This window comes from Mastigoproctus giganteus, chromosome 3 (assembly GCF_048544385.1).
Source record: "Mastigoproctus giganteus isolate SK-2022 chromosome 3, ASM4854438v1, whole genome shotgun sequence".
Taxonomy (NCBI): Eukaryota; Metazoa; Arthropoda; class Arachnida; order Uropygi; family Thelyphonidae; genus Mastigoproctus; species Mastigoproctus giganteus.
The window spans coordinates 212,925,001-212,985,948 of NC_143577.1; the positions used below are offsets into that span (position 1 = coordinate 212,925,001).

General features: G+C 37.1%; 1 protein-coding gene across 2 annotated transcripts; it reads left to right on the forward strand.

Moving 5' to 3' along the window:
- Positions 1-10,730: 10,730 nt before the first annotated feature.
- LOC150088666 (uncharacterized) lies at positions 10,731-52,424 on the forward strand. Of its 2 annotated transcripts, none has more exons than XM_090370851.1 (4): positions 10,731-10,791; positions 22,741-22,791; positions 45,185-45,553; positions 52,143-52,424. In XM_090370851.1, exons 1-4 carry the CDS (start codon positions 10,759-10,761, stop codon positions 52,185-52,187), a joined length of 498 nt encoding a protein of 165 aa, XP_090226977.1. In that variant the 5' UTR covers positions 10,731-10,758; the 3' UTR covers positions 52,188-52,424. The 2 variants fall into 2 exon arrangements, with proteins under 2 accessions (XP_090226977.1, XP_090226976.1); XM_090370850.1 differs by lacking the exon at positions 10,731-10,791 and adding an exon at positions 10,798-11,269 and having other exon boundaries at positions 52,143-52,420.
- Positions 52,425-60,948: the final 8,524 nt, after the last annotated feature.

Genomic DNA, 60,948 nt, shown 5'->3' on the forward strand with positions numbered 1-60,948 from the left:
TAGTTTTTCTCTTGCAAGGTTCTGTTGTACTGAGTGTCAGTCATGAAATAACTGCATGCATCCTGTGGCTAGCTGAGCTGAAGTTGATGTCATTGGTCAAACAATTTAGAAAATACAATGAAGATCTCCCATGAAAACTACATATAAACAAAAAAATATTGCAAAGTGAACTTTATGTTCAAATTCCACTTACTACAAAAAGTGAAACCAAATAAGCCAAGGGAGTTGCATTGCATTTGCCAGTTACATGGCCCAGAAATTTGATGAGTAACTAACATTTTGACTAACCAGCATTTTGTTGTTAGACAAGGTGACCTGCATTAATGGTTCTGTTAACCGACACAGTTGCCAAAATGGAAATTGGTAAATATCAGGTTCAAGATATCCCAAGGGTTGTCTAGTGCAGCTTGATGTGGAATCACATCATCAGGCTGTTTTTTTTTTTTTTTTGTTGAACAATCAATCAGTGATATCCGTCCAGACATACTAGAAAATTTGGACAGTTCTGTGTTCTCTACGACGTGGCAGTTCTTTGGTGTATACTCATGTTTGTTCATTTCAACTGAATAATGCACCATACCATACTGCCAGTGTTGTTTGTAAATGACCCATGTATATGAATGAACAGCAGAGACTGAGTTGAGCCCTATGAAACTTACGGGATGAACAGGAATACTGGGAGGTGGTACACTGATTGACAAAATTAACAGTAAAAGTTTTTGATGAATATTTTTTTTATGAACTGTTGCCAAAGGCTAATGTTTGATACCACAGGCATTCTGACATTCAAATTTCGAATATCCAATAGAAATCGAGGAAAGACAGTTGTAGAATAAATGTTCAGAAATTTGCTTTTAGCCAGTTGATTGCTGGAACAAACTTCCAACTGTCATGGAAGTTGATAGTTTAAATAAATTCAAAAAATAACTGGACACTTTTGAAGCGAATGGTTGGGTGAAATGGAAAGTTTTGTTTTTTTTTGTCTGATGCTATATAATCTGCTTTCTTGCATCATATTTCTTAATTTGTATTAAGGGAAGATATGGGAAAGCATGGATCCTTTTCTCACACTTCAGAAAGAGGAGAAAAACATTGTTGCAAGACATAGTAAATGTACCTCTATATATGTTGAAGTTCTGACTGGGAATAGATTGAATTAAAAAGGCTTCAAAATTTTTCTCCTTAGCTTGATAACAAACTCATTAGATTTAGATATTTTGAGTTGGAAGACTGCACCATTGGCTTTAAGATTTTCCCCACAATTTTTAATGGAAATTCCCTTCTATTCCTGGCTTGAGATGTTTGTATGGTTGCCTTATGTACACTTTTAAAAACATTAGTGTGTAATTTCAATGCTCATGGAATACTTCCACTTGCTCAGACTAAGAACCTGAGGAGGCATAGATTCAAATTGAGGAAAGACAGTTGTAGAATAGATGTGCGGAAGTTTGCCTTTAGCCAACGGGTTGCTGATTGCTGGAACAGACTTCCATCCGTTGTTGTGGAAGTTGATAGCTTAAATAAATTTAAGGCTGAACTAGACATACATTTGGAGTGACTGGATGGATGAAATGGGAAGGGGGTTTTTTTTTTTTTTTTTTGGCTGATGCTGTATAAGCTTACTTTCTTGCATCATATGCCTCAACTAATGCTAATACTAATTTCATGCACAGGATCTGAAGTGGGTGTTGGGGGATGAATTCTCAAAAATTTGTTTTCGTTTCTTGTTTTCCATTGATGAAATAAATATTATGTTCAGTGTTAGGCATATCAGCAACTTAGGCCATCTTGTGCCAGACTAGAAAGTAAGAAGAAAAGTACGTGAGTGGTAAGAATGGAGGGAGTTTGGTTGAATGAGATTTTCTGTACAAGATGTTCTTAACAGTTTTCAATTCAGCCTTCAGATAATGGCTTCAAGTAAAACCAGGGTATGTTTGCTTTGGCAAACCCTGACAGACATCACCTGGTCTTATTTCACCTATCTTTTTTGCACAAAATATTTCCTGTTTCCCTGGTTGAAAGTCACTAACAATAGCTATTTCCTGTGGAACTAGCAAGTGTAAGTCTAAACTTTGCAAACACTTCCTTATTAAATTTGCAAATATTCATGCCCCCAGTTCCAGTCTGAAAGATGGCCATTACCCCAGGGGCTCACATCTGGTGAGTATGGGCTTGGAAAACTCAAGGTCCTGATCTAGATATTATTCTTCTCTTACTTGCTTTCTTGGTGATTCCCTTCTCTCTCTCAGGGTAATGCGGGAATTATTTTTTTGGCTGGTGCAGCATAAGCCTCAGGCTTCCTTGCAACATGGCTAATAATAATAATAATAATATGCCTCGGTTAATGATAATACTAATGCAAAATCGATCTACCTTACAGAGCCACAATGAGAATGCCTTTAAAAAAACAGCTTGCTTGATTATCAACAGTGATTGTTCATGCATTAAGAATCTGCAGGAAAGGGAATTACTAGGTGGCAGTAATCAGGTTGCTAATGTGGGATTTGTTCAACGGGGTGAAGGGAACGAAGGGTTTTTGCTTTCTTAAAGGTGACTACGGTGGTCTTCAGAGTTTAAATTCTATACAGTGGGACCAAATGATGATGGTACCAAAAGGAAATGGGAAGTATTCAAAGAATCTTGGAAGCCACTAGGATTTTCATAATACCAACAAAGAAATATTGTTCAAGTTTAGGCCTAAACAGGTCAGATGAACTAATGAGACTCGTGGCAGAGAAGAAAAATGCATGGGATGCATATAACTTATTAGGACAGAAGCCTATGGTAGAAATCAGCTGGTCTGTAATGAAGTCACAAAGGAGGTTAGGCAGGCAAATGCAGGTTATATAAACTCTAGAAGGAAGGGAATGAATCAGATTGGTCTACTTGATATCGATGATTAGACTTGATGATCCTGCTCAGGTAGCTGACAAACTTAGAGATTTTTTGCATCTACATTCACATATGAGGAATTCAGTAGGGAAATGGAGAACAAGCTTATTAAATTCTAACAGGGAACTAAATGATTTTGTAATAACTAAGAGCAAAGTGGAAGAGAAATTGTTGAAATAAAACATGTAAGGCACCTGGTGTATTGGGACCTATCAGTCTAATTAACGGAGGTATCAGTGGAAGTAAGCAAACCCTTGGTCATAATTATAACATTTCCTTGGACTCAGATGATTTGCAAATGTGACCCCAATTCACAAAGCTGAATCAAAAGGTGCCACGAGTAATTACAGACCTGTAACTTCTGTTCCGGTGAAATTAATGTAGGCAGTGGTGAAAGAATTCTCGTAGGATCTTCCAGATAAGGCTGCAATTATAGTTCAGACCAATTTGATTGGATATTATGATGTGGTCACAATGGAACTGGATGAAAAAATAATTTTGATATCATATACTTGGATTTTAGGAAAGCTTTTGATACTGTTGAACATGGAAGACAAATTGAAGCAGTATGGCATTAAGGGCAAATTGATGGACACTGCTCTTCGTGGATTAATGTTATTAGAGGAGTCGCCCAGAGTTCGGTGTTGTGCCTATTGTTGTTTTCTGTATTTATGAATGATATTGATGAATGCATATCAAGCTTAATGTCGAAGTATGCAGATGATACAAATGTTGGCAGGGTTGTTAATGACACTAATGACAGTACGATACTGCAACAGGATCTAGAAAAGTTAAGCAGATAGGCTGAGAGATGGCAACTGAAGTTTAACATTGACAAATGTAAAGTACTGAATATGTGTAGAAGTAACCCCAGAGTAATGTATCAAGTGTGTGGTACTACACTCAGGACAGTGGAGAATGAAAAAGACCTGGGGTTAATTTTGCAGCAGAAATTAAGTTTTGTGAGAAGTACAGGCCATCTGCAAGAGTAGCTCATTGTGTCTTGTCAATGGTATACAGGAATTTTTCTAGCGGGGATAAGGAAGTGATTATCTACGAGAACGAGTGCAGAGAAGGGCAACGAGATTGGTGACTGGAACAAAGGGTTGCTGTTACCAAGAACGGTTTAGGTTTTGCAAATTGCAGGGCCTAGGCACCTACGAGGTGATTTGATTGAGGTGTATAAAGCCTCGAACGGTTTGAGCAAGCTCAATGCTGATAGGATTCTTTCTCTTGCCCAGCTTAATTGCTTGAGGGGACATAAATTCAAATAGAGGAAAGTAAGTTGTAAAATAGATGTGCAGAAATTTCCCTTTAGCCAGTGGATGGTTGATTGCTGTAACAAACTATCTCTCGTTGTGAAAGTCAACAGCTTAAATGAATTCAAGGAAGGACTAGGCAAACATATGGAATGAATGGATGGGTGAAATTGGAAGTTTTTTTTTTATTTTTTTGGCTGATGCTGTATAAGCTTGCTTTCTTGCATCATATACCTCTACTAATGCTAATGCTAATCTCCAGTATTGAGGATGGGCAGTCATCATCGTTTAGATGATTCTTTGAAATGGCGGGCCGTAGGATTACACTAAGCCAGGTACTCACAAGCTTCAGCTTGGGACTACCCGGTGCATTGGCTTAATGCGTCATGCAGTATCGTCTCGGCTCCATGGAAGCAGTTTCAGGAGACTGGAACCATTAAAAGAAGAGCTGACTAAGGTCGCCCGAGGGCTACTTCAACCAGAATAGACAGATATCGGGCTCTAACAGCAAGACGGAAACCTACAATATCATGTCATCAACGGTCTCTTGAGGTTTCCGCGCCCAAAAGTGAAAACATTTCCAACCGGACTGTGTTAATAAAGCTCAATTCAAGTGGACTCTACGCAACGAAGCCAGTGGTTTGTATTCCATTAACGTCTGCGTAGATAGCACAGTGGTATCGTCACCGTCCTCCCCACACCGAGTGGAAAAGGCCTGGGTTTGAATCCCGTCGATGACGTGGGGAACTTTAATGGGCTTTTTTCACTCTGGCTGAGTTAGTCGGTCTCAGACGTAGATAGCAAGGTTTTTACCCCAGAAACTGTGGTTTTTCGTCCAGTAAAACACGCAAATCGACGACAGCACACAGGCAATTTACAGACATAACACATAAACGGGTATATGTAATCATTTACGGGAGACCCTAATATAATAATAATAATTCCATTAACGCCTAGTCTACGGGTGCCCTTCCTGTGATACTTTCAGGATAAAATTCCTCACGGTGATCCAGTGCGCCCCTAGAACCAAGAATCTCTGCTACTCGAAACGAGGACACATATAAATGTCTGACAATATTTGCACAAGAAGTCTTCGCCATAAGGAAAGCTAAGATTGCTGACCACAGAGCGACGCAAGGACTGCAGTAGACCTAGACTGATGTGGGACAATACCACCCCCATGGAAACACATAAAGACAAGCCTATGCCAACCCAGATAGGGTATAATCCATTAAAGGTTTAATGGATCATTTAACCCAGCAGTTTAATGAATCAACTACCCAGCAGTTTAATGGATCATACCCAGATAGTGTATGATCCATTAAACTGCTGGCCCTGGAGTGCGTGATAAATTCCGAACCCAGAAAGTGCCAGTAATCCTACCATAATGGTAGAATTACTGGCACTTTCTGGAGTGTTGTTGTCGTTGTTTAGTTGTTGGCGAATCGGCTTCTGTGGCCATAATGCACCTCCCAAAGTTTTTACATTATACTGTGATCCAAGCCCGAGGTGGGATTCGAACCCGCGATCTTTGGGTTGCCAGGCAGGCACTTTACCCACCTGGCTAGCCCGGTTGGCCTTTCTGGAGTGCGGGTTCAACTTGCAAACTCTCAGGGGATAGGATTTAGCATGGTGCTGGCCTTACAGGGCTTTTATTCCCTTTTCCCCACCCTTACATCGCCTTCTGTGGGTGGCCTAAATTCTGTATCAAGTCATCCAAAGCTTCACCTCATTCGGACCTACCTTTGCTATCTTTCAATGCAAACAGCCAGAAAACTAAGGAACTGCCTGACTTACCTCCTTGTTGTGGTAGTGAGCAACGTAGAGTCCCAATAGGGGCCCTGCGGCCAAAAGCCAAAACCCTGCGGCCAAAAGCCAAAACAACAGAACCCAACTACTAATACACAAAACAACAGATTATACACACTTCTGGCATTTACAGAGTACTGTATACATCACAAAAAAAAAGCAACTATTTATTAAGATGACTCAGAACATTAATTCAACTACCCCTGGCACCTCCGTAGCTAGGTGGGAAGGAGCAGCAGTGCGTAGCACACGCTTCTTGATTAGACCGCGGTTCGAGCCCGTCACCACCAAATAGGGAGGATGTGGAAAGGTCAGGGAATGACCATCGCATATCCCGGAGCAATATGGCCTTAGTTGCTAATGCTCCTAAAAACCAAATAACAATAACAACAACAACTCAACTACCCTTGTGTATTGGATCTCTAAATTTCGTGTGTCCTCTGGTCGATTTGCCTGCTTTGCTGGACGAAAAACTCCGGGTTCCCTGGGTAGAACCTTGCTATCTACGCCTCAGACCTACTAACTCAGCGACGGAGTGAAAAAAAAGCCCATAAAAGTTCCTCGTGTCATCGACGGGATTCGAACCCGGGCCTTTTCCGCCCGATGTGTTGAGGACGGTGACGATACCAGTGTGCTATCGCGCATCCTGTATGTATTACAAAAACCAAATTATGATATTAGGGTCACCCGTAAATGATTACATCTGCTCATATATTAATTTTGTCTGTAAATTGTATATATAAATGCTCTCTGGTCGATTTGCCTTTTTTGCTAGACGAAAAACGCCAATTTCTGGGGGGGGGGGAACCTTGCTATCTACGTCTGAAACCGACTAACTCAGCCACGGAGTGAAAAAAGCCCATTAAAGTTCCTCGCGTCATCGACGGGATTCGAACCCGGGCCTTTTCTACCGGTGTGGGGAGGACAGCAACGATACCACTTTGCTACCTCGCAGACTGTATACATCACAAGTGAAACAATGTCGCAGCAGTGGGAAACCACCAGTGGCGCCCTGACCTAAACATTGTGCTACTGTTCTATTAATCCCAAACCATTGCAGAGGTCGTCGAAACTGGTGCCATGAACATGTGACTTGGAGCGCTGACAAATGGGATACAGTTCTGTTCTCTGATGAGCCTCGTTTTAACCTACAAACAGATTCTAGATATTATTTCAGCTGGAGACAACGAGGAATGCAGTACCATCCCTCCAACATTAGAGAAAGGGACACTTACGGTGGAGGCGATGTTCTCGTGGGGGGGGATTATGATCAAAGGCCGAACCCCTCTTCACATTTTTGATAGATAGAGGTACTGTAACTGCGCAGAGGTACAGAGAACAGATCCTCAAACCCTATGTGCAACTCTTTAGGGCTGCGGTTGTCTCAGATTTTCTTTTCATGTATCACAGTGCCACTGCACATAGAGCTCACGTGTTGGAGGAATATCTTGAAACTGAAAATATTCAACGACTGCCGTGGCACGATAAACAGACTTAAATCCGATCGAACATGTGTGAAACGCTTTTGGTCGTCGATTGCATGCCAGCTCTTCGGTCACTTGGTGAGCTAAGGTCTGCGCTGGTGGAAGAATGTGATTTGTTGCCACAGAATCTTAAAGACTCTTATATTGAGCATGGTTCAACACTATCAGGCCTGTTTAGCCATTGGAGGGGATCACATGCCGTATTGATGTCATGTGACCATATTTTCGAACATCCGGTTTCGACTTTTGTATTGTGAACTTTTTGGTAATTCTTATACAGTCCCTATAAATGTCTAATATACCAGTCAGAAGATTCTCGCTTTCTTCTCATTTCATCGTTATTCTATGGTACATCACCATATCAAATTTCATCACTGACGAGTTACACCACATTTTCTACGTGTTCTGTTAATTTTATCGAGTATTGTAGATAGATTTCTATTGGATACTCGGAATTTGCATGCCAAGATACCTATTATATATGAAATATTTGCCTTCGGCGACACTGTTCGCAATAAAATTTATGAAAAATCATTTTGTTCTGTTAATTTTGTAGAGCAGTGTCTTTGTAAAATTGGTGTGTTCTGTGGTCGATTTGGTATCTAAGACGAAGCAGCTTCTCTTAAAAGGTCTGTTAAATCGTAATCGTCCTCCTGTGGTGAGGCTTCTCAACCAGACAATCAAGCTTGTACGTGAATTTAAATACCTTGGGGTGGTGATTGATGATCGTCTTTCTTTCATTCCACACTGCAAATTCCTAAAGGTAAAAATTAAATCAACTACTGGCTGGTTAATTCACATTGCCAGATCTCTTTGGAACCTCAAATCTAGAACATTGGGTTTATACTACAAATCTATATTCCTCCCAATTGTTACATATGGCGCGGGTGCGTGGGGTTCCCGTGTTCAAAACTCTCTCATCCTTAAAATTCTTCTACAGACGCAAAGATCCTTCCTTTTGGCCACGAGCAAGGCATGTAGAACTGTTTCTACTGATGCCCTGCTAGTTCTGAATGGGTGCCTTCCCATTCATTTAGAAATTATCCTTGCATTTCTTAAATTTCACAGGAGGCGTCTTACCCCTGCTTCCATTGGTGTTTTTGAAAATAATTATAATAACTCTACTGACCTTGAAGTTTCTCGACTGCTCAGTTTAGCCCTTGATGAATGGCAGCTCTCTTGGGATGACTCTCCCCTTGGCAGAATTACTTTCTCCTTCCTTCCTAAAGTCTTTGTAAAATCTAAGAATCTTTCCTGGCTTCAACCTGGACTTTTTTCCTCTTTTCTTCTTACGGGTCACGGCCTTAACTCCCGCCTTTTTAGGTTTGGACTGGTCCCCTCTCCTCTTTGTCATTGTGGAGCTGAGGAGACGGTGGAACATTTAGTCCTAAATTGCAACATATATTTAGATTTACGTTACCAGCTCATGTTAGACACTAATGTTTACACCCTAGATGATTTCCCAAAATTTTTGGAAACATCAGAATCCTTCTCAGCTTTTTGTAACTATGCTAACTCCGTGTTTAGAAGACGAAAGATGCTAAACACAGCTCATCCTGTTTAACTCAAAATTTTGGATTAAAAAAAAAAAAAAATTATTGTTTAGAATTACAACTTCCTCTTTATGTAATTGTGATCTTAATTTTATTATGACTCTCGGAGTTAATAGCCTTGTTAAATCTCAAGTTTTCCTCATTGTGTGTTAAGATACTAGAATTGCAGTTCTAACAAAATCACTGAAGGTTATTAGATTGCTTGTTATTTAGTGTAACTGTTTAAAACTCTTACCAACTATTGTTCAGACAAGTTCTTCTGGGCTTCTCAGAAGTCTCGTCTTCTCACTGTAAATTTTTGTAATTAGATGCTAAGTTAAGTTAAATTATTTTCTTGGTGTCTCAGACACAATTAAATTTGTTTCTTGAGTTTTCCTTTCTCTGGCTGGCTGAGGTTGGGCTCCTCTTCCAGTCGGAGAAAACCTAACTTTCCTCTCTGTTCTTAGTTGTTAATTCATCCTACCGTTTTCTGCTCCTTTCTTAAGAGAATATCTCTCTTCTTTCTTTGTCCTACTTCTCCTTCCCATAACACTCACGGGTTTACCACTGGTTGGAAACCCTCTTTGCGGTTACTAACCCCTGGAGCGCCTCCTCGTGGCAAGGTACGGGAGTCTGGACGCAGGTGGCTTCCCCCCCTGCTTCCAGGCTGCAAAGTCTCCAGGGCCGGCAAACAACACCCATCAGAACCTACACTAAAACATACACACATACATTTACACACACTTGCCGGCTATAAATAAACTACAGAAGATACAGCGGTATATAGGGGAAACCCTGGAGGCCGCAATCATTACACGAATACCTTGTACCTTGTGGTCGATTTGCTCGTCTGCGCGGTAGCACAGTATTATCGTTACCGTCCTCCCCACACTGGGTGAAAGAGACCATGGTTCGAATCATCTTCGATGACGCGAGGAATTTTAATGGGCTTTTTTCACTCCATGGCTTAGTTAGTCGGTCTCAGGCGTACATAGCAAGGTTTCCAAAGAAACTGGGGTTTTTCGTACAGCAAAACAGACGCAATCAACAGACATAAGACACACAGCACGGCAAATGAATTTAATTATTCGGGTGGCCTAAAAATAATATTTTAGTTTTTTTTTTTTTTTTTTTTTTGTGGTCGATTTGCTGTTTTCTGAACTAAAAACCTAAGTTTCTGTGAAAAAAAAAAAAACATGCCATCTTCGCTTGAGACCGACTAACTCAGTTATATTGCACAGTTCATTTAATCTCTTTCCTCATCTTGATTTGGGGCTGAATTCCCTCAATCACTTGAGGAACTTTATTGGATTTTTTTTTTTTTTTTTTTTTTTGCTTAGCGGCTGAGTTAGTTAGTTTCAGGAGAGAGCTACAGTTTTTTTTTTTTTTGTCCTGGAAACTCGTTTTTTTTTTTTTTTTTTTTTTTGTTCAACAAACGTGATTCACAACCCATTATTAAAATAAATTATTTTTAATAATTAACTATGTACATGACATTACAGATACGTATGACAAATCGGAACAGTGTTCTTGTGCTCTAAGATACAATCACCCTTGATCAGAATACAGTACTTGATAGTAATGAATCATAAAATTTGAAAATTTGCTAAGATAACGCAAGTACCAATTTATTTTCGGCTCTAGTTTCCTAATTCTTAAACAGAATTAGGCGTTAACCAATATTAATCGGCAATCAGTGTCATCTAGTTTTGTTTTCTTTTTTGAAGGCTACAGCTGCAGCTGCAGGACGTCGCTTCTGGCGCACAGTGCAGTATAGTACTCATGGAGACTACATTAGGTTTTCATTATTTTGCGGTGTGTCTGGGTGTTATATTTTGGATTCACTTTCGTTCTGTGGGGTGCATTTTTAATTATAAGTTATAGGATTATTCGTGAAGTCAGAGTTTATGTTTAGAGACGTTATATTTTCTTGATAAAATGCGTATTTTTTTCTGAAATTGTGTTGTGTGTTTGCGTTATATCTGTTTTCACGATGAGTTCGCCAACAGTTCGTGAAAAATTCGACTCGTATTTTTCTACTTTGAACTCAACGTCCAGTCGTATTATGGCTGATATTAGTTCCATTCAACAAAAGCATGAGACATTATGGAAGAATTTGTCATGTGGTGAACAAGCAAGCTTCCTTTGGCGTTCTTTGGTGCATCCGGAGATCGAAAATAAATACGGAACCCATCCTGCTTTGAATTCCGATATCGACTATTTTCCCGTTTTACGAATCAATTCAGGAGAGAAAATTGTTGTAGATGAAGATACGAGTAGTGGAAAGCCTTTTGTACGTAAAAATTTAATTCGCTTTTAATGAGATTCCAGTAGTTGATAGAGCGGTAAAGAAAAAAAAAATCAATTTGGGTGGGGGGGAAGGAAAAGTCGAAACGTGTTTATTTAATTAGTTACTAATATTTAACTTGTTACTAATATTTAATTATCACTTTAATTAGTTTGCTTCCTCGAATGGCCATTCCGCTTTGAATTCAGTAAGAGCACATACCCTAGGACCATATTGATGTACACGCTTTTTAACATACAAAAAACAAGAAAACAGAATTAGGCGTTAACCAATATTAATCGGCAATCAGTGTCATCTAGTTTAATATAGTTTGTTTCTACCAATTACAGTAGAAACATGTTTGACATCTTTGGTACTTGTCACATAGCAAATTTCTGAAAATGCTATTTTTTTTTTTGTTGTTTTCTAAGTTATGCATGTAGCCTAAGTATTAGGCTACATGCATAACTTAGAAAACAACAAAAAAAAAAAAAGCAATGGCCAAATTAGGTGCAATTTGTGTTATGTATTGATTCTCCAATCAGCAAGCTCATGTTAGCAAATAGTATAATGCAGTGCTATAAAATAATGCTCTGACATAATGTGATCACTTTAAGTTATCCATTGCAACTGTATGCAGTACTCAAGATGGTTAGGCCACATTTTGAATACTACTGCATACAGGTCTGGAAGCCTCATTTTAGGAAGGACATGGATCTGTTAGAACAGGTGCAGAGAAGAGTAATGAGATTAGTGGGGAGGACAAGGGGTGCTCTTTCCAAGAAAGGCTTCAGTTTTGAAATCTGCAGTCTGGAGACTAGGCACCTGTGAGGAGTTTTCTGATTGGGGTGTTTAAGTCTTGAATGGATTGAGTAAGCACAGTGCTGATGGCATCCTTCCTTTTACTCATACTATACCCATGTTTATAATATGATGGAATCCTTCCTTTTACTCATACTATACACATGGGGGTGGACATAAATTCATGTTTAAGAAGAATGGTTGCAGGATAATGTTCAGAAATTTGCCTTCAGCACAGGTAGTTGATCGTTGGAACAAACTTCCATTTGGTGTGTGGAAGTGGGTTCTTTGAATAAATTCAAGGAAGAACTATTAGAGGGGATGGACAGGTAATATGGGAAGATTTTGGCTGATGTTGGATAAGTGCATCATTTGTCACTAATACTGATGATTAGAGATAAAATTTTAATATTTTCCAGTGTGAATTCATGAAATCCTTTAATTGCATAATACAATAAGTATGATTTTGCTAACTAAATAATTTAAAAATATTGTACAATACAAAATATGAACCCATATTCAATATTCTGTGAATATTGTGCTTGCCTGAAAAATAAAAGCCTCAGTTTGAATCCTGCTTCCAGTTATGGGTGTTGCAATGTTCCAATATTTTTTAACATGGGGTGATATGATTTCAGCTGTCAAATTGCCTTAAAAAATAAATATTATCTACCAAATACTATACTGTGGACGACTGTTGAATGTCTTGCAAATCGAATGATTTTATATGCTGCAAACACATAATAGCAATAACATAGGCTAGGGAATGTGTAGAACAGAAAGAAAGTGGCATTTGGAAATCAATAATAGAATCGTAATGCATAAATCTGGCATTTGTGGTGCATTTTTTGAACTCTGGTCAGTCAATTTCTCCTCTGTCCTTGTAGGATTTTTTGACAACCCTTGGAGAAACATTCAAAAAGTGCTGGATTTTTGAATGCAAGATTTATGAAGTTCTGCTAGTGTATACAGTTTCTTCTCTAGCAAATACAGTTATAGTTAAACAATTTGTACATCGAGATGTTGATGTATTTGTTAAGAAAAGCTAAATGCATTCTTAATTACACATCACAAAATAGAATATATATTTAGAATATTATTAGTGTATGTAGTCTGCACATAGATTTACACTCCATTCTTGACAAGTTCCAATGAGGATTTCAAACCTAAACTCAATATCATTATTCACAGTCTGCTATTGTTGTTGTATACTGTTTCCTCCCCCCATACATTATTAATGTTTTCCTCTGGATGTATTATATGCAGAAGCACTGACAGGGGCCAGGGGGATAATTCAGTGGTCTTGGGTTTTCAGACATTGTGGATGCAATCCAGAACTGGAGACTGAGCTAGCTTCTATGTAGGGAAAAGCAAGCCAAGGCTTGCCTTTTCCCATAGGAAAAGCTGTTTTATCCAGGTTTTTACCTAGGTTTGGTCTCAGTTTAGTTCCAAGGGAACATATCACTCAGACAGTTAATATTTGCACATCTAAGCCTCATCATAGGTTTGAAATGTTGTGAATCCTACTTCTAGCTCTTGGATATTCAATTATATCTTTTATTTCTGTTGCATCCTTGTTTCTATTAGTCAACTTAGCAGCAGTTAACAGTTTTTGCCCATAATGGCATACCTCCATGGAGTGATGCCTGATAAAGCATTTGCTTTAAGACTATTCCAGAATGGTTTGCTTCTAACCCTGTTTAGCCACCTCATGGTCCAGTACTCAATTCTAATAAATTTATTTTGATTAGAAGCTGGCACAATGGCCAAATTTCATTTGCAAGAGAGGTGTAAGGGATTATTGAGAGATAGATTACGGTTATAGAGAGGTATAAGGGATGTGGCAAGTAGTTCATGCTTCTGCATGCATGCCTAAAATTTAACTATACATGTATAGGGAGATAATAGGAAGGTCTCAAAACTTTGAGTGCTTTGTTTGTCTAGTTTGTTTCTGTGCTGTGCTTGAATTTTACTTTGCTTGTAATTAGCATTAGTGGAGGCATATGATGCAAGAAAGCAAACTCATATAGCATCAGCCAAAAAAAAACCCCTTCCCATTTTACTCATCCATTCACTCCAAAGTTAGTCTGGTTCGGCCTTGAATTTATTTAAGCTGTCAACTTCCACAATGACAGATGGAAGTTTGTTCCAGCACCCACTGGCTAAAAGCAAATTTCCTCACATCTATTCTTCAACTGTCTCCTCAATTTGAATTTATGCCCCCTCAGGTACGGAATCTGAGCGAGGGGAATATCCCATCAGCATTGATAAACTATTCAAGGCCTTATACACCTCAATCAGATCACCTTGCAGGTACCTAGTCTCCAGACTCTGCAATTTGCAGAACTTCAGCCTTTCTTGGTAACCGCAACCCTTTGTTCCACTCACTAATCTCGTTGCCCTTCTCTGCACTCATTCCAGCAGTGCCACATGTTTCCTAAAATGAGGCCTCCAGACCTGTATGCAGTACTCAAGGTGTGGCCTGACCATTGCCTTATACATGGGGATAATCATCTCCTTATCCCTGCTATCAAAATTCCTGTACAGGCAGTTCCCGCTTTACGAGTTTTCACTTGAGTTCTCTTTTTCAAGTATCAAGTATCAACAGAATTTGAAATATGAACATTAATTGCAATAAATAAATGCTAAACATTCATAAATATGGAATTCCAAACCACGCATGTAACTATAAAATACAGTACTACTGTGCATGTGTTTATTTGTTCCGGCAGAGATAAGGACGGGGGTCAAACTCTTAAAGAATTTTGGAAAGAATTCCATATTTTAGATGCAATCAAAATAATAAAATGAGCCGACTCTGGGACATAATTACAGAGAAGAACATGAAGGGTGTTTGGAATAAACTCTGTCATCATTTTATTGATAATTTTGAAGGATTTCAAGAACCAGCAGAGATCGTACAAAATGAAACAGAAGCAGTCATTAATATTGCTAACCAATTACAGCTTGAGGTCTGTACAACCGATGTTGCTGATCATATCAGGATATTTCAGAGACTGCTGGTAGTCATTGCGTTACAAGTAAACACATGGGTTGTGTTAGGGTAGCTAAGAATAGAAACAGGTGCATGTATACCTGCGTGTACACCAATGCTAGGAGTTTGGTAAATAAATTTGATGAATTTGAGGTATTGCTCAAAACATCAAAGGCAGATATTGTTGGGATATCAGAGACGTGGTGTCACACAGATATAAGTAATGCGGAACTGGAATTTGGGGAATACAATGTATATAGAAAGGATAGACAGGACAGGAGGGGAGGAGGGGTTATGCTATTAATTAAGAAACACATAAAGTCAAAGGAAGTGAAGCCAGTTGACATCGATGGACAGGGCAGTGTCGAGTCAGTTTGGTGTGACATAAGCATAGGGAAATCAAAATTGAGAGTAGGAGTGTGCTATAGGCCTAATGACTCTGATGAGTATAATAATATATTGTACAGGGAAATAGAGTGGGCCAGTAAATCAGAGAGTCTTATAATGGGGGATTTTAATTTCCCAGATATTGACTGGAATTTGTGGGTTGGTCACTCGCACACTAGCAAGGCTTTTGTGGATTTATTGGATGATTGTTTTCTACATCAGCATGTTCGTGAGGCAACAAGAGGGAGCAATACTCTTGATCTGATTATCAGTAGTGATTCTTCATGTATTAAGAACCTGCAGATAAATGAACCACTAGGTGGCAGTGATCACAGTGTGTTGAAGTGGGATTTACTCAAGGAGGTAACTACCATCAGAGGTAAAGGGAAGGGTTTTTGTTTTCGTAAAGGCGACTATGATGGTCTGAGACAGTATTTAAATTCTATACAGTGGGACCAACTGATGATGTTACCAACAGCAAACTCAAAATGGGAAGCATTCAAGGAACTAATCTTGGTGGCTACCAGGCTTTACATACCAACTAAGAAATATTGTTCAAGGTTTAGGCCTAAATGGTTGTCAGATGGACTAATGAGACATGTGGCAGAGAAGAAAAATGCATGGGATACATACAAATTAATGGGTGACATGGAAGCCTATGATAGATATAAGTTGGTCTGTAACCAAGTCACAAAGGAGATTAGGCAGGCAAAGGCAGACTACGAAAAATCCTTGGCAAAGGATGCAAAGAAAAACAGAAAGGAGTTCTTTACATACTTGAACTCGAGAAGGAAAGGGATGAATCAGATTGGTCCACTGGATATTGATGGTTCAACAGTTGAGGATCCTGCTCAGGTGGCTAACAATCTAAACGAGTATTTTGCATCTACATTCACGCATGAGGAGTTATTCAGGAAGGAGAATGATGTAGGTAAAGTAAACATTGGCAGTGAGCTGGATGATTTTGTAATAACTGAGAGGAAAGTGGAGGAGAGATTGTTGAGGATAAACATAAAAAAGGCACCTGGGGTGGATGGGATCTATCCAGTTATATTAAAGGAGGCAGCAAAGGAAGTATGCAAACCCCTAGCCATAATTATGAGAGCTTCTTTGGACTCAGGGGAGGTACCCATAGACTGGAGATGTGCAAATGTAACCCCAATTCACAAAGGAGGATCAAAGGCTGACACAAGTAATTATAGACCTGTTAGTTTAACTTCTGTTCCAGGTAAATTAATGGAGGCACTGGTTAAAGAAGCACTGCAGGATCATCTAGACAAGAATTCAGTTATAGCTCAGACGCAGCATGGTTTTGTTAAGGGCAGGTCTTGCCTGACCAATTTGATTGGATACTATGATGTAGTCACAAAAGAACTGGATGCAGGGAATAACTTTGATATTATATATTTGGATCTTAGAAAGGCTTTTGATACTGTTGCACATGGAAGACTGCTGCACAAATTGGAGCAGTGTGGCATTGGAGGCAAATTGCTGCTATGGATAAGGGGATGGTTGAGTGGCAGAAGACAGAGAGTGGTAATCAATGGACACTGCTCAACGTGGACTAATGTTATTAGTGGAGTTCCTCAAGGTTCAGTGTTGGGTCCATTGTTGTTTTCGGTGTTTATGAATGATATTGATGATGGGATATCAAGTTTAATGTCTAAGTTTGCAGATGATACAAAGGTTGGCAGGGTCGTTAAGGACACTACTGATGCTATGCTGCTGCAACAGGATCTGGAAAGGTTGAACAGATGGGCTGAGAGGTGGCAAATGAAGTTTAACATTGACAAATGTAAAGTACTACATATGGGTAACAGTAACCCCAGAGCAATGTATCAACTCTGCGGTACTACACTGACAGTGGTGGAGAATGAAAAGGACCTGGGGGTAATTGTGCAGGCAGATATGAAGTTCTCTGAGCAGTGCAGACGAGCTGCAAGAGTAGCTCGTGGTGTCTTGTCAATGATATACAGGAATTTTTCTAGCAGGGATAAGGAGGTGATTATTCCCTTGTATAAGGCAATGGTTAGGCCACATCTTGAGTACTGTATACAGGTCTGGAGGCCTCATTTCAAGAAGGATGTAGAGCTGCTGGAACGGGTACAGAGAAGGGCAACAAGATTAGTAAATGGAACAAAGGGTTGCTCTTACGAAGAAAGGCTTAAGTTTTGCAAATTACAGAGTCTGGAGACTAGGCACCGGCGAGGTGATCTGATAGAGGTGTATAAGGCTTTGAATGGTTTGAGCATGCTCAATGCCAATGGGATTCTTCATCTTTCTCAGAATAATCACCTCAGAGGGCATAAATTCAAATTGAGGAAGGACGGATGTCGGATAGATGTGCGGAAATTTGCCTTTGGCCAGCGGGTGGTTGGTTGGTGGAACCGACTTCCATCACTTGTTGTTGAAGTTGATAGCCTAAACAAATTTAAAGCTCAACTGGACAGGTATTTCGAACGAACGGAGGGGTGAAATGGGAGAGGGTTTTTTTTTTTTTTTTTTTGGCTGATGCTGAATAAGCTTGCTTTCTTGCATCATATGCCTCTACTAATGCTAATGCTAATCTGCTTCAAACACACAATGGAGAGTTCACAAATGAAGACCTTGAAATAGCAAAATGTGAAGAACCAGAAGAAGAAAAAAAATTTAACAACAGAAACTCCTGTTCATTCCTTCACTCTCTCTCAAGGGGCTTGACGAAGCTTTTTAACACTTTCGAGTCACAAGATTCAAATTTCAAGCACACTAGAAAAGTTGCTACAGTTTTAAAAAATGCTTATGCATGCTATCGTGAAATTTATAAAGAAAAGAGGAGACTGCCTTGGAAACAAACGACTCTTGAAGAGTTGTTTGTCCATCAACCAGTGTGCATTTAGTCGATGATTTTAAAAGCTACGTTATCATTTCTTTGGATAAATAAATCATTGTTTAAGCATAAAATAATGTTTTGTTGACCTTTATTTAATATTATTTCATTGTTGAGAACGTAATCCCTGTTTTTAACATTACATCTATGGGAAATAAATTCCCGCTTTATGAGTGAGGAACGACTTAACTTGTAATGCCGGGAACTATCTGTATATCATTGACAAGACCCCCATGAGCTACTCATGCAGCCTGTTTGTTTGTAATGAAATCTTGTTTAAGTTTCTAATTTTAAATCTGTTCTAGGAATGGCTGATTATCTACTCTAAAATTTATGGTGGAGGGGTAGAAAGCATTCCCCCCTCACAGTATAAAAAAGTAGGCAAAATGCATCTTTAGTCATCCTGGGGGCAAATAAGGGGGAGGTTCCAAGATCACTAAATTTAAATGCTATACACATTTAAAATCAAGTTTAAACCTTGATTTAGAATTTCTAAGTTGTGTCATAGTGGAAAATATAAATGTCCCCCTCTGATTACCAAATTATTTACGGGAAACTTTAAAATTCAGCACCCTTTGGGAGTGAGAGGTGCCAGATTTAAAGATTTTCTGGATTTTAGAGAGCTATACCTAGTGATTGAATAGTTTTAGAGGAGCACATTTCAATAAATGTTAAGCAAAAACAGCTGAACTTATTTACATCTGTAAACATTTATAATTGACTAACTTGTTCTTTCATTTGTTTTTTGCAGGAATGGATAATTCAGTGGTCTAATTTCCATAGCAAAACAAACTTACTTTTGTAACGAGTTGCTCTGGTAGTGCACTATTTTCGGTGGATAGCTTTAGCTATATTACAACTTTGGAAAGTGATTTCGTATACAGGAAAAACATGGAACAGTTCTTTTCACACATTTTGTCTGCATGTTGGCACTAGGTACCACGTCAGCCCTGAAACAGGTTGTTATAGCAGTCATCTTTTAAAAACAAATGGTCAACTAATCTTTTATAGAGGCCATCTGTTTCTGAAGTAGTGCAGTGCCAGGGAAACTCATTGCAAAGGTAAGTTTTTTTTTTTTTTTTTTTTTTTATGCTGTGAGAATTAACACCATTGCATTATTTGCGAAGTTTAAATCCTTCTGGCTGTAAAGAAACAGATTTTCAAGCATCTTATAAAGAAAAGTCACTCTTTTTCACATTGATTCTTAAAGACAAATGCAATCGTTAATACAAGTGCCAGATTGCTTTCTTAATATTTCATTATTATAAAATATTGATTTTTTTGTAAAGTGTGCCAGATTTTAAAGGATTTTGGATTTTAGAGTTTACTATATAATACAATCAAGTATAGCTTGCTAGAAAATGGCTAACGTAAAATGCTTAAACAATTGCAATGTCCTGTCATTTTGAGTTCAAAAGAATACATCATAATTCATTTTATCCAAAAGAAAAACTTCACTGTTTCAGTTAAAAAGTTTCTTAAAGAGGATTATAGATTAATAACATTTAAATTTAAACTTTTGGGACACTATGCTTTGATCACTCTTTATGGATCTTCTCTTTAATTCTTCAGATTAAGAATTAAAGAAAAAAAACCTTTACTTATATTACATCATTTTAATTCTTAATCCATTAAACCATTTTAAACCATTTTAAACTGCCTTCAAAAGTTTAAAAATTTAAATGTTATTATTTATAATCGAGTTTAACCATCTAGTGCACTTCAAAATATATGAAGGCAGCAGTTCACATGTGAATGTTGCCCAATCAGTTTTTATGGTATAAACAGTAAGAAATAGTTGGAAAAAAAAAAAAAATGTATTCTTAATTCTGACACCATATTGTATAATAAGATCAAAATTATTTCACCAAGAACTCAATGAAAAATTAACACAATATGGTATGGCAGCAACCCCCTCCCCCTCCCACATTTTTTTTCTTTCAAAATGGAGTTCGAAAGATTTTTTTATGGGGGAAGGAAATATCATATACTTCTCCAATTAAAGTATAGTTAAGATGCTGTTTGTAGGGTTGGGGAATACCATACTTGAAGAATACTAAATTTTACACTTTTTTTTTTTTTTTTTAAATTCATGCAAAATTCATAGAAATTTGTCAAGTTGATTATCTTCACAAATGAACCTGCTGGAAAGTTAATAAAAGTTGTTAACCAACACAATGAAGTATTTCAAGTTAATTGAATTATTTTATTTATTATTTGAGTATTTTGAGTGAGGTATTTTCTCAGATATGCAGGACTGAGATATCTCAGTCCTGTACACAAACAATGCCTTTCAGTAATCACTGTATAATTAATTTTATTTTAAATTAATTATAGCCATAAATTGAATTAACTTAAAAACCCAGTGACAAGTATTTTTTTAACCCTCTACTTTAAATTGGTGTGATAAAAATAACATTAGCAGGCATATCGGTGGACTTTTTCCATTATTATGTTTATAATAAACATGAAATAATTCAAAATTGTTCATTTTCAATATATTATGAACACAACTCTGAAAAGTATTTTTTATATTGAAAATATACAGTGGGTGATCACTGGGTTATGACCACCTACCTAATACTGTGTTGGGCCACTGTTTGCATGGAAAACAGCTGCTATTTGCTGAGACATTGACTTCTCTAGATGTCTGAAGATGTAGGGATCTGCAGCCATGTTGCCATCAAGGCTTTCCACAGTGTTAGTATTGATGCTGGTTTTGTGTCCATGCACCTTACTTCTGTTCTAAAACATCCTGGCTTAAGATCAGGCGAATATGGAGACCAATCAAGATGGGTGATATCTTCACTGTGTTCCTTGAACCACTTGTGCACAGTGCAGCCTGATGTCATGGCATATTATTGTCTTGAAAAATCCTGTTTCTGTCCAGGAGAAAAAATGCAACTTGGCAGGGTGCACATGGTCTCCTAAGAGCTGCCAGTAGACCTTGCCAGTGAAATTTTGGTCCTTATGCACTAGGGGTTCTAGTTCTTGCTAGAAAAACATGCCCCATGTTAAGCAGCCACTGCCACTTACCTGGATAGTGGGCACTGCACAATGGGTCCATGGACTTGTGCCACACACAAAGGCATCTATCAGCATGTTGCACTAGGTATTTGGATTCATCCGATCAGCACACTTATTTCCAGTGCCCAACAAGCACGTTGTTGACACCACAGCATTTGCTGTCAGTGATCAGCGGTGAGGAGGTGTCTCTTGGATCGTCTGCTGCAGAACCTCTGAGTGTGCAGTGCATTGTTATTTGGGATATTGTTCTTGCATTCTCCATATTGTATTGCAGTGTCAATTGTTGCAGTGACCTGCTGTTGAGCCTGTACTATGCACTACATCTGTTGATTACCATGAATATCCACCTTGTGTAATTCTTTTGAGTTTGTCAGTAGCAGCAGGCGGTTTGACTTGTTTGACCCAATTCTTTGTACACTGTAACCATAGTGGGCCATATGCAATTGACAGGACATGCCATTTCTATTATGGAAGCATCCGATGCACAAGCTCCCACAATTATGCCCTTTTGAAACTCTGCAGTATCTTTACTGTGTTCCATAACTGCTACTTGATCACTTTTACTTGTACAACCAGATGCAAATTACCACTACTCTAGCATAGGAAGCTGTTTGACTTTTTTTACTGCGAGCTAAGCAGCATAGACCATTACTGATGGGGTGATCATAATTCAGTGATCACTGAGTGTATTTTAATTTTTTAATATAAAACTCCCCTTCTGACATGCTTTACATATGTACTTTAGACATGTTTATTTGTTTATTAATGCCTGCATATGGATATTATCTTCACTGTCAGGAAGCAAAACTTGAAATAAACAAGAATCATAAAGCTTGTCACTTCAGTGGTTGGATAATGGCGATAAACACAAACATCTGATGTAAGCAGTGTTGGCATTGTGAGATGCTATGATCAAATGTGGAGCCAGCACTTTTGATGATTGGACAATGCCAAAGCTGCTAATCTTAAATTCACATTTTAGAGTGCTTGGTAATGATATGCAAGAAAAGGCTAAAGCCTAAAACCATTTTTTTTTTTTTTTATTGATAAACTTCTGCAATAACAAAACTGTTATACAGATTGAAAGTCAAACTGGTAATGAAGGTAAACTAAAGTTAACATTGATGTCACTTTAGTAGATATTTTTATTTTCAAATTTAAGTTTTGGTGTTCTAGGTTGGTTAATCACATCTTTAAATTGAACATTAGTGTTTGTATGGTGTCTTCATTTTTATTCTAATAATTTAATTTCTTAGCCTGTCAAATCTGTTTTACTAGAGTAATTAAAGAAATTTCTTCACTTTATATCCTCATATAGAAAACATGTTAATTGCATATATATTATTCATTATAAATAATTATTTAACATTATCTGAGTTTGTGCTTGTTATATTTTAGGGCTGTTCATGGAGAGATGAGCATTCTGCTCCCTTTTCTTGGGAGACCCAGGTAACATAATATCAGAACAACCATTGTTTTTTTTTTTTGTTTTGTTTTTTATAATAAAATAAATTTCCTTTTATACTCTGGCCAGGGCCAGAGGAATTTACAACTTTATCGTGGCTTATTAACAGATAGTAATAATAGTAATGGAGGCATGATGCAAGAAAGCAAACATATGAGCTTATGTAGCATCAGCCAAAAAAATAAAAAATTCACACAACCATTCCCTCTAAGAGTTTGTCCAGCTCCTCCTTGAATTTATTTAAGCTATCAACTTCCACAACGATAGATGGAAGTTTGTTCCAGCAATTAACCACCCGTTGGCTAAAGGCAAATTTCCGCACATCTATTCTACAACTGTCTTTCTTCACTTTGAATTTATGCTCCCTTAGGTTTGTAATCTGAGCAAATGGAAGAATCCCATCAGAATTCAACGTGCTCAACCCATTCAAGGCCTTATACACCTCATTCAGATCACCTCGCAAGTGCCTAGTCTCCAGCTGGTGTAATTTGCAGAACTTAAGCCTCTCTTGGTAAGAGGATCCCTTCATTCCCCTCACCAGTCTTGTTGCATTTCTCTTTACACACTCAAGCAAATCTACATTCTAAAATGAGGCCTCCAGACCTGTATGCAGTACTCAAAGCGTGGCCTGACAATATTGCCTTATAAAAAGGGATAATTACCTTTTCCCTGCTAGCAAAATTCCTGTATATCATTGACAAAACCCCATGATCTGCTCTTGAAGCTTGTCTGCATTGCTCAGAAAACTTCATATCTGACTGCACAATTACTCCCAGGTCTTTTTCATTTTCTGCCACCCTAAGTGTAGTACCACACAGTTGGTACGTTCCTCTGGGGTTACTTCTACCCATATGCAGTACTTTGCATTTGTCAATGTTAAACTTCAGTTGCCACTTCTCAGCCCATCTGCCCAAATTTTCTAGATCCTGTAGCATGCTGCCATTACTGTCATTAACAACCCTGCCAACCTTTGTATCATCTGCAAACTTCGGCACTAAGCTTTCATCAATATCATTGATAAATATACAAAACAGTGGGTCCAACATCGAACCCTGTGGGACTCCACTAATAACATTAGTCCACGAAGAGAAGCTTCCATTATTACCACCCTCTGTCTTCTCCCACTCAACTACCCTTTTATCCATTGTAGCAACTTACCCTTAATACCATTCTGCTTCAATTTGTACGGTAGTCTTCCATGTGCAACAGTGTCAAAAGCTTTCCTGAAATCCAAGTATATGATATCAATATTTTTTTTTTTTGCATCCAGTTTCTTTGTAACCACATCATAGTATCCAATCAAATTTGTCAGACAAGACTTTCCCTTAACAAACCCATGCTGTGTCTGAATTATTGCTGCAGTCTTGTCTGGATGATCCTGCAATGCATCTTTAACCAGTGACTCCATTATTTTACCCAGAACAGAAGTTAAACTAACTGGTTTGTAATTACTCATGTCACTCTTCAATCCCCCCTTTGTGAATTGGGGATACATTTGCACATCTCCAGTCCGTGGGGACTTCCCCTGAGTCCAAGGATACTCTCATAATTATGGCTAAGGGTTTGCTTAGTTCCTTTGCTGCCTCCTTTAATATAACTGGATAGATCCCATCCACCCCAGGTGCCTTTCTTATGTTTAACTTCAACAATTTCTCCTCCACTCTGCTCTCCGTTATTACAAAATCATTAAGCACCTTGTTACAATTTGATAAACTTCTGGCATTTTCCTTCCTTAATAACTCCTCATGTGTGAATGTAGATGCAAAATACTCATTGTTTGTTTGCTATCTGAGCAGGATTATCAACAGTTGAACCATCAATATCAAGTGGACCAATCTGATTCATCCCCTTCCTTTTAGAGTGTATATGAGTAAAGAAATACCTCTTGTTTTTCTTAGCATCATTTGCCAAAGATTTCTCGTAATCTGTGTTCGCTTGCCTAATCTCCTTTGTGATTTGATTACAGACTAGGTTATATCTGCCATAGGCTTCTGTGTTGCCTGATAATTTATATGCATCCCATGCATTTCTCGATCTCTACCACGAGTCTTATTAGTTCATTTGACAACCATTTAGGCCTAAATCTTGAACAATAAAAGATGAAACAGTGCAATGGATAAAAGTAGGATGTGCATGTTTTGGCATCATATGGACTTAACTTCAGAACCCATATACCTGTGTACATTACCACAAGATTCCATCCAGCCTTAATGCTGATTATCTAATGTAATTATTTCATATCTGTGTATTATTTAATTGCAATTATGTGACATACACAACTAAATTATTAGTAGTCTTTAAATAGTGGAGTATGCAGGATTGTTTTTTTTTATTTAATTAATAAAACTCCATTTATATCAATTTTACAATAGGGAAAACATTTACTGATAAAGCACAGTATTCTTTTAGAAATTGTTTTGCAAATACTTACCACTAATAATAATTACATTGCATTATAAAATTGCATTACATAAAATATATAAAGCATACTTTTTATGCTTTATATATTTAAGCTAATACTATTAAGGGAATAAATAGACAAAATAAAAATAAATATTAACTTGTTTTTTTCTCTTCAAAGGATTATTTATTTATTTGGAATAATGCATGCATTACAGTGATAAAAACTAGTTCACTTGTATGCAGAAACACTGCATAAAATAAGAATTTAACACGAATGACAATAATCAGAATATGCAACAATTTGCAGCTTTCAATAAAATACAGTGAAATATGGATAATACAGTAAAAATGACAAGTAATTGAACAGAACTTATTTTATTCAAAAAAAAAACCCCACAGCATGTGGTATCTTTTGCAATTAGGTGACCGGTTTCCTCTCTGTCCACCAGTTATGTATGCTCTTTCTTTTAACTTCTCAATACTGGAATTTCTCAAGATTTTTTTTTTTTCCCTCTCACTTGGTCTTTTCCATTTCTATAACAGTAACCTTTCTTTGAACATCTTAAAATTATGACTCTTTCTGATTTCTTAGAATGCTAGATTTTTCTCTAGTATACTGATTAAAGTAATTAATGAGGAAGACTATTCAGAATATGTCCCTTTGCAGCTAGCTTAATGATTAACAATTACAGTCTTTCCTCACTATATGGAAAAGGTCTGGGTTTGAATTCTGCCAAGGTGGGAGGAGGAATTTTAATGGGCTTTTTTCACACCATGGCTTTGGGCAAGCCCAAAACTGGCTAACTATTCATCATTCATCCAACAAATGAATCAGAGAATACACAATTTCCAGACAAAATATTCCGATACTCCATATTTGTAGTCGCTTTACTGAACTAAACAAAGTGAAAACTATTCTTCAAAAATATGATTGGATTTGGATTTTCTCTCTCACTACTGGCATGATTTTTTTTTTTTTTTTTTTTTTTTTGAGCAACTGCTAATCGTCTGCAAATGTTAGTCTCCTGTGGAATACTATTTCGCATCTGAGGGAGGGGGGATTTCAAAGCATCTAAAAATCCTCAAAAGAGATTAGTCAGGTTAATCAATGATCCCATCTGCATCCCATTGCTACATTCCATGGATTTTATCTTTCCAAACTGATTTATATAATTGTGCCACTTTCTTCAAATATGTAAGGCATGCATCTTTTCTCATTTCACTTGCAATCTCACTGTACTAAGTTTTTTTATGAGGTAATGAATAGTAAGAGTAAAGAATAGCAAGACAGTAGCCAAAGCTATTGGCCACAGTAGATAGTAGCAAAGTAATAGGCAACCAGAATGCTCAACTACTGTTTAAACAAAAAAACAAGTTTTCTACTCTTAGCCTGTTCAAAATCTAATTTGGACTGATTAATAACTGCTTTACAATTGTTGTGTAGGCCGAAAATGAACCTGGTGATTTGGATACAAGCCAATTGTGATATGCAACATTCTTATCTTGAATAGCCTTAGTACACTTATCAGAAAACCTTCATCTAAACCAAACAGTTTAGATAAAGGATGAGATTTTAAGGTGGAGTATGGAATAAAGAATTCCATCCCTACAAGAATAATTTCACTGACACAATCTGAGCAAAAATTAATATCAGAAGAGTTAAAACAGTAATCCAACCATAGAAAACAAGAATAGAAATCTTGCAGATCATTCCATTTTGCATTCCTGTAATGCCAAACAGCAAAAGGCTGAGAATGGCCACGAGAGAAAGGTTCCATTGGAGAAGAGGGCCCCGGGTGCCAAGCCGGGGCCCTCTTCTCCATAGTGATCAAGCGATTCTCAGTGATTTATAGAGCGTTTTTCTCGAAGCTGCAGTTTTTGCTCATTTATAAAAGTTTTCTTACGTTTTCATTAAATAATAGTAAACTTAGTCTTACGATCTGTAACTAAGTTTCAGAAAGGCAAATCACCTTTCTTTTTTCCATTTAAACTAATATACTAACTTTTATACCGCTTAGTCACTCTATCGGCACTGCTCCTGCCTCCCCGTGGCGGGGCCAGTAATGTGGGAGAAGAAATCCACTCTCCCAGGACTGAAAGGAGCAAAGATGGATAACAATACGTTTCCACCTTTAGAGCCTCCGAGCTCAAAACTAGCGACAAAACACACTATGATGACTTTTCCCAACCCAAGAGGTTGAAAACAAATCATTAAGAGGAGATACCAGCATTCCTCATACTGCACTCTACATCAGACCAGCCTTTGAGTATATTGTTCCCATTCCTTGTGCAAAAATGCTTAGAGGCTGTCGCAAGTTCACCAGGCGCCTCCGTAGCCAGGTGGGAAGGAGCAGCAGTGCGTAGCACACGCTTCTTGATTAGACCGGGGTTCGAGCCCGTCACCACCAAATACAGAGGATGCGGAAAGGTCAGGGAATGACCACCGCATATCCCGGAGCAATATGGCCTTAGTTGCTAATGCTCCTAAAAACCAAATAATAACAATAGCAAGTTCACCAAAATCAGTAAGGCGACTCCAGTCTGGGAATCTTCTGGTAGAGACCATGAAATCCCAGCATTCTGCAAAGTTATTAAATCTGACAACTTTCGGCGGACATCCAATAAAAGTCACTCCCCATGCCACCCTAAATGCCTCTAAGGGAGTAATTGCAGAATGGGACTTATTAACCGTATTAGAGGAGGAAATAGTCAAAGAGCTACGAGAACAAAGAGTCATCCAAGCCAGGAGAATCATGACTCGTAAAGATGGTACTCTCGTTCCAACAAGGAGCATAATCCTCACTTTTAGCTCTCCCATCTTACCAACATCTGTCAAAGCAGGCTATCTCCATTGCTGTGTCCGACCCTACATCCCAAACCCAATCAGATGCTATAAGTGCCAAAAAAATGGACACTCTCAGACTGCATGTAGAGGTGAGGCAATATGTCCTAACTGCGGATCAAAGGAGCACAACCAATCCAATTGCAATGCTACCACTCATTGCCCAAATTGTAAAGGTAATCACCCAGCTTTCTCCAAAATATGCAAACTATGGAAGCAAGGGAAAAAAATACAGAAATATAAAGTGGAGAACAAAGTCACTTATTCAGAGGCGAGAAGAGAAATAATCAAAATGGAGCCAAAGTGTACATATGCCACAGCTGCTAAACAGGTCCAATCAGTAAGTATCCAAACAGATGTTACAGTTCCTCCTAATACATCTATCGCGAATTGGGCACTATCCATACTCATTTCTCCCAAACAGTGTCCTTCACAACAAACAACTGAACAAGCCAGCAATACTCCAATCTCCATTCCAGCCGATGCGTCAACAATGAAACCAAAAGCTACAGAAACCCCAATGGTGCATCCACGGATTTCAACGGAAATGGATATTGATCAGCAGAATAATTCAGATGATGGAATTTTAGAACTTGATGAGATGGACACGACACGTCCTTTCTTTCCTAAGAAAGACAAAGTAAAAATAGAGAGGTATAAACAAGCTACAACCAAAAAAACAGTCTGAAAAAAAAACTACTAACAAGAATGCATAATGGAAAGAATTGTTCAGTGGAATTGTAGAGGCTTTCGTAATGCAAAAGACGACTTGCATGATCTCGTCAACCGCTATGAACCAGCATGTATATCCCTACAAGAAACCTATTTAAATTCGCAAGTGTGTCCTACCATTAAAAATTATACCATGTTCAGAAGAGATAGGAGTATTGACTTGCCGACCCGTGGAGGCGTGGCAGTTCTTGTTAGAAATAATATTCCATCTAAACACCAACAGCAAATTCAAAATGGGAAGCATTCAAAGAACTTATCTTGGAAGCTACTAGGCTTTACATACCAACTAAGAAATATTGTTCAAGGTTTAGGCCTAAGTGGATGTCAGATGAACTAATGAGACATATGGCAGAGAAGAAAAATGCATGGGATACATACAAATTAACACGTGACACAGAAGCCTATGATAGATAAAAGTTGATCTGTAACCAAGTTACAAAGGAGGTTAGGCAGGCGAAGGCAGATTACGAGAAATCTTTGGCAAGGGATGCAAAGAAAAACAGCAAAGAGTTCTTTACTTATGTAAACTCTTGAAGGAAGGGGATGAATCAGATTGGTCCACTTGATATCAATGTGTCAACTGTTGATGATCCTGCTCAGGTAGCTAACAAACTAAATGAATATTTTGCATCGACATTCACACATGAGGAGTTATTCAGGGAGGGGAATGCCAGAGGTGTATTCAACTCTGGCAGTAAGCTAGAGAATCTTGTAATAACTGAGAGTAAAGTGGAGGAGAAATTGTTGAAGATAAATACAAGAAAGGCACCTTGGGTGGATGGAATCTATCCAGTTATATTAAAGGAGGCAGCAAAGGAAGTAAGCAAACCCTTAGCCATAATTATGAGAGCTTCCTTGGACTCAGGGGAAGTACCCATGGACTGGAGATGTGCAGATGTGACCCCAATTCACAAAGGAGGATCAAAGGGCAACACAAGTAATTATAGACCTGTTAGTTTAACTTCTATTCCCGGAAAATTAACGGAGGCACTGGTTAAAGAAGCACTGCAGGATCATCTAGACAAGACTTCAGTTATAGCTCAGACACAGCATGGTTTTGTTAAGGGGAAGTCTTGCCTGACCAATTTGATTGGATACTATGATGCAGTCACAAAAGAACTGGATGCAGGGAATAACTTTGATATTATATACTTGGATCTTAGAAAGGCTTTTGATACGGTTGCACATGGAACATTGCTGCACAAATTGGAGCAGTGTGGCATTGGAGGCAAATTGCTGCTATGGATAAAGGGGTGGTTGAGGGGGAGAAGACAGAGAGTGGTAATCAATGGACACTGCTCATCGTGAACTAATGTTATTAGTGGAGTCCCTCAGGGTTCAGTATTGGGTCCATTATTGTTTTCTGTATTTATAAATGATATTGATGATGGTATATCAAGCTTAATGTCCAAGTTTGCAGACAATACAAAGGTTGGTAGGGTTGTCAAGGACACTACTGACACTATGCTACTGCAACAGGATCTGAAAGGTTGAGCAGATGGGCTGAGAGGTGGCAAATGAAGTTTAACATTGACAAATGTAAAGTACTACATATGGGAAACAGCAACCCCAGAGCAACGTATCAACTCTGTGGTACTACACTGACAGTGGTAGAGAATGAAAGGGACCTGGGGGTGCAGGTCTGCCTGTGCAGGCAGATATGAAGTTTTCTGAGCAGTGCAGACGGGCTGCAAGTGTAGCTCATGGTGTATTGTCGATGATATATAGGAATTTTTCTAGCAGGGATAAGGAGGTGATTATTTCCTTGTATAAGGCAATGGTCAGGCCACACCTAGAGTACTGTATACAGGTCTGGAGGCCTCATTGCAAGAAGGATGTAGAGATGCTGGAATGAGTACAGAGAAGAGCAACAAGATTGGTGAATGGAACAAAGGGGTGCTCTTATGAAGAAAGGCTTAAGTTTTGCAAATTACAGTGTCTGGAGACTAGGCAACAGCGAGGTGATCTGATAGAGGTGTATAAAGCCTTGAATGGTTTGAGCATGCTCAATGCTGATGGGATTCTTCCTCTTGCTCGGAATAATCACCTGAGAGGGCATAAATTCAAATTGAGGAAAGACAGATGTAGGATAGACGTGAGGAAATTTGCCTTTAGCCAGCGGGTGGTTGGTTGGTGGAACAGACTTCCATCCCTTGTCGTGGAAGTTGATAGCCTAAATAAGTTTAAGGCTCAGCTGGACAGGTATTTCGAACGAACAGAGGGCTGAAATGGAAGTGGTTATTTATTTATTTTTTTTTGGCTGATTCTGCATAAGCTTGCTTTCTTGCATCAAATGCTTCTACTAATGCTAATGCTAAACCTGTTGCTCTTCAGACTCCTTTTGAGGTAGTGGCAATGCATGCAGAAATTGGCATGACTATTACAATAGCATCTATATATATTCCCCCAAATTCCTCATTCTCCTCAGAAAATCTAGAAAATCTAATAGACCAGCTATCACCTCCTTTCTATTTGCTCGGAGACTTCAATGCTCATCATTCGCTGTGGGGATCTCCAACAATCGACAAAAGAGGCAAACTAATACAAACTCTTCTCGATGTGTGTCAACTTACCCTTTTGAACACTGGTGAGCCTACCTATATTCATTTTTCTACAGGATCCATGAGTGCAATAGATCTTTCAATCTGCTCTCCCTCCATATGTACTAATACGGAGTGGTCTGTTCTTGAAAATCCACTAAATAGTGATCATCTACCAATTCTCTGCAAGCTGCAAACACGGGTAAACTCCCCTTTGCCGGGTCACTCCAAATGGACATTTCGTAGGGCACACTGGAATGAATATGCTTCAAATGTTCAGTTAGATGATGAAATAATTCAACTCCAGCCCATAGATTATGTCACACAACATATAACTAATGAAATATTGCAAGCTGCCAACTCTACAATACCAAAGTCCCTGCCTGGGAAACGCAATAATTACTGGTGGAATCCGGATTGTACATACGCTAAACAGGAAAAAAATAGGGCTTGGAATTTGTTCTGCAAATTCCCCACAACCAGTAACCTAATTAGTTTTAAAAGAATGAAAGCCAAGTTCTGCCAAATAAGAAGGAAAGCAAAAAAAGAAGCATGGATTAGCTTTTCCTTTAGTATAAACAAGGACACAGATATCAGACTCATCTGGAAGAAAATACAAACACTTGATGGCAAATATGTCCAGTCCCCGGCTTCAATATTAAACTGCAAAGGAAAGGAGTTGTCCTCTCCGGCAGAAATTGAAAATGCCTTAGCCGAATCATTTGCCAGTATATCAGGCATATCCACCTACAACCCAATCTTTCAGCAAATTAAAAAATCATCAGAGCAGCGTAAGATCAATTTCTCCACTAGAGTTTCACACCCATACAACCAGCCATTTACATTAAAAGAACTTTTAGGGGCACTCAATAAAACATCTAGTGCTGCTGGTCCAGATGGGATCTACTACGTCATGATAAGCCAACTAAACAACAGAACAAAAAGGGCATTGTTAAAATATTACAATCGAATATTTCTAGAAAATACTTACCCAAACTCCTGGCATCACTCAATTATACTAGCCTTTCCAAAGCCAGGAAAGGATCGCAGCTTTCCACATAGTTACATGCCATTTTCACTGACCAGCTGTTTAGGCAAAGTCCTGGAAAAAACGGTTCACGGGCGGCTAACGTGGTTCCTGGAAACTAACAACTTGCTAAATAACAATCAGTACGGGGTTTCGAAAGAACCGGTCCACGTTAGATGTAATGATAAAAGCAGAAGCAAACATCTGAAATGCCTTCATAAGGGGACAACATCTGGTCATGATCAATCTCGATATTGAGAAAGCCTTTGATAACACCTGGCGATATGGTGTACTTCAAGATCTTCATTCTTTTGGTTTGAGAGGTCATTTACCCCACTTTATACAAAACTTCCTATGCCACAGAACATTTCAGGTTAGATACATGAACAATTTATCCAAATCATTTGAACAAGAGGAGGGTGTTCCTCAGGGGTCCATTCTTAGTCCAACGTTATTTTCAATAAGAATTACAAACATGACACAGGATGTACCGAATACAGTAGAATCGTATATGTTCGCTGATGACCTCATTGTTTCTTGTCAATCCCAAACCATGAACACCATTGAAAGACAACTTCAAATTTCCATCGCTAAAATCGAATCATGGGCATTGCGGAATGGCTATTCCCTATCAGAAAAGAAATCTAGTGCAATTCATTTTTGTAAAAAGCGCAAACTTCACCCGGATCCAGAAATATTTTTAAAAAACAACCTGATTCCTGTCACTAACAATTTTCGTCTGTTGGGGTTATATTTAGATAATAAACTTAATTTTTCTTCCCATATTGCTTTCCTTTGAACTACATGTCTTAAAAAACTGAACATCCTAAGAGCAGTCTCTGCCAAGTCATGGGGTGCTGACAGAAGCTCTCTCCTTCACCTCTATAGAGCTTTAATAAGATCATGCTTAGATTATGGATCACCTGTCTATGACTCCGCTAGGAAAAGTTCACTATTACATCTGAACACCATACAACATAGTGCTCTTAGGATAGCTGTGGGAGCCTTCAGAACATCTCCGGTCCACAGTCTGTATATTGAGGCAAATGAACCCCTTTGCATCTCAGGAGAAAATCCTTATTGTGTAATTATGCAGCAAAAATTAAAAAGCATACCATCCCACCCCAGCTAGCAATACCTGTTCGATCCTCAATATGCTGAATTATATCACAATAAGCCTAATGAAAACTGCCCCTGCGGGGCAGTTTTCATTAGGCTTATTGTGATATAACTGCAAGAACTTATTGTGATATTCGACTGCAAGAACTCATGATCAGTTGGGATATTAAATTTCACAACATATTCCAAGACCTTGCTACTCCTGAAACTCCCTGGACTTAATTCTCACCTCTCTTCGACAATTTCTTTTTAAGATGGGGAAAATCCTCTCTGGCAAATATCAACTATCAACAGCTCCATAAAACTCATTCGTTGGAAAACTCAGATAAAGTACCTATCTATACTGATGGCTCCAAAACAGATGCAGCCGTTGGTGCTGCAGCAGTTTCTTCCACCTTCTCAGTTTCTGCATCTCTTTCTACGGAATGCGATAACTGTACTGCAGAATTATTTGCAATTAAACTAGCTCTAGATAGAATACACAACAGCCATATAAAGCAATCTCTGATATACACAGACTCCTTTAGCGCAATCACTGCCATTCAATTTACCATGTCGCCCTCTCATCCAATTCTTAAAGAGATATGGTCTAAGTTATTTTACCGTCAAAAAGCCAACCAGAAGGTTACCTTCTGCTGAATACCTGGTCATGTAGGCATTCCAGGTAATGAACAAGTGGATGCCGTCGCTAAACACCCTGACTCAAGCTCTTCCAGGCAACAAAAAGTGCCCTACACCGACTACAAATCCATCATTGAAACATCATGTAGGAAGCAATGGTCTGACCTCTGGAAAGCTCAAATAAATAATAAACTGCTGCAGATAAAAAAAAAAAAAAAAAAAAAAAAAGAGCCAAAACTGTGGACATCTAGTATCAGGAAAAAGCAGGCGACAAGAAGTAATTCTAGCATGGCTGCACATCGGTCATTCACATCCAACTCATCTGTATTTGCTTATGGGAGAGAACCTTGCTCAATGTTTCTTTTGCCAGTCGCAGTTAACAATAAATCATATTCTCATTGAATGTCCCCAACTTTCAACTACTAGAAAATCACGTTTAGATTATTTACCTCCCAATCCAACTTGAAGGAACCGATAACCTTATTGCAGATTCTTGGCAATGAAGCAAATTTGGAGGAACTGTTTACTTATTTGAAACAGATAAATCTTTATAATAGCCTATGATCACAATAACATGAGAAATTTGTGATAAGCAAATATTGAACAGTCACAATATGGCCCAAGAGGCCCTTGTGCCAAAAACCCAAATACAACAACAACATTGGAGAAGAGACCAATGTGAGGTCATTAGTAATTGCAAAAGCCTTAGCATCTCGACTAGCTGGGTCTGTGACCAGAAAATGGAAGCCAGCTGGAGTTGTGAATGTTAAAATTACCATGGAAAAATTACCTCGCTGTTAGGAAAAGTTGGACTGAAGAAAGCCAAGTTCAAAGAAAGGAAGTCCTAGGGTTCCAAATGATTAGTGTAGTTGGGAGAACTATAGAGGCAACAGATGAATTTGACCGAATTCTGTAAAATTCACAATAGAAAGGTAATTTTATATTACTTCACTGTTAGGAAAGTTGGACTGGAGAAAGGCAAGTTTCAAAGAAAGTAAATCCAAGGGTTCCAAGTGATTAGTGTGGTCGGGAGAACCATAGAGGCAACAGATGAATTTGACAGAATGGGGTAGAGATTTTAAGCCAAAGAAGATTGACAGGAGGAGATTCCAAATTGCTAAGTCTCTGACAATGCATATCAGAGTGGACATACATTGCCACCTAAAAGTTTGGAGTCAGAGCCTATGACAAGAGTTTTCACTATTTTTTTTTTAAATTAGCTATGGCAGTGTAAGGTTTAATATAAAAAAAAAACACTACCAAGTATTTTAAGATTTTTTATTAAGCATTGAAAAATTTACAGCAAAAAAAAATATTGAAATGATTAATATTAACAATTATACTGGTTTTTCATCAGAATATTCTCCATGAGATTTTATGACTACCTACACAGACATAGCATTCTGGTAATTAATTTTATAGTAGTGTCTTGACTAACATTAAAAGTGATCTGCAAGATTCCCCATAAATTTTTGAAGATGGGCAGACTTCATGGACCTGATGTTCTAGATGATGATGTTCTTTCATAAAAGCTCTATTGGGTTTGTTAGGCAATTGGGGGGGGGGGGCATGCCGTAATTTTAATTATTGTTTAGTCACTAGAAAGTTCCTGCACAGCTCTAAGCAATGTGGCATAATATTTTTCTTCGGTTGATCATCTCATAAACTATGCTTGGATTCATTCATCCACAGTACATTTTTACACTCTTCTGTTATCCAATGTTGACGGCTCTTAGCCAGAGCCAATCATTTCTTTCGATTTTCTGTTTTTAATAAGGGTTTCTGGACTGCTACAACTGCTTGTAGCAGTCCAAAAACCCTTATTAAAACCAGAAAATCAAAATAAATTATTGGTTTAAGATGAAGTTTTATGGTGGATGCAAACACGGGAGTTTTTCTGTTTCTGTTTAACTCGGTTCAGATTTTAGGTGCAGTAAGTTGTTGATTGTGTTTAGAAGTCAGTGTTATGGTGTTATCTTGTGTTTCAGTTGTAATAGTCATAGCCATATAGTGCATGGAAGACACAGGCTTTTGCTGCACTGGCAAAAAAAAAAAAAAAATGAGTAGATAAAATACAAATTATTTGCTTCCCTCCTCACATAGGTAACCATCCAGTTGACCTTTGAATTTATTCAAACTGTCAGTCTCAACTACCTGCGAAGGCAGTATCCTGTTCCAGCAATCTAGTCTAAACCTCTTCCCCTGTAGTTTGAATATATGCTCTAGAATTCTCTATAACAGTGAAAGTTCCACCTTGCTTCAATTTACTAACTGCTCTCAGAGCCTTATAAACCTCAATCAGGTCACTTCTGAGTGCCTGGCTGACAAGCTCTCTAGCCCACATAATCGGAATCTTTCCTCATATGGTCACCCTTTTGCCAATCCCACCATTTGTTGTACCCGTCTTTGGATCCTTTCAAGAAGCACAATGTATTTTTTTCAGATGAGTTCTGCATGCTTGAAAGTACTTGCCCATCTTTGGACCCTTTCAAGAAGTTCAATGTGTTTTTTCAGATAATCTCTCCATACTTGAACACTGTATTCCAAATGTGGTCTTACAGTTGCTTTATGCAGTTGGGACTATGACCTCCGTATATCTACAACATAAAGTTTGATAAATCATCAATAGGACACCATGGGCTTTCCTGGCTACCTGTTTACACTGCTCAGAAAACTTCATATCTGCCCGTATTATAACTTCCAGATTCCCTTTCTTCCTCTAATCTTTTTTTTTATTCACCCCCCCCACCAATTATATTATTTATTTTGGGGTTGTTATTCCACAAGTGTAATACACTGCATTTTGCTGCATTAAAACATAGCTGCCACTTATCTGACCATTCCTGTGGCCTGTTCATTTGTCGTGAAGGAGCACTACTTGGTATCGATCATTAACTACTCTACCAATCTTTGTCATCTGCAAATTTTAGCATCAAGCCTTTTATTGCATCATCTATGTCTTTTATGAAAATCAGCAACAACAGTGGTCCAAGAAGTGATCCTTGGGGAACCCTGCTTCTGACTTTACACCAATCTGAAGAATATCCATTAATCATAACCTTCTGCCCTGCAGACACCCAGCGATGGAAATATATAACCTTTCGACGAGATAACCTGTTTAAAGATTACCAAAATCATGATATTTTTAAACTTTGTGACATGGCGCATTATAACTGTAGTTGTTTTTGTGCCATAAAAAAAACCAAGCCAAACCATCAGTCCATCTTAGAATTTTTCCAGCGATCCCAACATGTTCCAGCTTTATAGTAATCTGTCACGAGGGAGTGAGTCAAATGCCTTTTCGAACTTGAAATAAACCATGTCGAAATTGTTCCCTACATCCAGCTTGTGAGTAACTGTGTAAAAATAGCCTACTAAGTTAGTTAAACATAATTTTCTCTTAACAAAACCATGTTGTGTATATTCAGAATACCGTATCTACCTTAATGTCCCTGGATTACACTGTTAATCATTGCAGGCTTACTTAACAGTCCCACCATCATGAAGGTGTAAGCAGAGGATTTGGTTGTTGCATAATGATTGTAGTTTGCTGAAATTCAGTCCACTTGACTCAAATGTCACCGGAATATCAGTTCCATCAGTGTTTTATATGCCCAATTAGCTGCCCCAGCTTGTCATACCTGAGATGTCCATGACAGCCTCAAGGACTTTCACAAATATAGAATATGTACTGGAAATGGAGTTACAGAACTTATAACATACACACATAATAATGGACGTGAGCCACAGGTAGATAATGCCAAAATCATAATTAAATTAAACAATTGTTATATACTTCACACCATGGAATCACTCGCTATAATGAAATATAAATTAGAATATTTGTGTACACTAAATGCCAGACCCTCAGTTGATTTTTCTAATGTCTTGAGAAAGGTTAGTTCTCCACCATTTGAATCAAGCCCTCCATTCATCAACATTCCTCATAATATTTAAAACCTTTATCTTTCATATGCACATTACATATTATGACAATTGACAATGTGTTCTTACAAAAAGATTATTTCTCTTCTTGCCTTATGTATTTTTGCCAGTTGGCAAGTTTTGACACACTCAATGAAGTGCACTTCAAAGATATAGCATTTTAATGATTTTTAATTTATTAGTCTTCCCTTTTTTAATTTAATTATTTCCACATGAAATTGAAATATGCAGAATAGAGCTGAGTTGTTTCTAAAGATATTTTTATATTATTATTACTCAGTAATTGTTATAAACATTATGAATTTTTATGCTCATATTTTTGGAAAACATTCTTATTTTACCACATGTTCAATATATCCTCCCAATATGCAGATAAACAAGTTCCTGTCTGTAAATTAGTGATATATCTTCATCACTTTCCCAACCAAACAGTCATGGCTCACAAGTTTGAGTAGAAGGTTTCTTTCTCTTTCGAGAAACCCACATGAAAAAGTCATGTGAGTTTGAGTCTGGACTGAAATAGCCCAAAATACATGCATTCAAAAAACTGTACAAAAAATCCAATGTGACAGCTGTATATGACTTGGTGTCATCTTGCATAAACCACTGGATGTCCCTGGGAAGTAGTTTCCATGATCATGCTGTGGTAAAAGCCATTCTGACGTATATGTGGATACTGCTGTGAGTTAGCAGTTTTATTGAAGAAGGGCGCAATTAAACTATGACTTGACAAGGCTACTCACATGGTCACTTTCTTTCCTTAGCTACATTCTCACGAAGTTGACGGGGAAGTTCTGTTTTCCAAAACTATATGTTTTGCTTTTTTTTATGGTGCTGGCAGAGTTGACCTGGCATTCCAGGTGTACCACCTTACATTAGATATGCATTTTCATGGTCCTGTCCAAAGCAAAATAAGTTTCATTTGAAAATCAGGTGTTTTATAATACTGCATTTCTATCCTCTTCAAATGCAACAAATTGAAGTCTTCTCTCTTATCATTTTGGGAAAGTTTATGCAGCACTGTAATCTTTTATGGGAATATTTTCAAATTAAAGCATTCATTGTACAGAATGCTGAAATACCCCAAATCCATCAGCTGCATTTCTTATTGACTTTTTTTGGACTATATGTCATTGAAATGCAGAACGCTTCAAAACAAATCTGAGAACAAGCAGTGGTCATGTGAGGTTATTCTTCCTCCTTTACGCACCCTTCCTCTTCAGACTGTTGGTAGAAAGGAAGTATCATGGTTCTTTCAGATTGTTGTTGTTATAATTTGGTTTTTAGGAGCATTAGCAACTAAGACCATATTGCTCCGGGGATATGCAGTGGTCATTCCCTGACCTTTCCACATCCTCCGTATTTGGTGGTCACAGACTTGAACCCCGGTCTAATCAAGAAGTGTGTGCTACGCACTGCTGCTCTTGCCCACCTGACTATGGAGGTGCCTTCTTTCGGGTATCTAATGATTTAAAAAAAAAAAAAAGCAGAAGTTACTCTTATTCTAGTAAAAAAAAAAAAAACCACTTCAGCCTGCTTTTTGAATGTGAATCACAGTGTCTCTGCCATTTCGCTTACTGATAAAACAGATGCAATTTATGAACATGTAAATGTAAACTTCTGTGATTCATTAATACTTTCTTATAAATTTTCCAGGAACTACTGCAAAATTTGAATGGAATTTAAGTAATAGTTCAATCATAATTGATGATACAAATATCAAAATTTTATGTGCCACCTGTATGTTCATTATTGAACATTAGCATTCGTAGAGGAATATGATGCAAGAAAGCAAGCTTATGCAGCATCCGCCAAAAAAAAAAAAAAAAACACGCTCCCATTTCACTCCTCCGTTCATTCCAAATACCTGTCCAGCTCAGCCTTAAATTTATTTAAGCTATCAACTTCCACAACAAAGGATGGAAGTCTGTTCCACCAACCAACTACCCGCTGGCTAAAGGCAAACTTCCACACATCTATTCTACATTTGTCTTTCCTCCATTTGAATTTATGCATCAGCATTGAGCATGCTCAAACCATTCAAGGCTTTATAGACCTCAATCAGGTCACCTCGCAGGTGCCTAGTCTCCAGACACTGTAATTTGCAAAACCTTAAGCCTTTCTTCGTAAGAGCAACCCTTTGTTCCATTCACTAATCTTGTTGCCCTTCTCTGTACTCATTCCAACAGCTCTATATCCTTCTTAAAATGATGCCTCTAGACCTGTATACAGTACTCAAGGTGTGGCCTGACCATTGCCTTATATAAGGGTATAATCACCTCCTTATCCCTGCTAGAAAAATTCCTGTATATCATTGATAAGACACCATGAGCTACTCTTGCAGACCGTCTGTACTGCTCAGAAAACTTCATATCTGCCTGCACAAGGTCCTGCCCCAGGTCCTTTACGTTCTCTACCACTGTCAGTGTAGTACCACAGAGTTGATACGTTACTCTGGGGTTACTGCTTCCCATGTGTAGTACTTTACATTTGTCAATGTTAAACTTCATTTGCCACCTCAGCCCATGCCAACCTTTGTATCGCCTGCAAACTTGGACATTAAGCCTGATATACCATCATCAATATCATTTATAAATACAGAAAACAACAATGGACCCAACACTGAACCCTGAGGAATTCCACTAATAACATTAGTCCACGATGAGCAGTGACCATTGATTACCACTCTGTCTTCTCCCACTCAACCATCCCTTTATCCATAGCAGCAATTTGCTTCCAATGCCACACTGCTCCAATTTGTTCAGCAGTCTTCCATGTGCAACAGTATCAAAAGCCTTTGTAAGATCCAAATATATGATATCAAAGTTATTTCCTGCATCCAGTTTCTTTGTGACCACATCATAGCATCCAATCAAATTGATCAAGCAAGACTTTCCCTTAACAAAACCACGCTGTGTCCAAGCTATAACTGAAGTCTTGTCCTAGATGATCCTGCAGTGCCTCCATTAATTTTCCTGGAATAGAAGTTAAACTAACAGGTCTATAATTACTCGTGTTGCCCTTTGATCCTCCTTTGTGAATTGGGGTCACATTTGCACATCTACAGTCCATGGGTACCTCCCCTGAGTCCGAAGAAGCTCTCATAATTATGGCTAAGGGTTTGCTTACTTCCTTTGCTGCCTCCTTTAATATAACTGGATGGATTATTTTAATTTAATTCTTAACGAATAATTTTATAAACATGAAATCCAATTCCACATATTCACATCTGTATAAAGCAAGGCCAAACTGCAGTTTGAAAGTCACATGCAACTATTTGACATTTCTACCGCACCTCTTGGAAAAATGTAGATTGGAAAAAAATAATCCTCAAAATCATACTATAATAGGGATGGAAAACTTGCAAGTAGCAACTGAATATCTAGTGATCTTAATACCAATTGACATTTTTCAAGAACTTTGCATACTGTTTGTTATTCATATATGTATATATATATTTATATATACATACATACATACACCAATGGGCCACCTACTTAATATGATGTTGGTCCTCCACATGCATCCAAAACAGCTCGTACCCAGCGAGGCGTAGATGCTACAAGATTTCTAAATGTGTCTTGTGGTATCTGGTACCAATACGTAACCAGCAGATCCTTTAACTCCTGTAAGGTCTGGTTGAGACGCTGCAGGTCGGAGTTGCTGTTCCAACACAAACCACCTCATGCTTGTTGGGATTGATGTCTGTAGAATTTGGAGGCCAGGGCAATACCTGGAAGTCTTCCTCATGTTCCACGAACCAGTCTCGAACAATCCGGGCGGTGTTGCATGACGCATTATCCTGCTGAAAGACAGCACTTCCAGAGGGGAAGACCGTTGCCATGAAAGGGTGTACCCAGTCAGCAATGATGTTTAGGTAGGTGGTAGACATCAGAGTGCCCAGCACATGGATGACTGCACCCAGGGTATCCCAGCAGAACATCGTCCAAAGCATGACACCGCCGCCACCGGCTTGTTTTCATCCCACGTGTCATCACTTCCTCGGGTAAACAGTGCACAAGTACCTGGCTGTCCACATGGTGCAACAGGAAAAGTGATTCATCGGACCAGATGGACTTCTTTCAATCACTCAAGGTCCAGTTTCGATGCTTGCATGCCCATTGTAGGCACTGTTACCGGTGAACCGTGGTTAGCATGGGCACTCGGAGCGACCTGTGGCTACACAGCCCCATTTTCAGCAGCATTTTATGTACTGTGTGTTGTGACACATTACTCCCGTCACCAGCATTCCAGTTACCGCGAGTTGCACCAGTCGCCCTTCTGTTGCCACGTACCATCCAGGAGAGCCTTTGCTCACCTCAAGCATCGATGAGCTGTGGTCTTCCAACACCTTCCCGGCAGTTTGTGGGTTTTCCTTCCTTTGACCACTTTCGGTAGGTACTAACCACAGCTGACCACGAGCACCCCACCAGCCGTGCTGTTTCAGATATGCCCTGACCCAGTCGTCTGGCGATTACAATTTGGCCTTTGTCAGACTCACTTAAGTCCAGTGCCTTTCCCATCTGAAGAACAAGAGTAACACTGATTAACGGAGCTCAATATCAGGTGTTTTTATATTGTGTCCCGACCTGCGCATGTGCCGTAGTTCACTTACAGTTGCTTCGATTTGCATAACGACTCGCTGGTCATAATGTTTTGGCTCGTTGGTGTGTGTGTGTGTGTGTGTGTGTGTAGACAATTGTATTTTACCTTAGGAATATCGCAGAAACAATTATCCGTATTCATACATTGGTTGACTGCTGTTGAGAAAGCTCGTTTTGTCTCCCCCCCTAAAAAAAAACCATATTTTCTCACTTACTTTTTAAAACAGCCCTTGATGAAGATTGTATATGAAACTACCACAGAAATTCAACTCATAATTTGTCCTTCTCCATTTACAATATTTTCCTTATCATTTTATGATGGATTGTATATAATAGTATATTTTTATAACATGCTACTTCATTTGTTGATGAGCATGTTAACTACACTTAATGTGCTGCTTTATTAATGAGCAGTAGTTAAAATAAAGTTATTGATTGTGATTTTGAAATGACTTAAATCTGAGAAGTAAAATTTTATTGCAACCAGTTCATGCTTGCACTTCAAAGGCGGCGCCTCCGTAGCCAGGTGGGCAGGAGCAGCAGTGCGTAGCACATGCTTCTTGATTAGACCGGGGTTCAAGCCCGTGCCCACCAAATACGGAGGATGCGGAAAGGTCAGAGAATGTCCACCGCATATCCCCGGAGCAATATGGCCTTTGTTGCTAATGCTCCGAATAACAAATAAACAAACTTCAAAGGCTTAAAGTTTTCATGTGGTAAGCAGCTCTTAGGATTAACAAGCTTAACTAACCCTGCTATATATCAATCACATGGAATTGTACTGAATATAGATAAATTTAAAATCATATTTACCAGCTCTGTGGTTAAGCTATAAATTTTCTGTATTTTGTAATAGAGTAGCATGAAGACTGAATACTTACAATATATTGACATGTTATAATAAATTTATTTATAGCATATCTCTTTATTTTATTATTATTATTTTTAATTTTAAAGATTATTGAATTTTGTGAAATGGCAGAATCTTTATTCTAATATGAGGGTAATTCAAAAAATGTTACACTTGACAATTGTAGCCCAAGAGACATTTATTGAGGTATGTAACATTTATGCAATAGAAAGCACATACCTTGCACTACTTTTCCACATAGTCACCAAGTTGGTGTAAACACTTCTCAGAATATGGGACTAAACGTTTGATTCCCTGATGATAGAAATCCACTCCTTGGTCATTTAGCCACCGTTGAACTGCTGTTTGCACCTGCTCATCGCTTGCAAATCATTGTCCCCCTAGATGTTCTTTCAGCTTGCCGAACATGTGATAGTTACAAGGCGAAAGATCAGGACTGTACGGTAGGTGTTGCCATACCTCCCATCCAAAACTTTGGAGCAAGTGTCGTGTTGTGTGTGCATTGTGTGGTGTGGCATTGCCCTGAATGAGAACAACACCTTTGCTTAACTTTCCTGGCCTCTTGTTTTTCATGGCTGTTCACAAAGACCGTAATGTTTGGCAGTATGAGGCAGCATTAATTGTTTACATGGCATAAATTCCATGCAAACAACTCCTTCACAGTCAAAAAACACAATGGCCATGACCTTTCCTGCTGATGGTGCAACTTTGAATTTCTTCCACACAGGCAATGTTGTGTGTCTCCATTCCATAGATGCTCTCTTTGTTTCTGGGGTGAAATGATGCATCCATGTTTCATTGCCAGTAGTGATGCAGCATAAGAAGTCATGGCCTTCCACAGAATAGTGTTGAAGGAAGGCTAGAGAAGACAAAAAAATGTTGACCTTTGTTTGTCTGTCAGTGAACGAGGAACCCATTGTGCACACAATTTGCGACAGTCAAAATGTTCACGGACGATGGAATGAACTGCCTATCAAAATATCCAACTCCTTTGCCATTTCTGCGAATGTCAATCTTCAATTATTGTGAATCATTTCATCAACCTGTATCACGTTGTCTGTAGTGGTCAACATTGATGGCTTTCCTTTTCGATCAGTATCCATCAACTCTGTGTGACCACTTTCAAACTGCTGGCACTACTTTACTATGGCTGGATGCGACATTGCATTTTCTCCATACACTGCCATTATTTCACAATGAATCGCAGAATAATTCAGATGTTTCGCCCACAAAAATTGTACTGTTCTGCATACCTCAAACTTGGAGTAACATTCTAGCTGATGTGCCATTATGAATGCTTGCTCCTACACAACTGTTACTGCTACATCAACTAAACTCACCTACCAGGGGGCGCATGATATGAACTCCATGCCGTGCAGGTGCCATATTTGTTGCGCAGTTATACCAAGAGATGGCGGCAGGTGTAACTTATTTTTTGAATGCTCCTCATATATGGTTAATGATGTTATTCTTTGTAAAAATTATTAATTGTAACCTTCTCTGACCTATGTAATGCTAATGTGGCCGTGCCAGAGTATAAACTGGTTTTTTTTTTTTTTTTTTGGTTTTTTTTTTAATGTAAAATCTTTTGTTCAGTATTTATGCTAGTTAACTTTTTTGAAAACTTATGCCAAGTTTGATTCATTCTTTCTTTCAATTTCTTTCTATGTTAGAGCCAGCTGGATTTGAAATTTGATGGTCTTTATGAAGAAATTGATAACGATACATTAGATGGGCATGTTACTGAAGAGGTTCATAAAAGTAATGAGAGTGAAGAAGAAACACCAGAAATTATTACGGAAGTTCTTCCTCCAGCTGTAGCATCTGTTGTAGCCGCTTCTACTAATGACTTAAATGAGGAGCCAGTGTATAAAAATGTGGCACCTAAACCTACTGAAAATTTACCTAAACAGAATTCAGAACAACAGCCACATCACATACAACAGAGGGTCATCAAAAAGAAGGGGCCTGGTCGTGTAGTAGATATTGAAGATAATTTAAGTCAATTATCTTTTAAAGTTGACCTTCAGAGCCCTGAGCAGGTATGTATGTGGGTATATACATATATTGTAGGTGACAGAAATTGATTCCCTATAATATCTTTCTCTAATGCAAGTGTTCCTAATCTATGATCAAGTGTTCCTAATATATGGCCCATAGGTTAGGAACACTTGCACTGCCTTCCCTGCAAAATATTAACAATTAATAGTAGTATGAATCAGAGCTGTAATACTCAATACATTCTATGTTGATATTAATATTTGTAAAATAATAAGAGGAGTTTAACGCAATTAAAACTTAAAAAGAAACTAAAATATTCAAAATGATTTTCCTTCCTGAAGCTGACACCGCTTTTCGCCCGTATGTTGTGATCACAGGAATGAAAATTACCGAATAAAGTTGAACCTGAAACTTAAATAGTGATTATTTGTCTTTGCGCATACGTGTAAAGGTCCACACATCGGAGATCAAATATGGTCGCTGAACATTAACAGAATTCTCGTGTAATTTAATTTCTACAGTTTCTGCAATTAATAGTCGCGTATAATTACGTTGAACATTAAGTATTTTGGCCTCGTTAAATAAAAAAGTATGTTTTTCGTTAATGGCATGAAGGGCTAATTCTGATGCTGCTAAACGAGAAGCATGAACTGAGGCTTCATGTTGATTTACACGAATATTCAGAGAAAATCGCGTTGAACCTTGGTAAGACGAGTTGCAATCACCGCAAGGAATGTTGTATACCAGATCATTAATTTGTGTTGCGAACGCGGAAAGAACCGAGTGATTGTTCAGTATAGTGTGTTATTTCCGTATTGGCCTGGCCACAATTTTAAATTCGGTATCTTTAAAGAATCTATTAAGCTGTTTGTGCCACTGTTCAACATTATTTCTGTCCCATATGTTGAACAGTGGCACAAACAGCTTAATAGATTCTTTAAAGATACCAAATTTAAAACTGTGGCCAGGCCAATATGGAAATTACACACTATACTGAACAATCGCTCGGTTCTTTCCACGTTCGCAACACAAATTAATGAACTGGTATACAACATTTTTTGCGGTGATTGCGGCTTGTCTTACCAAGGTTTGACTCGATTTTCTCTGAATATTCGTGTAAATAAACATGAAGCCTCAGTTCGTGCTTCTCATTCAGCAGCGTCAGAATTAGCCTTTCATGCCATTAACGAAAAACACTTTTTTATTTAACGAGGCCAAAATACTTAATGTTCAACGTAATTATATGCGACTATTAATTGCAGAAACCGTAGAAATTAAATTACATGAGAATTCTGTTAATGTTCAGCGGCCATATTTGATCTCCAATGCGTGGACCTGCATGTGCGAAGACAAATAATCACTATTTAAGTTTGAGGTTCAACCCTATTCGGTAATTTTCATTCCTGTGATCACAACATACGGTCGAAAAGCAGTGTCAGCTTCAGGAAGGAAAATAGTTTTGAATATTTTCGTTTCTTTTTAATTTTTAATTCCATTAAATTGGTTTAAATTGTGTTAAATTGGTTTTTAATTATTTATTTTTTACTCTAATGTAAGTTTTCGATTTTTTTGTTTTAATTTCTGGAGAGTATCATATGGAAGTGTTCTACGTACTATATTGAGGTAAACTCCTCTTATTATTTTACAAATAACAATTAATATAAAAACCCAGAAATAACAGTTTACATAATTCAGTTATTTGATAGCAGTCTTGAAAATGAAGTACATAATATCTTGATGCAGGTTTTGTTATATCTGCTGGTCACTTCGGTGTTATTTTCAAGATAGATAGTGTGTAAAAATCATTATGGGAATCCCATATCTCGAAACTTGATACTAGACATATTGGACAGACAACTTGTGTAGTCGAGACCTGCTAGTATTCATAAAATCAGACAAATGCTAACTTATTGTGATTTTTCTATTGTAGAGGATCTGTGTCCTCATTTTGACTTTAAAATCAATGGTGTGAATTTAAACCAAATGGAAAGTACATGCTATTAAGAAATATTTTAATTTAAGTCAGAAAATCCCTTACCTGAGATTTTTTTCAGGAATAGCTGCATCCAGGTAAGATGTAATTAGAATAGTATTGAAAGACCTACCTAGAGATTAATAAACTTTGTAAGGTTTATCTATCTCTAGGCAGGTCTTTCACTACTATTCTAATCAGGTCTTACCTGGATGCAGCTATTCCCAAAAAATCTCAGGTAAGGGATTTTCTGAATTAAACTATATTTCTGAAATGTAATATTGCTTAATAGCCTATACTTTCTATTTGTTACTCTATTTTTATTTGGTTTAAATTGACACCATTGAATTTCGTGAAATGGCAGAATCTTTATTCAATACGAGGGTAATTCAAAAAATGTTGAACTTGACCATTGTAGCCCAAGAGAAATTTATTGAGGTATGTAACATTATACAATAGAAAGCACATACTTTGCACTACTTTTTCACATAGTCACCGAGTTGGTGTAAACACTTCTCGGAATGTGTGACTAAACGTTTGCTTCCCTGATGATAGAAATCCACCCCTTGGTCATTCAGCCACCGTTGAACTGTTGTTTGCACCTGCTCATCGCTGGCAAATCATTGTCCCCTTTTGTATGCACCAGATGTTTTCTTCAAGAAATTAGCCTTTTCAGTATAGGTCTAGTTATTGAACATTATTTTAAGTTCTTGTATATGTAATTTTTCAGTAATAAAATATACAGGGTGTTGCACCTAATGTCTGTAGTTTTGTTTTTTTTTTTTTTCCCCCCCCCATATTTGGGCTGAAATTTTTTGAGTTTAATGTTAAAATTGGACTAAGCATTATCATTTAGATTTTACAATTCTAAATTTAAATTTTGCCCAATCAACTTTTTTTTTTTTTTTCAATGTAAAAGTTGTTCCTGTCCTCAGTTCAGTCTAAAAACAGCATCAGTGTACACCCAAAATGAACAAGAACCAATTTTATTTGAAGAACAAACAAACATGGCAGCTCTATGTGATGGCCATCACTTTTCGATAGGCATGTTTAGAGCTAACCTATTAGGTTAGCTCTAATAGGACAGTTGTGTGTCATGTCTTCTCTTACAAATAATGACAAAAGAATTTAATAAAAAAAAAAAAAAAAAAACTTTTGTTGTGGAAAGCAGCAATTTCATGAAACAGAAGTGTAAGGGAAAAAAAAGAACGATAAATGAAACAGGAATGGATACTTCAGTGCTTAACTTTGCAATGTTGGCTGCTTGTTATCAGCAACGTTCAGCAAGATTATGTGGCTGGTTGCTACTATTATTCACAAATGAAAGGTAACAATGTAACTTATAATGAAACAGCAGAGATATGCTGCATTGAAACCTTTACATGGTTTCAGGTTAGGATAATGACATTGATTATTAAAAAAAACATTTTAACTAGATAAGTGGATATATTTGTCCTCTGTTTACTAAAAATGGTGTATGATTAAAAAAAAAAATGCTCTTTTTAAAAAATTGCAAATGAAGAAAACTAAAATGGGGATGTGTTCCTTTCTTGGTATTTGCTCAGAATATGTACGTGTGTTGTACATATACATTCTGACAACAGTTCTTGAATGTAAACTCCTTTTATAGTACATATTTCTGCAACCATAAGTCCAAGTTTAAATTCTTAATAATAATGTGATACAGAGGCAAAAAGTAATGCAGTATGGATCTTGATATGGTGTAGTAATTATAATAAATTTGAGCAAGTCAACTCATATCATTTCTTGTTTGCACCATCTTTTGAACTGCAGCTACCAAGCCTCACAGTATTGCAGCAATTTGTACCCTCTGATTAATAGTCAATCTTTCACTAATAATGAATCAATTAAAAAAAAGTAATAAGAGAAAAGAAATGTAATAGCAATGTATAAGCTCAAGAAAAAAACAAATAATAATAATTCACTAATCTGTAATACCAAACAGATTATTTCAATATTGAAAAAGATACTTTTGCACCACCCTGCATTATGCATGAATACCCATGCCCGCACAGTAAAACTTACTAAAAATGTCCCCACCTAAGAAACTTACCTTTGTAAAATATACAATTTTTTTGGTCCTGTCAGATTGTCTATAAAGGTATTTTCTTCCATTGAAATTCAGAGTTCATGGTATAAAATGGCTATAATTAGGATAGTTTACAATATATATATATTTTTTTCACTGCTTGATTCTCCACTTATGTATTTATAAGTGGAGAATAAAGCAGCGTAATTAGCATAAAGAAAACTCATTCTCTTCAACCTAGGTTACAGGACACGAGCTAAGATATTTTTAATGCCAATAAATGTCAACTTTTAAGGTTGATTTCTGCAGTGGGGTAAACAAAGTAAAGACAGTTGGGTATTCTGTTGCTAGGGAACTGAGAATTTCATCGATAACCTACAGCATTTTTTAAAACTGAATTCTGATTTTGATTGCAAAATTGAGGGCAAAGAACAGAAAAATCATGTGGACTGGCATATAGTCCAGAGCTAGGACAAGGATATAGCAACCAAGGCACCTGCAGTGGGTGCAAGATTTGAAGAGAAGCATGGGTAAGGAATTTAATAGTGCAAGTTCATATGAAAAAATTAGACATTTGAAATTTAAAAAAAAAAAAACTTCCTTATTTTTAAAAAAATTATATAGTTAGTTAAAGAGAATAGTTTCCTCAGGCTTAGAAATACATAGGGAGAATAGTTTCCTCTAACTTAGAAATACTGTCCTCTGTCTGATACAGCTCACCCTGAAAATGGTACTAACTCTAGATTTTTCAATTGAATTTTTTCCTGAGAACATAATCTTGTAATCAATAGGCCAAGTTATAATCAGAGTCCTAAAGTCTGTTGTGGTGACTTCTTCAGAACTGAAGTCATGCACACATTGATACAGAGTGTGTTAGATGACATCCATTTCCTTTGCATTGTGGGAACCTTGGTGTCAAGTCTGGTTGCTAGCTGCTTCAGAAAAGCAGATTTAAAGATTTCTTGTTAGAGTAATGGACAGTAAGTGCCATTAGTTCTAAATATCTTCAGAACATTTTTAAGCTTTTTGATGACAGTTTAATTTATAGGTTTCAGAGCATAGACAAAATTTGTAACTAGCACAAATGCAGTGCCCTGATAAGAAAGGAGTATCCATACCAAATCATTGAGTCACGAAGGTGCATTTGGCAAGATCACTACAATTTATAGGGAGCAATGTGGTTGACCCCAAACACATACAGGGAAGTTTGTGAAATAGTGGCACAACAATGAATCGTTGGAATCAAAAGTGGAGCAAAAAAACATTTATGCCAATAAATTACAGAACATTTCCGTCTACAAAAGATTAATGATGAGTAATTTTCATATTGCTAAGAGACCTAGTTAAATTTATAAAATTTCTTAAATTGATTTTACTCTGTTATGAGATACACCACTCCTTCCTCTGTGAATCAAGTTTCACTAGCCTCTCTTTTCAATCTGTAGAGTAACATTTTGTGATATGATCAGTGCCAAGATATGTAGGTGCATAAAGGGGTAATCAATTTTTGAGAGAATAACTTTCACTAAATGACTGGCATTGAACAGTGAATGTATTTAGGACCAGGTAGAACTTTTGATCCAGTCAATGGAGTTGCTCTCATGCAGAAGAATTATTCTACGAGGATCTGAGAAAATTGTAGCAGAGCACTCCACAGGAGAATGGCCAAGAGGAACAACCCACCAATACCTTTGGTTTCAGATCCTTTGGTGAGACATTAAGAAAAACTGAAGGAATGGTTGTCTTCAATGAAGATAATACTGGCAATGTACTTTACTTAGTTACATTGATGGCAGAGTAAAGTAAAGTACTTTACTTTACTCTGCCATCAAGGAAATTTTATTGCTTTTCCCACTTATGGGTGCACCACAAAAAAAAAGATGAAAATGGTACTGTGCCCCTGCCATAGGATATTTTTTTTTTTTTTCAACACACTTTTGAAGGATAATACAGAAATCCCTTCTAATAAGCTGCTGCAGTAGTAAAATGCAACAAATATCACAGAACTATTTTCTTTAGTAAAGACAAGATGTTAATGCCAAGCAGGTATTCAAGCTTCATATTTTCTTATCTTTATGTATGTATAATATTCATACACATATTACATTTTATAAATAAATAAATAAATTTTCTGTTTATACTCCGGGACGACCAAACGATCAGGGGAGTTTACAAGATACAAGAAACAGCACCGTATTCAGCAGTCACGGGCTTGAACCCCGGTCACTCAAGGCACGTGTACTTATGCACCTTAGAAGAACCTTTCCTTCAAGAATTTGAACAGCACAAATCAAACATTGTGGCTGTGTAAAACTGCTCTGCATGACATTGATGTAAATTTGCATTTCCAGGAACACACTGATGACATTTATATGAAGACTGTGTGTAGATCAGAAATATTAATTTTGAATATGAAATCCAGTGAAAATCTTGACATGAATTCTGATGTAGCAGTTATAATATTGGTGTTAAATAAAATGGTACCACATTTTCATGTTTTGTTTATGCTTTTTAAAAAAAATTTGAAATTTATAATGAAAGATACACATAAATTTGATTTTCATTTTGTAACTATTATGCAGTCTAACTATTGTTTTATCTTTATTAGGCAACCATCCCAAAGACAGGATTTGATTTTCTAGACAACTGGTAATTTGCAATAGAAACTAATCCATTTCATAAGATAGTAGAAAAAAGAATCTCAGATGGAAATGCCTTCAAATATATGTGGTCTTTCTTAAAAAAAAAAAAGTTATGCTTAAGTCTTTTTCTCTGTAATATTGTCTTTGTTCACACAGGAAAAACCAGCTGCCCTTGAACTGTATTAATGCAGATTTAATTGGCATTTTGTAAGATGTGTGGACCATACAGAATTTTCAAGAAAGTGGTATGTATATGTGATAAATAAATTTGTGATAAACACTTTTAAATTTCAATGTGAAAAAAGAAATGCTTATTACACTGAGCTTCTGATGTTCTGTAGTAGGGATTAATGTATTATTTGTTAATATTGCAAAAAAATAAATAAATAAAATACCAAGTGAGAGCTAATTTTTATAGATGACTGAAAAAAAATAGGAAATAAAAAAAGCGTTACTTGCACAGATTAAAACAACTGAAAAATAATAAATCAGAGGCAAGACTATATGGCAGAAATTTTTGCGTCAAATAAAGTAGCAGAGTAGTTATGCACATGAATTTCACTAGTGCTAACTTTCTACCATGATTTTCCTTTGTTTTATAATTTGTTTATGCGCGCACACACACACACGGGTGGACAAAATGATGGAAACGCCTGATACAAAACTAGCAGCAGTTTGAAATAGCTGTACAACATATCTATGAACATGTAGTTTTTTTTTTATTTATTTATTTATTTTTTTTTATATAGTACTGTAAAGGAAAGACAATAAAAGCAGATGTTTATTTAGAGATGATATAAAAAGATACATGAAGAAAATGAGTGACCTATCTGAATTCCAAAGAAGTCAAATTGTTGGTACGTATATAGCAGAAACATTGGTGACTAAAACTGCTGATTTCTTTAATGTATCCAGTACAACTGTATTGAAAGTGATGTCTGTATTCCCCAGGTAGGAAAAAACAAAATCTAATAGGATGAATTGTGGCAGATAATTTAAGCTGACTGAAAGAGACTGCTGGACACTGAAAAGAATTGTAGCCTGAAAACATAGAAAACTACTGCCTCAAAAATAGTTGTGGAACCTAATGTGAGTCTAAGCAATCAAGATTCTAGCAAAACAGTTTAGAGAGATCTTCATAAAGCTGAAATCAGGACAGAGTTGCTATTACCAAGCCATTTGTTACTGATGGCAATACTAGAAAGAGGATGCAGTAGTGTAAGGAGCACAAAAACTGGACACTTAATGATTAGAAACATGTCATGTTTTCAGATGAATCATAATTCACACTTTTCCAATATTAGGGAGAGTTTACATTTGGCAAATGCCAAAGGAAGTGCATCATGTGTGCTTTCTTGTGCCAACAGTTGAACATGGAGGAGGATTAACAATGGTTTGGACAGCAGTGTCTTGGATATTCTTTAGGGCCTATCATCACCTGATTCTGGGAATTACTGCCACTGATCATCTTGATATTCTGAGTGATCAGGTTCATCCCATGGTGTAAACATTTCTCACAAACAATGCGTGATTTAAAATGATAATGCTCCATTCCTGGTTTGAGGAGCTTGAAACTGAGGCTAAGCATCTCCCATGGCCTGCACAATCCACCAGACTTATTGTTTTGAACATTATTGAGCCACTGTGAGCATATCTGGAGAGGAGAGTGAGAAACAGATTTCCTCCACTTTCATTGCTCAAGGAACTTTGACACGTTTCTCCATGAAGAATGGTCCAGTATTCCTCTTGAGACAGTTAAAGATTTATTTGAATCTCATCTACATATAATACAAGCTCTGCATGGCCCATATTAGTGCACACCTTTATCACAACATCTGTTTCCATTAGTTTGTTCACCCATCTGTGTGTTGTAATTCTTGTCTTGTCAAAAGTTTAAAACTTAGTTACAGCAAATCTGAATATGCCTTTTTCTGAAATTTGTTTATTGATAAAATACAATTGTATTCACCTCTAAACTTCTTAATCTGCTCTTTAATTTTTTCACTTTAATTTTGAAGAGATTTTCATATAGTCATTTTGTTACATTACTTTGCTAAATAAGAAAGACAAAGGTAGATTTAGCTTGTCTTATAAACAGAGAAAATGAAATTATTTTCAAATACAAAATTCTCTCCTTCAGCATTCACACGAGTTTCAATAAAAATATTTGAAGTTACCCCACACAACATGAAAATAGGCTTTTGACCACACATAATGCATGAAAAAAACCATATGAACTAGAGTCAATGATGAATCTGGTGGGTGGGAGGTAATTAACATACTATCAAACACACCATGAACATATATTTGTTCATGATATTGGCCTTGAGTTTTGCATCTACAAAGATAAATCATACACCATTCAAAGTCACAACCAGGAATTAAGTTAATGATATTAGCCAGAATATGATTTAATTTTTAAATATAAACTTAAGTAATTAATGTGCAGCTAACATCGCAGATTAAGATATAAGCACAAATAATAGTTGAGCTATTATTGTAATGGACGAAAGTTGTGTTTCTATTGCTTTTACTATATGTGATAAAGTTCAGATTACTTGATTCTTTTGACAGAAAAATTGAAGCGATACTGAATAAGAATTATAAATAAAATGTCACAATAGCCATTGAACTTTAAGCTCCAATCTTATTTTTTTCCCTTTATAACCATCCTCCATGCCATTATCTGATCCACTTGGATCACAAATGTTAGGTGTCACATGATTCAGTATAAAATGTCAAACTGGTGACTAGCTTGTGCACCTTACGTAGCTGTAATTGGCAAGAGCAATTTACATTAAGAGAGAGAAAAGTCACCCTTATTTTGCATAATCACAAATATTGAACAGCAAATAATATTCCAAGCTCTCGTTTAGTTGTTATGCAAAATTATACACAATAAGCAACCGTGCATGTGTTTTACCATACAGTTCATCAGCTTTTAAACTTCGTCTCTAACAGTAGCAAATCAAAACTTTTGATCTTTATTGCATGTAAGAAATTGACTGAATTTCTTCACAGTACGTTGCAATGTTCCTTGTATTAATTAAATTAAGGTATCTATTTACAAAACCAAAATTAAATGATTCTCATTCAGGCTTTTGCAGCACTTTTGGGTGCTGTAAATGTCTTCAAGTAGTAGCCTAGATTAGGAAAGAATCTTATTCAAAGTAACAAAAATTGCTTTGTAGGTATGCCAGAAATATAGTATTTTTGTTAAGAGGGTACCTTGTCCGACAGAAGCTTGTGACTCACTGCTCTATAATATTAGTATAGTATCTGACTTTCAGAATTTACCTCTTAATTAATATTCATATGTTCTTACCTTGTTTGGATATTTTGAACTTGTTTAACACATTCACTGCTGGTTGATACATATGTGGATTAAAAGCTCCACCTGCATGAAAAACTGTGGTTTGAAGAAGTGTTTTATTCCAATTTCTCAGAAGAAAAACTGGATACTTTGTCAAGCAACCTTTACTAGCAGCTGCCTAATTAATCTTGTGAGAAGAAAGGTCCAAAATGCCTCTGCTGCACCCAGTCCAGATATACAAAAATCCTGTAATTTCTGAATTTTGTTCATTATAGTTGTAGGTCAAGCTGGCCTTTTGAAATGAATGTATTTTGGTTCCTTGAATTTGTCCTTTGTAGGATGATATTGTGCTTTTATTTCTTTTGTCTGTTATAAAAAGTTTCAACCTAAGGCTGAAATGGCATGGAATTAAGTGTGCATGGTTTGCACAAAATTCTAGTGGTTTTTATCATTGTTAGGTTTACTTTTCTTAAAATATCTCTGTAGATGTAATTGTCATTCAAATCTCTGGTTGATATCTGTTCTTTCTTTTATCATTGGTTTCTGATCTTGCACAGTGGTTTTCAATCCGGGTGCCGTGTAATTTCGGTTTAAGTTACTTATTTTATTTTTTTGAAATTTATACATTTATTTCATTATAAAAAGGTGTACAATATCCATTGTACCATATCCTTTTAATTTTGTGGTGATCTATATATAATTGATCTTTATTTAGTACCTCTATATAAAGAATAAAATCATTATATAGGTATATACTAAAAAGTTGAAAACCACTGTATTAGGTATTTCTTTTGGCCTACGGTTGCCGTGAAAAAATTACTACGACACTAAGGGCGCCACGAACTGAGAAAGTTTGGGAACCTCTGCTCTACCATATTAAAAGTTTTTTTTTTTTTTTTTTTTTGAGCCTTCAGCTGGACTATATGCACAGATAAATTTTATTATGCAACTATTATCTTAAATCCCCCTCCTGCTTAACTACTGGATAATGGTTTCTTCCAAAAGCTATTGCTCCATTTAGATTAAATCGATTTACTGATTATTGTCTAGCTGCAACTTCTCTATAATCATCCTATAGGTTTCTATAATACAGATGGTTAATTCGTTCCACAAAATCCATTGTATGTTGAAACCAATAATACATTGATTTCCTGTAAATCATTCCCCCACAACACACAAAATAGGCATTTCTTACATGTTATACATAATTATTACAATAAAAATTTGTGTTTTATAAAGATTATTTAATAGTCATAAAACATCTTAAAATAAAAAAAAACAAACAAATTAGCATTTACCTTAGACTTGAAATGCAGCACTGATGAAATCAGTGGTGGTGGGACTATATTGTGTCTTTTGTTGCTACTGGCAAAGAAACTGTCCAAAGTAGACTGTTTTTCATGACTTTTTTTGTAGCTTCCTGAGGTAAAAAATGACTTAGTCTTCCATTTTGTACGAGTTCAGCATTTTCAATGTCTGGGTGTCTTTTTCTCCAACTCTTGTAGCTCCTCTGCTGTTAGCTCACACCCATGAGTGCCAGTAAGGTCCTCTACATTCTCTTCGCCAACCTCCAGACCCATTGATTTACCAAGAGTAACATTATCATTTGTCAAAGCACCATCATCTTTAAATCCATCAACGTTATGATAATTAAAGGCCAGATATTTTTCAAGGCTGAATTTAAGCACCTGGTGGAAACATCATTCCAACAACTTACAATCAGCCTTGCACAATTCAGCATGTTGAACTTCGACCCCCAAAAATATTTGAGGATGACAGAATTTTCACCAGAGGTTGATGCAAAGCAACTTGCGAACATTTTCATGGCGTAGATTTTCTTGAAGTTTGCAATCACTTGCTGGTCATTGGTTGAAGAGGAAGAGTGGTGTTGGGTGGCAAAAAATTTGACTTGAACAAAGTCAAATTGTGCCTCAAGAGATTGAACAAGGTTGGGATCATGGCCTGGTGCATTATCCAGCAGGAGCAGTGCCTTCACAGGAAGCTTATTTTTCTCAAGATAACTCTTTACTGAAGGACAGAAAACTTCAAGCTCCCATTCAATGAAGACATATCTTGTAACCCATGCCTTCTTATTACTGTGCTGAAACACTCCCAGCATGCCCTTGTCAACCTTTTGTTGTTTAAATACTCTGGGAGTTCTTGGGAGTTGCAAGAGAATTTTTTTTCCCCATTCAGTATTAAGGATTATTTTAAAGATAAATATGTATTTTTTTTGTTTTCCAAACTGTTGGATGAATGACTTAATTTAAATAGTAGACATTTTTTGTTGGCTTATGCCAACAAAAATGTCCACTATTTAAATTCAGTTTTTACTCTGAGATGTGCAATGGTGAACAAATTTAAAATCATTTTATGTTTATAAAAATTGAAATTATAATGAAATCCATAGTTAGAGGCTGTTTACTTTGTGTGTTACAATCACTATATTTTGACATTGGATACATGTACTACTTTAAAGGGGATAAGTAGTGAATTTGGTTGCTCTGGACCAAATGGACTGAATTTCTGCATGTGTTTTTGGATAGAATATAAACTATAAGTAAATAGCACATATTTTAGGAAATGACACCAACCCACCTACATTCCCTTGTGAAAAATTAGAAAATATTCTCATAAGTAGAGTCTACCAATGGACTGGATTAGGATTCCTATAGGTTGAGTCAACTTAGAAATTGTTTGGGATGAATACAGACCTTATATGGCTCAGAATCAATCTGATAGCAACAATTTCTAATTTTGCCCAATTTTACCAGGCCTCCTAATCCAAGCTACTAGCAAAGAGTATGAGCTAAATAAAAGCACAATAGTGCTTCGGCTTATGATTACAAGGTGCTGTTGGCCTCTCCTTTTCTCAATCAACAGAAGCAATAAATAAAAAAAATTTTTTTAGTTCTCTTGCTCATATAGAGATAATATTTGTTACTGAACCTGATATACGGTATAAACCGTTTTATTTGTGCATGTGTTCTTACAGTGTATCTTAGAAAAATATTTATCTATTTAAATATAAAAAGAGGAAACTTATAAATCAAAAGTAGATAAGCAACTTGTCCTGAGGTGTATGTGGCCTGCCGTCCATTTATAATCTTTGAAAAAAAAATAAATGTAGTAGTAGTAGTAGTGGCACATGATGCAAGAAAGCAAGTGTAGGAGCTTATGCAGCCTGCATCAGCCAAAAAAAAAAAAAAAAACACACCATTCCCTCCAAATGCCTGTCCAGTTCCTCCTTAAATTTATTTAACCTATCAACTTCTACAACGACAGATGGAAGTTTGTTCCAGCAATTAACCACCCGCTGGCTAAAGGCAAATTTCCGCACATCTATTCTACATCTGTCCTTTCTTAATTTGAACTTATGTCCCCGTAGGTTGGTAATCTGAACAAGTGGAAGGATCCCATCAGAATGTAATCTAACAAGATTCAAATGCAATGACTATTCAATCTGAACCTAGGTTGTGGTTTTAGACAAGGTTAGATTGACAAATATTATTTTTATTTTAGGTTCATGTAAGAGACTGGATTACATAAATTCTCTAAACTTTCTCCAGAAGAATATCTACAATCTTGAATTTGGACAAATGTTACTCTGACTTTTCAGGTCAAGCACATTTGTAGACTTGGTGCATCATGACTTTAGCTGTCAATATACCATTAAAAAAAAAAAAAAAAAAAAAAACCAGTTTGGTCACAAGAAGTCCACTTCTATAAGTAACATTCTCATATAATGTACTGCTATATTGCACAAGTCAATTATTGAAAGAGTTAAAAAAAAAATCAGATCTTTTTATTTAAGAATATTTAATACGTATGAAAACAGGGAAAAATTCAGTTATAAAAAGTTTAGTACGAAATTTCTTATTAAGAGAACACAAATAATAAAACTTATTTTCACATTTTCTCTGGACATGAACAATTGTGTACACATTTTAAAAACATGACATGATTACAAAATATTGTGTTTGTGAAAACTTATTATGTACATATACCATCATTGGAACAAAGGAAATATGGCCATGAAGAAATCAAAGCATTTAACACAAGCATAGCAATAGTAAATTGGCTTGAATGAGATTACAGTGACTAGTGTTAACAGATATCAGTAGATTTTAAAGTAAAAATACTTTTAAAAGCAAAACTTGACAATAAGAGCAAGTGACTCTTATTGATGTATACTAAAAATAATGGGAAAGTTATTTCTAGTTCATATATGCCACAATAAAATTATACTATTTTGATAAGATTAAGAAACACTAATTGCATATTCAATAAACTTCCAGTTAGGGAAGTAAAACTTATTTAATCAAGTTTTTTAATAGACTTTAGATATTCAGTATCATTTGCAACCTGCTTCAGTAACAATCAGTATCATTTTCAACCTGCTTGAGCAGGTTGCAAATGATACTGATTGTTATTTCTCATAAAGAAATTGGTTTATAATTCCATATTTTAACCTCACTCTATGACAGCTCATACTTGGATGTTTAAACCAAAACATTTCTAGTGTATGAAAAATGTGATGCCTTTACTGGATAGTTTGAATGTACAAACACTACTCTGACTTTGAAGCAAAATTTACCGAACAGTGGATGCTGCTAAAAGTATAAAAAGGCTGATTAGTAGCACCAAACTATTGTGCTATACAAAGATTAGGGGATAATAATGCATGAGGTAATAAGAATATTAAAATGAAATAAAATATGTTTGGAGGGGAGGTTATCATACATTACAGCCTTCAACAGTGGATGTGGGGGTTTTCTTTGGACACATACCTACACCAAATTTGACCAAATTGATGTGGTAGCAGCAGCATATGAAGTTAGCGTTGTGGGAGGTGAACACTGATTAGTAAAATTGCTGCTAGATCAAGTTGCCCGCCTGAAGTGTATGTCATGTGTGGTCTTTCCTTGTCCAAAAAAATATTTAAATCTGCTATTGAAGGCACAATACCTAAGCTGTAATGTATGGTAATCTTCTCTTTCAATCATCTTGTTTATTTCATTTAATACTGTTCCAAGTCCTCAAAATGTTCCTAAAAATAATTCAAAATCTGATTTTCTGGAATTGTGAGGAGGATACGGTTGATGCACAGTTTTGTTTTAGGAAAGAACTGGGTACAAGAGAAGCACTATTTTGTGCTCAGGTCATGATGCAAAAGTGTAGAGAACAACATCTATGCCCATCATTGTTTTATTAACTTTGAGAAGGCCATTGATCGAGCCCAACACACCAAGCTCATTGAGATCCTCGAGGAGTCCGGCCTTGATAAAAAGGACATCCGAATAATCAAAAACCTCTACTGCAACCAAATGCCATCTATTGTAGTTGATGGAAGAAAGATGGAAAACATCAACATTGAATGTGGAGTGAGGCAAGGATGTGTACTTTCACCTCTCCTGTTTGACATTTAATCATGTCATCTTTAAGAGAGCATTAAAGAG

Coding starts and splice junctions, on each gene's coding strand:
- LOC150088666 (XM_090370850.1), top strand. CDS start 10,970: ATGAGTTCGCCAACAGTTCGTGAAAAATTCGACTCGTATTTTTCTACT. Junction 11,270..22,740: donor CGAGTAGTGGAAAGCCTTTT/GTACGTAAAAAT, acceptor GTTATATTTTAG/GGCTGTTCATGGAGAGATGA. Junction 22,792..45,184: donor CCTTTTCTTGGGAGACCCAG/GTAACATAATAT, acceptor TTTCTATGTTAG/AGCCAGCTGGATTTGAAATT.